Here is a 72,089-nt window from a genome sequence, read left to right as displayed (position 1 = left end):
CCTTGTAAATTTGGTTCTTTGTTAACATGTTTGTTCTTTTATGTGCAAAATTTTTTGCCTTCTAAAGGCACTATTGTATGGAGAAAGGATGTGCCAGTATTGTACCAAATAAATGAATACATTGTAGAAATGGGAGAAAACTATGACAACATCATGGATGACTACTTTGATTTATTTAAAGATAAAATGAATAATAGGTTCAAGATACCTAAGAAGTTAGTTGAGGATTATAAAGATGATATGTGTTTTATGGTTTATTGTGAGAAAGTATACATCCAGGTAGTTAAGCCTAGAACTATATGGGTAAAGCCTCTTAGCTATGAAGTAAATATTGATGAGACCAAGGATATCATTGAAGCCTTTGTCAATGAACCTATGGATCCCAAGGCTACTTACTTTGACACCTATGAAGAAGAAAAGGCAAGAATAGAGCTAGAAATAAAGTTAGCTCAGGTAGTTAACAAAGGAAAGAGGAGGATAGCCAAACTAAAATCTAGTGCACCTCTTATGTTAACCAAGGGAAAAGGTGAAGATGAAGAGTAGGAAAAGGATGAAGAAGAACCAAAAGAAGAAGAAGTACCTTTGAAGAAAAAGGGCAAGGTATTCATCCTAAGGCCTCCTAAGGCATCCACTACAGTCTTCACAAGGAGGTTCAAGAAGAAAGGAAGTGATATTGTTCTTAGCAGATCTTCCATCTTTTAGGAAAAGCTGAAACAAATGGAAGAAGGTTTTGGTATAACAAACTTCAAATCTTTGAAGTATGAAACAAGGACAGAGGTAGAATAGAAATAGGTTGAAGAGCTAGTGCTAACCAAAATGGGCAAATGGAAGTATTCACCAGACCAAATTGCCTCTCAAATCTCTAATGAATTGTTAGAGAAAATTAAGTTGAGATGGGACTTTGCAATGCAAATAGCAAAAGACATATATGCACAAACCCTAAGGAAATTACTACTAAGCATGAAATATTCTAAGGTAAAAGAGTCTTTAAAGAAAAATGAAGATAAAAAGACTCTTAGGTTTAATACATGTTTAATTTTGATCAAGGATATAGAGCATGTAGTTAAGAATGCTACAAACATGTGGAAGAACATTTATCATCTGCATAAACCAAGTGACTTCCTAGTATATGTGAAGGATGATGAAGAATAAGAAGGTAAGGATGAAGAGGATGATGAAGGAGAAACTCATTATGTTACTATTGATTATGAAGAAAATAAGGAGCAATTAGCTAAAGAAAAGGAAGAAGAAGAGGAGCAAGGAGTATAAGCTACCAAGGAAGATAAGGAAGATGATGAGGAGACCCAATAAAGATAATAGCTATAGTCATTGCTTCAATTCCTCACTCCCTAAGAAAACTCTTGACAACATCAAGTATGGAAGCAGTTTCAACAAGTATGGTTGTGACTACATCAGATACATCAAATGTCCTATCACTCTTTGCACCAACATAACTCAACATATCAATGATAGAAGTGACTTCCACTTCATCAACCAAGCTATAGGTTACTCCTTCTTCTATTGAGTTGAGTTCTTCTATTATCTCCTCTCTAATTTTGACTTCTTTAGTTTTGAGTTCATCCATGGTAAGCACTCCAATTTTGTCTACTTCAATTTTGGCTTCATCAATTTTAGATTCTTCTAGCATCTCTGTAAGTACTCCACCAGTTAGTACTATAATAGTTTTTACTACAAGCCCTAGTATGTCTACCATTGTTCCCATTCTAAGTACTAAGGCAATAAGTACAAGGACAATTGAACCTAAGTTTCAATCAAGTACAAAGTTTTTAAAAGGAAAGGAAATAGAAAAAGATATAGATCTAGATGAGAAAATGGAAATTTCTAAATGTGATTCTACAATCTTTCTACAAATCAAATGTACATAGTTGGTGAACTTCTTTAGAAAAAGCCTAAGTAGCCAAAATTGAGAGAAGAAAGGGATAGATAATATAAGATATTAGATGACACTACTAACATTTTGACTAAGGCTATTGGAGTTGAGGTTGATTCTTCTCAACCAATTTTTTTCAACTTGAAGAGATAGTTCAAAAGTTTAAAGAGGAGACCAAGGGACAAGAGAAATTGATTAAAAAAGCTAAAAAGAAGTTCAATAATAAAGTGTTGGAGCACATTGCTCAAAAAATTGCTATTAATCAAGTTGAATTATCAACAATTTTGGTCAATCTTTAGGCATCTTGTTCTAATATGTCATCACTTTTTGCTAAGCTATGTGATGTCATCAAGTATACCAAATAAGTTAAGGAAAAATTATCCAAAATTGATAATAATCTTAAGGAAAGTGCTCAGCAATTGCAACTTGGCCCTAGTTCAAGCTCTGGACATTTTAAGAAGATCATATTTTTGTTAGATATGTAGGCAGAGTTGTTAAGAGAAGAAGCAAGGATCTATTCCACACTGTTTGAAATTTAAAATATGATCCTTACTATCATGGATTCTATGTGCAAACACATTGTTTGTTCAAAAACCCTAATCTAGGACAAAAACTTCTATGTTGATGATCACATGATTGAACTCTCAGTAGAATTTCAAATTGCCATTCAAACATGTAAAGTCTTAAAGGAAAACTAGGATAAAACATTGGCAATTACCCTCAAGGTACACTCTAAATTCTTATCTCATTTTGGTGTCTCCGTGTAAATATGTTGAATAAATCTTTGGCATTACTGTCAAAAAAGAGGGAGAAGAGATGAGATATAGGAGAAAAGTTAAAGAGGGAGAAGAGTAGAGTTACAAGGGGAGATATGTATATAAGAGAAAAGCTTCATGTAAATAATACATTACATAGTATAAGGAGATATATGCTATGATGTAAATATATTTTGTATATATCTTACAAAGATCAATTTTGAAAAACCTCAAAAAAGACCAAGCTAGTATCACATGGTGATCAATACAAGGTATTCAATTTTGGGCTAATAAGTGCTTTTTCCACTAATGCCAAAGGGGAAGATTGTTGAGATACCAGTCAAGTTTTTTATTAGTGACACACACTTATTCAAATTATGTATAGCTATAGAGTTTATTGAATAGTTTATAGTGTTTTCCATGTAATTTAGTAGCCACCAAGCTTCTATAGTTGCTACCGAGTCCTTTGGACTATTTCCAATGGTTATCAAGTAGATTTAGTTAGTGTGAAGTTTAGCAGTGCAAATTGAGCAGTTTAGTGTATACCAAGTATCAATGGTTACCTAGTTCACAGCTCATGTGATGTGAAGCTAGTGGTTACCAAGCATTGTAGTGTCTAATGAGTTCTTAGTTCATGCAATGTGAAGGCAATGTTGACCGAGCCACTCCATGGTAACTAAGTGATTTAGTGTTTGCCAAGTTGCACAATATTTACTAAGTCACTAGTGTAGACCGAGTTCAAGACTACTTGAAAGTGATTAGTTGTTGGATTATCTTATTGGAAAGAATGCTTCTGAGGGGGGGGGGGGGGGGGGTGAATAAGAAGTACTAGCCTTTTTAATTGTTTCAAATCCTTAATAACATATTTTTGAAATGAGCATGCATGCATATAAACTTTAAACAATCATAAGAAACAAATATGCATCACCACTTAACACTTAAGATTTGGTAACCCAGAAACCCTCCAGAAATAAGAAGGTAAAACTGGCGTGGGGATAATACCCACAAAATCACTGTAGTAATAATGTTTAACCACTTCTGATGGTCTACCTTGTTAAAGGCCTACCCTATCAAAGGCTTTACACTGTATCAATAGCAACCTGGTTAAAGGATTTCAAACACTTTACATGAAGTGTTACCCTGTTAAAGGATTTAATCACCTATTGAAAGGATTTACAAAATAGCTACTAAGCTAACCTATCATCATAGGGTTTACTTTCTAATACAATGGCTAAAGAGTATTAGGTATGATAAACCTGATGGCTTACAATCCTTCAATTTTTGAATACAGGCACTTGATCTGCTCTTCTATGATCTTGATCCTTTTTGAGATCTGATACTCTTTTTTGTGAAATAGTTTTCTTTACACACCTTTTTTCATTCACCTCTCTGTCTAATCTTGATCTGATTTCATCTTCCTTATAAAGACACTCAAAGACTTAGGGTTAGGTATGGATCTATGATCCATATTTAATCTTTGATATTTTCTTATTCCTTGCACATCACTTATTTGTTGCATGCCTTCTCCATTTTTCTTATTGGCTGCATGTAGATTGCATAGGAAATATAAATGATTTGATCTTATCACTTAGATCCTTTGAGATTTGTCTTATGTTGGCTATGAAAATGTTTTACATCTGAGTTTGTGAAGTTTCAAACTCATATGTTGATTCTGTGTTACTTGGCACTTATTGCTTCCTGATGCTCTGCACCTTCTATAACTCGGCTTCTGTACATGCTCCTATCTTGCTCGAAATCCTTTAAGATTTGGTACCTGAATGATGCTTGGTACTTGGATCATGCTCAACACTTGTACTCACTCGGCACCTAATCTTCACTTGGCACCTGAAGATTACTCAGCACCTGATGTCTTTTCTAATTTCGCTCATGTTGTGGCTCGGCATATATGATGTACTTGGCTCCAATGTAGAATGTAATTAAGTTTGTTGGCACTCAATTGTCAAAAACCATTATGAGGTTAACAATCTCCCCCTTTGACATGAGTGAAAAAAACACTTAACTGACCTTATGAGTACATATACTAAACTTACTTGGTATATATAGAGATTGAAAAACCTTACTCAAAATTGCAAAATGTATATATACCTCAAAATTTGTGTAACTCCCGCTGAGTTGATTGTGCCAATATCTGTGCTATCTTGTGCTGTGTATTATGCTCCTTCATTAACTCATTATTTCCCCCTGTGTATAATATCTATATCCCCTTCATTATATATTTTCTCCCCTTTTTTGACACTTATTTCAAAGGGTCCTAAATGGTAATGCCATGTTTGGCCAAAAATGTCTTGTTTACCTCAAGGAGTATTTGGAGAGCTACATCCTAGTTATTTAAGGCAATATCCAATGAATTTTTTTGGATTGCAAGCTCTGTTGTGAGATCAACAAGTCCTTCATGTGTGTAAATATTGGGATCCTTCTTCAGGACTATTTTTGCATACAATTGCTCCTTGTGCAATACTTCTAAGTGAGGAGTTATGGAGGCTTGAATTTACATTAGCTTTTCTTTGATAGTGACCTCTTCTATTGACAATGCAGCTAATTCCTTCTGAGTGTATAAGGTATGAGAAAATTGTGTTGCACTCTATGCAAGATCAGAGGGTAGTTGCATGCTGGGGAGTTTTAATTTACTTTCAAGATTCAAAATTTTTTGATTTATTTCGTGTGTGAACCTAGAAAAATCACACAATTTACTGTAAAGGGAGAATATGTTCCCTAATACACTTTTTACATTTTCTAATTTCTTTGCTAGGTCAACCTGTCCCAAAATTATGTTATTAGCTATTTTCTAGTTGACTTTGCCCAAAAACTTCTTTTTTGACCATTCCAATAGTTTTACATTAGTATCATGGTCTTCATTATTTACTTGATCAACTATATCAGATAATTGCCCAAGTATTGGCCTATTTGCATCTAGAGGTTGAAGACTAAAAGAATCCATGAATATATCTTTTATTTCATTTACCGCTTGCTTGTATTTGTAATCTTTTCTCATTGCCTCTTGTCTCCTCCTTTTATCCAATGCACTTTGTATTTCATTCATCTTCTCCTCATTGAGAGTGCTTGAATCATAATAGGGTATTTTGATTTCTTCATCAAGCTCAGGAATACCATAATGTATGGTCCTGGCTACTCTTGTAGAAGTTGAACTTGGTGTACTAGCATATAAAATTATCTTTTTAGTACTCTTCTCATGACTGGGTTTTGTGGGAGTTGCTATTTTTGGTAATTCAACCAAAGTTTGTATTGCAGACTCCTCTTAATTTTGGATTTCTTCCTTCTCCTCTTCTTCTTGCTTGTCTTCTTCTTGATGTGTTACTGCTGCTGGGGGTGTACCCACTATATGAGCTGTTGTCCCTATTATAACCTCTGTTGTTGCACTCAACTCCTAATGAGTTTGAGTGCCTAATCTTGGTGGTGACAGAGGTGGTAGAAATGTAAGTACAATAGTTTGAGTGATTTGAGGTGGTTGTTGTCATGGCACCTTGACCTCTTTAAGTTTATCTACTGACTTTTGAAGACTATCCACATTGACCAATATGGGATTTGTACATAATTGTGCTTGTAGATTCATTTGGTCAAGGATCTTGGTAAGATCGGCTGCAGTTAGTGGATTGATGTTTTGACAAATGGTGTCAACAACATCCTTAATCTTTATGATTTTTGCAGGTGTGGTAGGTGAGTGAGGCAAGCTAGGAGGTAAAGGATGTGTGTCTTGCACACTTTGTTGTTCATCAGTTCCTTTTTCTTCATCTTTCATTTCCTCCTCTTTTTCTTTCTTATTTTCCTTTTCTTCAACCTTTTTCTCTTCTTCAGTTTTCTCTTCTCTCCTCTTCCTTCTTTATTCCAGTTTGGCAACAACTTCTTCTTTGTATATTTCTTCAAGAATATCTTCAAATGTTTTGTACAAGTTTTTCCATACTCTTGTTGTTCTCTGCACAAATTCTTTAATTTTTTTTTACAAGATGGAGAATGCCCTATATTTGGGTGTAAACCTTTTATTATGCCTTTTGACTGCTTGAGTTACTAGTTCTTTTATCAAATTAGGCAGTCAATTTTCTAGGGTTGATTCCCTCATTTCTTTCTCCATCATTAGGTAGAAATGCCATCTATCTTCTACAATTTTAGACAATTCCTTTGGCAATTGTCCATCTAGTTCAAGAGGTGTATACTTGAATTTGCCATAAATGCATAGACTAATTCTTCTATGCTATTTTGTTCCTCTTTACTGAACTTATTGTAATCAATCTTTTTCATTTCATTTATGTCTCCATTCCTAATCTTCTTACATAATATATCAATTTAAGATTTAGGAAGACTTACCTCTTCAATCTGATCTTCTTCATCAGTATCACGTTGGACAACATATCTTTTCCTTTTCTTTGGCTCTTCCTATGCCTTTGTGTTTTTCTTCTTTGTGGCTTCCTCTTTAGCCTTCTGGGTAGAGGCCCTTGTTGTAGCTCTGGTTGTTGGCTTCTTTGACATTTGCACATCAGCTTTCTTTGGTGGGGGCTGAGAAGTAAGAGAGGTCTTTGTTTTCCTTTTATTGACTTTTCCTCTGTCGGGTGCTTCCTTGGTTTTTGTTTCCTCGACACTCTCATCTTTTTCTTCTCCTTGTCTTTGAGGAAGTTCAAGTGGCTCTTTTTCTAGCTCACCTTCTTCTTCTCCTTCATTGATCTCTTCTTCTTCATCTGCTGTACTTGATTCTTCAATACCAAATTTCTTCTTTATCTTCTTTACCAGCTTGTCCTTTTTCTTTACTGTTGACACTGTCTTGAGTTCTGTCACAACTCTTGATTTTACAATGTCATATGTCCCAAATGCCTTCGCAAATTTATCCATTTCTTCTACAAGTAAAGCTATGATGGCTGCAGAAGCTTGGTCAACATCAAGCTCATATCCTAATGGTCTTAGCCATCTTGTTCTAGGAAGGACTACTTGTATGTAGGTGTAATCAATATCAACAAGAAAACATATGTCATTTATATGCTTTTCTACTAGTGAGACTAGTATTCTCATTTTGTTCTTCATTGCATTTTTGAAATCCTCAAAATAGATAGACATTTGATCATCAAAGCTATCTCCCATTTGTGCAATGAAATCATTAATTTGATCAACAATTGTTTTATTTTGACTCTAGTTGACTTTTCCAAATGAAGGGAATTCCTTCATTACATAGAAGAACATGAAAACCAACACTGAACCAAATTTGCACTGTGCTCACTTGGATTTTCTAATAGCTCCAAGATTTTCATTAATCTGTTGCAACAGGAGTTCTACAAAATCATAAGTGCAGTCTTTCTTTACAATTTTGTATGCCACATCAACTGCTATGTAGGGTACACTATTTAACCTACTAGATTGGTAGAACTTATGTGATATGATCCTTATAGAAAAATCTAAAAGAGGATCAGTAACAATATCTATGGTCATTCCTCTGTTGTTCCACTTTGCACTTGTATTTTTCTCAATTGTTTCCTTCTTTTCGCTCCTCAATGTTTTTTGTCAATCTAGGGTTGGAAAACCAATAACCCTATGAACCATTTTCTTAGTAATCTTAACATGCCCTTGTTCTAACCAAAATGATCCATCACAGATTCTACTGAGTATAATGTGTATCCACTCATTTTTTAATACGATTGGGAAAACTAGGGCTTTGGTTAAACCCTTCTTTTCTATGATAGAAAACTCATCTTTCAGAATACCATTTTTGAAAAGTTTTTCATAGGCATTGAAGATTTCCAAATCTCCTATTGCTCCTATTTTATAGTTGTAGTATTTTCGCACATCCTGAACCATAACGACTTTTTTAGGAATGGCAGATAGGGCACCAACAGGATCATTTTTGTATGCAACCTCTGGTATTGGTCTAAACTCAGGTTGCTTAACTTTGTTGCTGACAAGTTGAATTTCATGATTCATTTTCTCTTGGGTCATTTTTGAGCTTTTCACTATTTGTATCTGAACTAGGGTTTTAACAATTTTAAAGAAAAACTTTTCAAACTGTAAAACTTGGCACTTGTGGGAAATACCTGAATAGGTACTTTGATCACTTGGGTGGATGTTGATTTGCTACAAATCACTGGTTGAAAGCTTGAACATCACTTAGATGTGCTCGAAATAATCACTCTTCATTTGAATGACTCAGGAATGAATTGAATTTTACTTTTAAACAATAGAAGAAACTTTTGCATTTAATGCATTTTAATACCTACACCTATCACTCAGCTTCCAAATGTTGTTCAACTTGGCATCCGCTCGACAGCTATGCTTACTCAGCATCTACTAACTTTGGTTATAATTCAGCATCCAAAGCAATTTCACTCAGCATCATTGTTTGAGTTTAGTCTTAGCATCTTATCTTATGCTTAATTATTCTTTTCAATGCTTCTTTGTCTTGGGACTGATGTATGATATAACTTTGTATATTAGTCCCATACATCTCCCTTATGTTTAGTTTGACGAAGTGTGATCACTTGACCCATTAGGTGAAGTGATCCCTTTGCTTGATGTACTGCACTCATCTTTCTTCTTCCAAGTCTTGTTCATCTATCCCCTTATGACATCAATCTTTTCTTTTCCTTTCTTGGCATCAGTATTTGATGCTTTGGATCTTGTTGGATAGTTTTTGCTGGTATGACCAGTTTCCAAGCAACTGAAACATGTAGTTTGACTCAACCATATTTTATAGTTTCCCTTGAAATGTGTTCTTATGCAATTTTGGGGTGTATGTCCATATTCTTGGCAATAGTAACAACTATACCTGGTATTATAATCCCAATAGTAGTGACTTTCACTCCCTTTTGCTGGTTGATATGATGGCCACATGGACTTTGATCTGCATTCAAATGCCCTATGTCCATATTTCTTGTAGTTATGACAATGTCCATCAAATCTTTGTGTTCTTGGGATTTTGAATCTATATTCTTGTGTCATATGTGCTTGCATTTTGTACTTGTGACAGTAACTCTTACTTTTATGTGTGTTATATTGATTGATTCTTTTACTCTTGCAAATATTAGCAGTATGTCCCTTTTTATTACAGAAATGACAAGTGGGTTTAGACTCCTTACCTTTGTCACTTCTTTGCTCAATACTCTTTGATGATTCTCCAACTTAAGTGCTATTGTATCCAAGTCCTGATGTATCATGGGTTGATCTTGGGAATTTCAGTAACTATTCAAAGTACTTTATGGCTTCGCTTGACTTGTTGAGATTTTTTGCTATCTCCTTTTCTCTATTTAGTTCATTCTGTAATTGTTCATTCTACATCCTCAGAGTAGAGATCTCAATATCTTTCATATTATTTTCATGATGAAGGTTCATCATTTGAGCAAGTGTATCCATCTACATGTTTGAGATCCTTGTTAATTCAGTACTCTTTTCTTCTAGTCTGTTTGCAAGATTTCTTTTGTCATATTCCATCATGACTTTGTCCTCAACTGCTCTTTTCTTTTGTTTAGTTATTTCAAATAACATTATGGCCTGTGATTCATGTTCCATCTTGAGAGATCTTATCTCATTTGCTTGATCTTTTTTTTCTCCATCAGTTCTACTATTGCTACATCAAATTCTTTAGTGTCTCCATTGGCAAACACTTGTGTGGTATCAATCTCCTTGTAGTGTATGTCATTTTCAGCTATGGCTATCTCCTTTCTTCTTTTTAAAGATTTTCTTAATTCTACTCTAGCTTCCTCTACCTTTTGTAGAGCGAGATGCACATCTATCACCTAGTTTTCAATGATCTTTCCAAGTTTGAAGACTTCCATCCTTAGATATTTTCCTCCAAGGTATTAGACTTCTCTTTGAGAGAAACTGGGCTTTGATACTGATTTTTGGATTATCTTATTGGAAAGAATGCTTCTGAGAGAGGGGGGGGGGGGGGGGGTGAATCAGAAGTACTAGCCTTTTTAACTATTTTAAATCCTTAATAACATATTTTTGAAATGAGCATGCATGCATATAAACTTTAAGTAATCATAAGAAACAAATATGCATCACCACTCAACACTTAAGATTTGGTAACCCAGAAACCCTCCAGAAATAAGAAGGTAAAACTAGGGTGGGGATGATACCCACAAAATCACTGTAGTAATAATGTTTAACCACTTCTGATGGTCTGCCCTGTTAAAGGCCTGCCCTGTCAAAGGCTTTACACTATATCAATAGTGACCTAGTTAAAGGATTTCAAACACTTTACATGAAGTGTTACCCTGTTAAAGGATTTAATCACCTATTGAAAGGATTTACAAAATAGCTGCTAAGCTAACCTATCATCATAGGTTTTAATTTATAATACAATGGCTAAAGAGTATTAGGTATGATAAACCTGATGGCTTACAATCCTTCAATTTCTAAATACAGGCACTTGATCTTCTCTTCTATGATCTTGATCCTTTTTGAGATCTGATACTCTTTTCTATGAAATAGTTTTCTTTACACACCTTTTTTCATTCTCCTCTCTATCTAATCTTGATCTGATTTCATCTTCCTTATAAAGACACTCAAAGACTTAGGGTTAGGTATGGATCTATGATCCATATCTAATCTCTGATATTTGCTTATTCCTTCTACATTGCTTATTTGTTGCATGCCTTCTCCATTTTTCTTATTGGTTGCATGTAGATTGCATAGGAAATATAAATGATTTGATCTTATCACTTATATCCTTCAAGATTTGTCTTATGTCAGCTATGAAAATGTTTTACATCTGAGTTTGTGAAGTTTCAAACTCATATGTTGATTCTGTGTTACTCGGCACTTATTGCTTCCTAATGCTCGACACCTTCTGTAACTCAGCTTCTGTACATGCTCCTATCTTGCTCGGCATCCTTTAAGATTTGGCACTTGAATGATGCTCAGTACTTGGATCATGCTCAGCACCTATACTCACTCAGCACCTGATCTTCACTCAGAACCAAAAGATTACTCGACACCTAATGTCTTTTCTGACTCGGCTCATGTTGTGGCTTGGCATACATGATGTACTCGGCTCCAATGTAGAATGTAATTAAGTGTGTTGGCACTCAATTTTCAAAAACCATTATGAGGTTAAAATTAGTATGGACTGAGCTTCTATGTTCATCAAGAACATGATGATGCCAAATAGTGACAATGGATGCCAAGTATTAGAACCTCATTGGGTCAGTCTTCAGAACCCAAGTATCTTCATATTGGCCAACTTTGTCATATTTGTGTTAACATGTTTCATGGCTGACTTTTTAATTTTGTAAATTGGTTTGGTATATATATGTGTCATATTGTATCATATCAAAGTAGAATGGAATGTAATGTGAATTTAAGCAACAAATAAAATTAATGAAGGTCATATCAATGTGAATTTAAGAAACAAATAAATATTTATGAAGGCCATATCGGCATAAGGAGTAGTAGTGACAAATCTATCATAGAAAGGTGATTAGTACATCAAGAAATCTCTATCAAAAAACTTAGTCACAAATTCAGAGATCTACTGCTTCATCCTAATAGGTGAACCAATCAAAATCCTTTAACAAGGTAGACCTAATAGTCTTTTTAAAATCTCTTTACTAAGTGCATACTTCATTGTATTTTTGTAAATCCTCTCACAAGATGGACCTAGTAGTCCTATTTTCTCCTAATAGGGTAGGTCACTAGAAGTGATCAATGTAAGCCTTAACAGACCAACTTTATACTGCAGTGCTAAAGTTTGTGGGTTTCATCCCCAACCCAATTTTACTTTCTATTTTTAAGGTTTCTGGGTCATCAAATCATTGTAAAAAGTTGGGGCAATTAGATTAGATGTGATGAATTAAATGGTTATTGGTTTATTGAAATTGGTAAAGGTTTTAGAAGTTACCAATTCACCCCTCCCCTCTCAGTAACTTAGCTTAGTCTTGAATATTTCCAACAGCCCCAACAATATCAACCTTCCATCTTTGTATCCATCAATCCATATATAAGTCTTCTATAATTAAGTTAGAACCATAATAAACAACCTTATAACCCATATATCTAGGACTCAAAAAGAAAAATCCACCACAATATTAACCAAATCAACTTCTTCATCCCAAGGTCCTGGTGCAAACTACCTCAACTTCAGTTATCTATCTACATGCTTAGGAATAACTATGCTCTAATACCATCTAATGTAGTGAAAGGTGAGAGAATCCCCAAAGGAAATATCCTAGCCCCTAGTAAATAATCACACAGTAGAAACAATACAACAATTACAAGATCTGGTACCAATTTACAACATTTCATTCATAAAATATACCCAGTTGTAAGGCCTTCTATGTTACAATCAAATACAATAGAATTTACAATAATATTTTTACAAGATCCCTGAAGATCTAACCTTAAACCCTATCTAGTCTAGATTCACATTTTGGTAGAAATCTCCAAGAAAGATCTAAACTTGTACTCACAAACCCACCAAGAAATCTCCTTGTTTCCCAAGCCTCTGCTACAATCTATGTAAATTTCTCTCCTCTTCCACATTCTCTCCTCCAAGTTGGATGATTATCACTTAAGACTCAACAAGCCCACCTTAATTATACCTAACTAAGCCACAAGTTAGCCTAGAATTTTACAATTTAAATTAACTCTTATAGTAAATATACATTTAATGCACAAATTGGCTTAAAACATAAATTAAATACAACCAAATTAAATTCCAAGCTCATCTCATGCTAGTAATCAAACACAGAAAACTCAAGAAAAGACAAAACTAATACATGACTGAGTATCATAAAACCACTTTTGAGTATCAACAACTTCACCAAGCATAACCAAGCCCCTTTATTGACTAAGGTACTTGGTCAACACTATAATCAAGCAAGGTAGCATAAGATAAGCTACCTAGTGTATGCCAAGTTCTACTCCTTTGGTGTCTGAGTCCCTTTATTGACCAAGTTACTCTGTCAACACTTCAACCAAGCATCACTAAGCTCCTACTATATGCCAAGTGCCTTCAATGACCGAGCACCTCCAAGATTACCAAGCACCTTTTCTTTGATCGCGTAACACTCCAAGTTCTCTCCAAAGAAACAATAGATCATTCCTTGAAGACCACCAAAGTAGTCACCAAGAAAACCCATGATGCTCCTGCATCAGTAGTGGTGGCAACTAAATACCTTACAAAATGGGTACAGGCATAAGCCCTCCTCGATAGCATAGAACTTAGTACAACTAAATTTATATATGAGTAGGTAGTAATAAGATTTGGATTACCACTATGATTGACAAATGATAGAGGAGTTCAATTTGTAAACTAGACAATTAGAAGAATAACAAGTGAGTATAACATATTCCACTCCTTTTTAAGTCTATACTACCCTACCTCCAATGGTCAAGCATAAGAGATAAATTAGGTATTGGTTAGGATTTTGCACAAAACTTGTAGATTTTAAAATGGAGTTTGGGAGGAGATACTTCCATTTATTTTATGGGAATACAAGACTACCTACAAGGCCACCACTAGGAAAACCCCCTTGCACTTAATGCACAGACAAGAGGCAATGATGCCAATGGAATATGTAGTACCTAACCTAAGAATTGTAGTTGAACATAGGTTAGGTGATGTAGAGAGTATAAGAAAAAGACTCCATGCTTTCATAAAAATATATGAAATGAGGAAACTTTCTCAATGGGTGAGTGAGGTGGAACAAGAGAGACAAAAATTATGGTATGATAAGCATGTGAAGAGTGCTAATTTTAGATTGGTCCAACTAGTACTCAAGTATAATGAAAATAACAAAATAAATCTTGGTAAGTTTAAAGTTTGATGGTTGGTACCATAAAGGATATTGGAAGTAAAAGAAAATGGAGCCATAAAATTATCAACTTTGGATAATAATCCCTTGAGAAACCTAGTCAATGGGTCTAAACTAAAACTATACAAACAAAGGAGGGATCATTTTTCTACCTACTTGCTAGAGATAAAATATCATAGAGATAAAATAAAAGAAATAAGAAAGTGTTTAAGGGGAAAAGAGAGCAACTTTAAATAAACTCTAGGTATCCCTACTTTTTAGGCCACCAAGCCATTCAAATATGTTTGCAAGGAAAAGATAGGTATTTCAAAATATAATTTCACTTATGATCTAAATTAGATTAGCTAGGACCCAAAGGAAGAAGGGTGCAAATACTAAATTCAAAATATAAAGGGGAATGCGATATAAGGAAACATACTCTTTGGCCCTTGATAGGATAATGTGAATGTGAAATCAAACTAATTTATTTAATTATGTAAATGTAGATTCTATATATGTACAATTATCCCAATTAAGATATAGATCTAGGTTAAAGATATGAAAGGAAATAAAATATAAAGCAATCACCTTGAAATGTGTAGTGGATCTATAAAAATTAACTCTCTTCAAACACTTAATATATCAAATATTTTTCACCTTTAACCCTTATCTCAAAAATATCATAAATCAAATAAAAATTTACTAAAATGATGTATCAAATCTAAAAACTAATCACATCAATGAAACAAGTAAGTAAATTATCAACACATAATGCAAAGATTTTGGTTACCCAAAAAATATCCAAGATGAAGGTAAAACTAGGGTGGGGATGACACCCACAAATCTTTACTACTATAGTAATAAAGTTTTTCTTTAGGGCTATAATTTTGATCACCTTTGAAGATCTACCCTATGAGGGATCTACCCTATTAAGAGCTTTAAAGACTTATTCATTCTACCTTGATGAAAGGAGTAAAAACTTACAACTAAGTAAGCACTCTATTAGGAGATTTATAAAGGTTGGTTATGACCACTCTATTAAAATATTTACCTTGAAACACTTTCTAGAATGTATCAATACATGATCCTTCAGTTTTCACAAAATATGAAGATTATGGATATCCTCTTTTTGATCTTTGATCTAATCTCCAATCTGATATATCTATATTCCTCCCTTCCCTACTTTTTAATCACTTTATCTAGTTTACAATCATACTTCTCCTATGACATCCAAACTTTTCTTCTCTAGCGCACTCTATAAAAATAAGGTTTGGATCCTCCTTTTATAACCATCTAATGAAGATTATAGATCAAGATCAATGATCTAGATCCCTCCTCTTTTGTTTTTTAGTCCTTTAATTTTTCTAATTGGTTGATCATCTTGAATAGGGATTGATGATCCATAACAAAGCACATGATCACTTCCATAATTGATTACTTGAACCAAAACATACATCTCTAGATTAGAAAAAATGGCTTACCTCAATGTTTGTGCCATTCCAAGCAATTATATCAAAATTGGTGTACTCGGAAATAAAACATTTTGACACTCAATCATAACTATTCTACAATATTTTCACTCAATCTCTATTTCTTATCTTGCACTATATGACTTGGCATGTATATGTGTGGCATGAACTATATTCTAGATGAATTGACATAAACTAGAGTACTCAGTAGCCATAGAATTCTCTTAGTTGTCACTACTACTCAATTTTAACATGAAATATATACATGTATAATTACAACTCTTAGCCTTCATAGGATGGTTGAAACACAATAATAACTGACCAATTCTACCAAATATATGGCTAAGTAGTTGACACAAATAGATAGCATGAATTAGGGATCAATAATCATCCCCTTTGACATTTGTGGCAAAAAAACTTTTTCTTGATCAAACATTACATATTAATACAAAAGTACTCCCCCTTAGACTATAATCTAGAAATCTTATGACTCAAAAACTAATATATACATCAAAAATTCAAAATTTACATACATGATTAGTTAAATATATAGTTTTTAATGCTATCATATCATTGATCATCCATAATACTAATTCCCCCTTTTTTTGTCATGGGTGTTATGACATATAACTAGGATCCAGGAATGACTCCATATTTCTCCAAAAATGATATGTGGGAGTTTAGAGTTATTTTTATTGTCTTCTCCCTATTTGACTTCAATTCATCAAGAATGTGACTCTAAATTTCTAAGATGGCATAAAGATTAATTATATTGTCACCAATCGAGAGTTGTTGATTTCTTTGGATTAAATCTTTTACAATATTAATATATTTTTGCATGAATACCAAATGTGGAGTTATCAAAGCTTGAATAGTAAGAAATCTAACTCTTATCTTTCCTTCTTCATGAAAATTTTTAGACTACTTGGTCTCTAAAAACATTAACTTTGAAAAATGAAAAGAAATAGTATTAGCATCTGAGGTCAATGTATGTGCATTATTTTTCATGTCTATATTCTCTAACTTCTTACACAAATTTTGGAACATAACATTATCTTTTGAATAAAGAATTGATGTTAGTGATCATTTTCTCAGCAATAATAGCTTTAATAGATAGATCCACGATCTTTATTGCAATCTTGACAACTAGTTTCTACATGACCTTATTATCATATCTTATCTCTGCTCTTTCCATTAGCTTTTGTAGAACATCAATATTTAGATAATTTATTTTGTCTATAATGTGCACCAATTGATCAAGAATGGGTGTATTCTCATTTAAATTATCAATAACAATAGTATCTAAAAAAATGTTCTTGATCTCAAACACAACTTATTTCTTTTGGTGCTCTCTTCTTTGCTCAATCTACTTAGCCTTCCTTGCATATAACTCACTCAAAATTAGCATTTTCTCCTTTTTCAAATTTGACTATCATAATCTAGTATAATAATATCTTCATATAAGTTCAATTTTTTGGGGTGAGTGTCTTACCTTTTCTTTAATAGTTTACCTTTTGAATCTTGGTGTTAGAGCTTAGAAATGTCAATTGTAAACCTTTGGTTTGAATTTCCAAATTCAATAAATGTGATCCTTGAATCATATCACTATACTTTACTTCTCCCTCCATCTATTCTACTATTGGTTGTGGTGTTGTTCCACCTGATTGATCTATGGTTGCAATATTTCAGAGTTTACTTGTTGAACTCAATCTTTGTATTTCCTTTTCTCTCTTTGTTAGAAGTATTAATTCATGTGGCCTTTCTATACCTATAGTGGATAGATATATCATGTCCCTTTTAGTTTCCTCTACCTTTCTCTCTACTTCTTGACTTATCCCTTCATGTTCTGACCCACTTTGTTTCTCATCATCTATTATAGTTGAATTTTGCAAAAGTAGTGCATTGTAATCAACAATAATTGTAGGTATTTCTATGATAGTAATTATTACTTTTTGAGTCCCACATTTGTCTCCACTTGTAGGGTAATATTTTATTTATACAATTACTTGATTTTCCTATACCAATATATCATTGATAGACTTTAAGGCATGTTCCTTATCTTTCTCAATCTTCTTAATCCTTTACAACTCCTTTTTAAAGGTAGTCACATATTTTTATGTATATTTGGATTACTCATCTTCAATTATAATGGTTTTAGTTGGCTTCACAACCTCTTGAGCCATTTTTTTGCTTATTCTCTACATGTTTCTTGCCATTAGAAAAGTATCTTTAGTGTTATCTAATTCAACTTGGTCATCCTCCTTCTCTTATTTTTCCTTTGTTAAAGCCATCAATCCAAAAACTTTCTTCCAAGTTAACTTTCTCTCTTCTACAACATCCTCAACTTTTTTTCTCAAAATTTATATGCCCTTGTCTTTGGCATAAATTTCTTTTTGTAATCTCTCAAAGCTATTTTGATACAACTTTTTCCTAAATTAGGCATAGTTTGGGCTAATGTATCCTTTATTTGTGTCTCAATGTTCATAGCCCATTTCCACTTTGCATCAGTTTTATTGTACAAATTTTTAGGAAATTATTTTCCAAACTCTGTTGGTGTGTATTCCAAATTCACCATCATATCAACTACTACATGCTCTACTTTTTATTTTTCAACTTTACCTAAAGTTTTATGTTTTACACATTTGAAACCATTTAAGCCAACAAAAATCCTTATGTTTTCAAGGAATTTTTCAATGTCTTAAGGCACTCTTCTTGGTGCTATTTGATCCTAACTCAAGTCATATAACTTTGTCCTCTCTACCTCATCATGTTCTTCATCATCTAGCTTAGCCACCAATTTTCCTTTTGGTTTCTTCTTTTTTTGACTTTTCCTAGTCTTATTAGCTTTTAATGTCTCCTTCTTAGGATTCTTTCCCTTGATTGACTTTGTGATTTTTACTAATCCCTTTCTTATTGTATTGATAGCTATAGGAGTTTCTTCCTTAGACCTATGTCTTGTGACCCTTTTTGGTGTATATGTGGGTGGGGTTGATACTATCTTTAAGCTATTTTTCACCTTAGGATCTACAACAATTTCTTTGTCTATGCCTACTTGATCTTCTTCATCTTCATCTTCATCACTAATTTTATCCTTTCCCATACCTTGAGTGGTTTGAAGGGGTTCTTTGATTTCATCTTTTCTACCAATTTTTCCTTCCAAATCCTCAACCATCTTCTTTGTTCTCTTGTTCATAAGAGAAGTCTTCACTTCTAATGTGATTTTAGCCTATGCAACCTCATACTTTCCAAATGACTTGGCCATTTTAATCAACATTTTTTGGCAACAGTGCAATGGTGGATACAATTACTTTGTCTATATTGATCTCATAAGACAATGGTCTCAACCATACTACCCTAGATGTAACTACCTAAACATAAGTATTATTAGTGTACATTAGGAAGCACACATCATAATAATATTTGTCAATAAGTGACTTAGAGATGCTTGTCCTCTTTTTCATCTTTTGTTTGAAATCTTCTAAATAAATATCCATCACACTCTCAAAATTCTCATAAATTTGTGGAATAAAATTACCAATCTTCCTTGTCATGATTTTTCCTTGTTCCCTTACCACATCATCATTTGTAGGAAAATAATTTTGAACATTAAAAAATAGACATATAATAAGTGATCCAAACTTACACATATAATTCTTGGCTTTGTGAGTTAGACCAAATAATTAGCCAATTGTGTCCATTGTAGCTCATAAAGTTCATTTTCATGATCCTTCTTGACAATTTCTAGGCTTGGTCAACTGCTACAGAGGGCACAATGTTTAGTAATCTTGATTGATAAAACTTGTATATGATCACTCAAATGAAAAACTCAATAAGAGGGTCTTCAATGATTTTGATTGTCAATCCTCTTCCATTCAATAGTGCTTTTGTATTCTCCTTAATTACCTCTCTTCTTTGACATCACATTGTCTTTTTTTAATTACATACATGATATCCAGCCACTGCATCAATGGTTTTCTTTGTAATCTTGAATGATCCAGTTTCTAACAATAGTTGTATGTCGTGAATTTAGATAAGCACAAATTCAATCTAGTGAACTTTAAATTTCTTTAGGAAATCTAGGTCAAAGGTTAACCATTTCTTGGAAAAAAATTCTATTCATCCCTTAAGATTCCTTCTTCACATATCTTCTCATAAGACATTCTTATCTTATAATATCTTACTTCACCAATTTTGTATGTATAATATGATCATACATCATGTATCATTATTGTCTTGGATGGAATTGATGATAGGTGATGCAACAAGAATCTTAGGGTACCTATATTGTAGGTAATTTAGACCCCTAAAAATAACCACATAGTAGAAACACAACAGAAAATGAAAGATTTCATACCAAATTACAATACTTGATTTATAAAACAACTATTTACATGCAATGTGCCTAGTTGTAAGGCCTTTCAAGTTAGGGTCAAATACAAAAAGTAATTACAAAGTAGTTCTGCAAGATCTCTCAAGGTCCAACTCCACACTAATCCTAGCTAGTCCATATCCACACTCTAGTAGGAAACCCCAAGGAAATATCAACTTGTGATTGTAATCCCAATAGAAAATCTCTTGGTTTACCAAGTCTTAGCTGCTAGCCCTTCAAAGTTTCCTCCTACACTTTATCCTCTTCTCCAAGATGGATGATTGAATGATGATAAAATACTCTACAAAACCTTGTACTTATACCCAACTAAGCCATAGGTCATCCTAGTAGGTTAGAAATTAAAAAAACCCTTGCATTAAATGCACATTTAAGCCACAAGTTGGCTTACAATAGAAATTAAATACAACCAAATTAAATGCCAAGGTTAGCTCACACTAGAAACCAAGACATGAACGAGCATCAGAAAATTAGTTTTGAGTATCAAAAACTATAACATAGTTAACATGACTTGGTAACACTACAAACCAATTAACATGATAGGTTATGACTTGGTTAACATTGCAACTCTGTTAACATGACATGTTACTACTTAGTTGATATTGCAACCAACATCATTGAGCTCCCAGTGCATGTTGAGTGCCTTCAATATATGAATACCTTCTCTTTCTTTAGCTGAGCTCCCCAACTCCAAAGCCAAACCAAACCACCCTATAGGATTTACAACAATCTTAGGATTCTCTTACATTAGACACCATAGGTTCAAAGAGATGTTTTTAGTAGCCAAAAGAACATCTTCTTGAATTCAACACGTAAATCTCAAATTGGTTCTTCACATACATATCCTCCAAGTCTTCAACTTGTACAATCTTTCCCTTGATCTTCTTTTACCTCTTCACATCCATCCTTGGTGTGCTACATGTTTTCTTTCCATGCTGATCTCTAACTCTCTCAGAATCCTTCAACTCAACTCAACTACCAATACTCAAGTTCCTCCTACCAAGCTTTTTATTCTACAAAGGAATTAGGGAATGCTTCCTACCACCTATCACAATTGAAAACACATTATTGGCACCCTATAATCATGCTACCAAGGTCTACCAAGAAACACATGAGAATTGTTCATGTCTATAATATCACACAACACTTGATCCTTATATTTCCCAATCTAGAAATCAACAAGGCACCACTCCCTTGCTTCTGAAGCATACTCATCTTACAACCAAAAAATCCTATAAGATTAAGGATGTCTTACTCTTGTGAAACCAAGTTTCTAAACCAACTCCTTAGTAACAAGGTTACCAATACTACCACCAACCACAATCACCTTGCAAACTTTACCAGCAATCTTACAACAAGTCCTAAACAAATTAGTTCTTTGACAAGATTCTAGTGTCGTCTAACTAACCAGTACTCATCAAGCTATTAAACTATCTCCTTGCTCATGTTTACTATCTTGGCCTTCAAACTCATTCACAACAATAGCTCTTCTATCACTAGCCTTAGGACATTCATAAAATCTATTTCCTACTTCACATTTTTAGAAAGTACCCTTAAACTCACCTCTACCTATCCTTCTCTTTTGATCAATAGGATTTTTTTCATGATCATCACTTTATTTAGCTTTTTCTAAGCTATCCTACCTCTCCTTCCCTTTGGAATTACCTTGACTTTTCCTCTTCACCTTATCTTCTTCCTTTAGGGCATACTGATAAGCTCCTAAACTGAATCAATCTTCAACATGCCAACCTCATTTTGGATATTGAATCTCAAACCATTAATATATTGAATACCTTCTCCTTTGATAATTTAATAGACCTAGCTAGAATAGTCAACTTGTAGAGCTCCTTAGTATAATCTTTCATAGTCATATATTTTTGTTTCAAATTATGCAACCTTTTGAACAACTCAAGTTCATAATCAAAAGGAATGAGCTTGGCCTTCAACTTAGTTACCATCAAGCTCCATCTAGTGATCTTTATTTCACTTTCCTCCTCTTTCTCTCTTTGCAAATCTTTCCAACAAAGAGTAGCATGTCCTTTCAACTTAGTTTGTCCCAACCTTACTCTGAGTGTATCTTCAATACCATTAAGTTCAAAGTAGTTTTCCAATTCACCAACCCAATCAATGAGGTCTTCTAGAGTTCAAGTACCTGATAAATTAGAAACCTCCATCTTATGCTTCAATCTTAACTAAGATTTAGGTCTAGAAAACTAACCATCCCTAGTTGTAATAGGTCTCTCCACATGATGAGTTTTGTCCTCACCACTTGATCCAACATCTTTAAAGTCTTTGACAACCCCTTCATAACCATCTTCAATACTTGCATGCCTAGGTACATCACCTAAAGAACTTACAATTTTGGAAATCATGTCACTCTTCATCAATGCCATCTCAAATCTAAAATTGGCTTTAAATTCCTCTATTTCATATCTAAAATATTCTTTAACCTTTTCTGAGATCCTTTCTTCCACAACATCACTAAGATCATCAATCATCCTAGGGTCCAATATTCTTGAAGGCATCTTCCAAGATTTTCACAAACCCTCAGCAATAAATTTATAAATCCAAAAGATCAATCAACTCCACAAGATCAACCTTCTCTTCTAGACTTTGTCCAAGTCCTAGTGCAAATAGCCTCAACTTTAGTGCTTAGTCTACATGCTCAAGAACAACTAGGCTCTGTTACCATGTAATGCAGTAAGAATCCAAGGGTACCTCTACTAGAGGTAATCAAAATCCTTGCAAATAACGAAATAGTGGAAACATAACAAAAAATGCAAGATCCGATACTAAATCACAATACTTAATTCATAAAACAACTATTTATGTGCAATGTGCTCAACTATAAGGCCTTCCAAGTTAGGGCCAAATACAAAAATAAATTACAAAATAGTTCTATAATATTCCTCAAAATCTAACTCCACAGTAATCTGAACTAGTCTAGAGCCACAGTCTAGTAGGAAACCCCAAGGAAATCATAATTTGTGCTCATAAGCCCACCAAGTGATCTCCTATTTTACCAAGCCTCAACTACGAGCCCTTCAAAGTTTTCTCCCACACATCATCCTCTTCTTGAAGCTGGATGATCTAATGATGATAGAAGACTCCAAAATATCCCATAATTATACCCAACTAAATCATAGGCCAGCCTAGTATGTTACAAATTTAAATTAACCCTTGCATTAAATGCACATTTAAGCCACAAGTCAGCTTACAATAGAAATTAAGTACAGCCAAATTAAATGCCAAGGTTGGCTCACACTAGAAACCAAGACATGACCGAGCATTAGAAAATTACTTCTCAGTACAAACAACTGTAACTCAGTTAATACAAAAGGTTATGACCTAGTTAACACTACAGCTTGGCTAACATGATAGGTTATGACTCAGTTAACACTACAACTTGGTTAACATGACATGTTACTACTCAGTTGACACTCAAAACAACATCACTGAACTCCTAGTGTATGTCAAGTACCTTCTCATTCTTTGACCAAGTTCCCCAACTCCAAATCCAAACCACAAAATCTTATAGGATTGCCAACAAGCTTATGATGCTCCTACATCAATAGGGAAACTATAGAATCTTCCTTCATTGCAATTTTATGTACAACCTTATATTATGGAGGTGGGCAAGTACCATTCTTGACTAATTTCATATTACTAATCTCAAATTGTTTATTCTTTGTACTTGGAGATGAACTAGTTTTCATTTCATCATTCTAGGGTTTGATCACAAGCTTCTATGAAACTTAAAAATAATAATATTTTTCACTTCAATTGACTTTGTTGATGACACACACTTATATCTTTACAAACTTCATACAAATTTCTCTAGAATCACCTTGGTATCACTTTGAAAGTTCTTAATCACCTAGTGAATAAAAAATAAACCATAAAATCTTCTAAATAGTTTCAAATGGTCATATTAGATCTTTCATTAATGTGTCACTCTCAAGTAGGTGTAATACAACTATCTCAATGATCACTGGACAACTCAATCACCATTCTCCATTTTTCTCATTCAGTCAACACCTTAACTTGGTTGTAACTGCACTCTTAATCTCAATATTAACTCTATCAATTATATCATCTTAGTCAATATGGGGATTGGTTCATACTATAATTCAGTCACTAGTAACATTAATACTGATGATCGACACCAACTATGCTAAAATTTAGTCCAAGTACCCTTTGCTTAGTTTACACTTTAGAAATGTCCTAATACATATAATATCATTCAAATATATAATTTAACACATTATATATTAGGAATTGATGTAAAATGTAGCATTTAAATGTAAAATTCCTGACATACCTTCTTTTCTTAGTTTGACATGGTGCGATCACCTAATCTATTGGGTTGGATGATCTTAGAATAATTTTCTTCACTATTATTACCTTCATCCTTCTTCATTCATGTTTGATTCATCAGGTTTCTTGTCTTTTCTACCTCAATAGTAACTTTTTTCTTTATTGTTTCCATTGCTAGGTGTCGGTGCTCAAGTTTTACAATTTCTTCTCAAATGTCCAATCTTATAACTATAACAAACCATACTACCATTCATCCAAATCTTGGATTTTCCTTTGAAATGTGTCATGATACAATTTACTACAACATGACCATATTCACCACATAAATGACAATCATAACATGTATTATAAGCCTAATCATATAAATTTTCATGCCTAGATGCATTTTCTTGGATGTTGTTAGTAGGTATAGTCATGATGGAGAATTGTGGATGACTATTTAATGTTGACAAGTTGGACACTTTAAGACTTAGTTTCTTGACTCATGGATGTGATCATGTTATCATGGATTTTGACATGACATGATTAGATGTATAGGTATATCCTTGATGTTCATTGATTTGGATTCATAATTTGGTTATGGTGGTGTATCTTCTTCATTGAGCATCATGGTTAATTGGTTTCATTTTGATGTGCACTTTGAGTTATTTGATGGTTTGAAGCCTTGATTGATTCTCATGGTTATAGGATATTTTTTTATCATTATGTCATGGAAACCTTGTATACACATTTTAGTGGGAGCTTGTAACAATGATGAGGTGGTAGTGCAAGATTAATTATTGGTTTAGATTGTATCTTCTTGCTTTTGAGATCTTGGTTTAACTTGGTACTAACAATTTGGTAGTGTGTGTAGATCTATATGATATCCATTTAGGATATGTATTTTATGATGTCATGGGTGACTCGATACCATACTTGAGTCTGAGTTGTTGGCATATTGATATACTTATCAAGTGTTTGCAAATGTTAGCTTCTTTGAGCTTTGCATAGTGCACTTGTTATCTTCATGATGTGTGTGGATTTTCTTGCATCTTGATGACTTTTGGGGTTCATGGTAAAGGTTTTTTTTATGCTTTCATTTGATATGTTATCCTTGGAGTTAGTATGGTTTCATTATTATGTCATGATATACTCTTGGTACACATTTAGAATTTCGACATGTTATGGTATGTTCATATGGATCATGTTATCTCTTTCATTGAGATGGTTTAGATCATATTATTATATTTATGTTCCTGAGGCCATAGTTGGAACTTTGACATTGATCTTGGTTTAATTTTTGGTAATGAGTACATTGATCATTTGTTAGATACTTTTTGATATTTCTATGTTGCATTTGGAGTTGGCATGGATTGGTTAGTTATAGGTGCTCATGGATACTTAGAGATAGTGGTGATGTTGATTTATTTTGGATTAGAGAAGTATTTGTTGGGGTGGTTAATGATTTCAATAGGAATTTTGAGGTCATTCACCTGATATGAATTGAAAGGAGATTGTTTTTAGATGAGTCTTGGTTGTAGACTTGGATATCTTGATGATCATTCTCATTCCCCTAGCTTGTTCTACTTGATGGTTTATTACTTGAGAGGTATAGACCACTATTTCTCTTAGGTAAATTATGGTTATGATTATCTTTTTATGGATATGGATCTTAAGCTATGGTACATGATTTAGTTTTGGAGTGTTGATTTGAGATATGGTTTAGTATTGGCTATCTTTGTGTACATATGTTGTTATGTTGGTTTAGTTTTGGAGATGGTTTTATATTGGGCATAATTTAATGCCCCACTCGAAGATCCTTGGAACAAGGATGAAATACAAGCCAAGATAAAAAATAAATTTGCAAGCATGAATGCATAGGTCAACATCATACATGGATCAAAAAGATAACAATAGAAAACGTAACCACCATCTCAACAACTAACAAATATTTGAATGCCACTACTCAAACTTAGACAATCACAACAAGAAATAGAAATCCAAAATGAAAACCAAACAAAAAAATCTCTAATCTATCAAAATATGGAACCACTAGCATTCCAAAAGGGTACTCAAAAGTCCAAATTGCATTCTCTAAAAGATAGTAGAGAAGCACCCTATTTTTCACGCAAGAGAATAACAACTAATAGTCTCGCATGAGGAAGCACCTCTTTCTATGAGAAATCACACTAAGCTATGTGAGGAAATACCATCTCATGTGAGGACATATTTAGTTTCATAGCCAAAACACCCAAGCTAGTGTGGGGTTTCACTCAAGGATTCAACAAGTCGCATGAAGAAACCCATTACACCACACGAACAATTGCATTGTCACATGAGAAAGAACAATTTTGTGTGAGGATACAATTTAGAAAAAAAAAGGTAAAAATATAGGAAATAGATTTCCTCCACTCGGGGGAGTACTAGATCTAGATAAATCAAGGAATGAGCACTCGAGTTCTTAAACAACAAGATGCCATAAAATAAGAAAGAGGAGCATCTATCCATCTAAACCATAGCAATAAAGAAACGTACTGAAAATGACATCATAGTGTAAAAAAGTAACACCACAGTGTATAGAAATAACATCACAATAACTGAACAAAAAAACTAAGTACATAGTTCCTCCCAACCATAAATAGCATCATACGACCATTGTGGATCCTAGCCATCCCCCATGTGTAACATCCCAACCTACCAACTAGACCATCGGTGTTATCTTATGAGGATGTCACTACTAAAATGTGCTACAACATAAGATTAAGGAAATCTAACTTGTTAATAGTAAAGTATTAGATAATCCAATAAGTTAACCATATCATCTACCATATGCTAAACATCATTGGAATAGGAAATCTAACATGCTAAAATAATAAGCAATAGATATTCCAACGAAGCAATTCACATCATCTAATCACATGATAAAAAACATAATATATGAATGCATCAAATAAACTAGTATCATCTAAACATGATATCCAAGCATTCCAATGAAAGCATAAATCATAAGAAATCATACTCAAGAACCTAAAGCATCAAGTGAAAACATCCAAAAATGATCATACTAGGACAAAAGATGATCTATGTACTCTAGTCCCTAGCAATGGTATAGGTAACTATGACTCCCAACCATGTGGAACCCACAGGCCCACTCTCACCATGCTAATGGAGATAATGATACAACCATAAACACATGTAAAAAAAAAATCCATGACTAACACTCATGCCAAGTAGTATGATGGCTATAACCAAGAACCTAAGACAATGCAAGTAGTATAGGTCCTAGTCAAATACACATAAGGCTACTAAGTAGGGATTGACATCACAGAGAGTTGCTTGGCATCCAAAAGCTCAAGCTTGGATCACATATGGCAACACTCCCAAGGAACTCCCTTGGAACCATCACATGAATGCAAAACTTTTCATTAGCTTAAGTTTTATTACCACCCAATGTTTTATTTCATTATCACTTATATAAAGCTTCCTCTATTAACCTCCAATACCATAATTTCTGAGCTACAAGATAGAAGCCCCTTCCATATGCTACCCTATGCTAGCCATGCTTATCCTATGACAAGTGCCAGTGGGCATGCATACTCCCAACCTAAACCCAGTGATCATAGCTTTTAAAAATACCATAGAAGATTAGGGCTCGCAAGTCACCTAATAGATGTATGCACATGTACTCATGTGTGGTGCACCACCATCATGAAGATCATAGTGTAAGGATAGGATAAGAACACAATGCAACACAAAACTCAACCAAAAACAACTCAAAAAGATGGATTCTACATGAATCCCAAGAATCTATAAAACCATACATCATAAAATCACTCAACTAGAATCAATCTAGTTGTATGGGTTCTACATGAATCTGAATGATGCAACAAGACCAAACATCATGAACTCACACAATTGGCCTCAAGCTAGGAGTATATATTCTACATGAATCCTAGTGTCCATGAAACAAGAACAAAGGTCCAAAGGAAACCATAACAACAGGTATAAAATCACTCAACCAAACACAAAGTTAGGAGTACAGATGTGGCACACATCCCAATGCAAACATAAAAGAGAAATAATGGTCCAACTAAGATCCTATGAATAATCCAAGTCCATGACCAACATCATGCTAAGAAAACTTGATAAAATTGGGTGACACACAAATCAAAGTAAAAATCCCAAAAAATTGGAAAACTTTGAAATTAAAACCCATTTGGCCTTTGGATACAAAAACCCCAAAAATCCAAAAATAATTGAGTTCAGACACTATATGCAAAAATGGCAAGTATAATGATGCAAAACTCCAAACCATCAACTTGAAAAATAGAGAAATGCTCATACCCAACCAACTAGGTAGAATCAACAAACAAAAATAGAGGGGAACACTAGTTCTCAGCCTCCTAATGAACAACTACCAAAAATAGCAGTAGAAATAGAGAAAAATTAATAAAATAGGAGAGCCCTACCTCATAGCCAAAAGGAAAAAACAAAAATTTGAGCCATAAAATAAAAAGTTGGTAGAAGTGGGCAAAAATTGTGGTAATCCAAGGTCTCCCCAAGCTAGACCCAATGAGCTTGATCTCGTAATGATCCTACACTTGTAGCTATGATACAAGATGCTCCCCTTAATACCATAAACTCATAACAATAACATAGAATCAACAAAAAATGTGAGAACAACATATGGAATACAGAATTGCAAAATTCATAAGTACAATATGCTAACCCACATGGGTGCCTTCAATATAATAATTTGCAAGACAAGCTATAAACTATCACCCAGAGCTATCCTAGATAATATTCAGGCCTTTTTTAGATAGGCAGTTTTTTGCCACACAGGAAGGTTCTAGCTACTCAAACTTAATACCTAGTGCCAAAAAATCCTATCAATACACACAAAGTCGACCAAATACATATTTGACAAATTATTTTAGAAATTTTGGTAGCCCAACTTTCGAAGGCCATAACTCATGAACCCTTTCTCCAATTGGCTATTACAACCACTTTTTTAAAATGCTAGCTCCTGATCCATACGCTCGAAACCGCACTAATGCCCTTCCATCAAGTTTTCAAACCTCATATGGGCACTCTAAGGCCTCCAACAGTGAGTCTAAAGATTTTTCTACAAAGTTTTCCTATAGAAAATGAAAAAAAATTGAGCTCACATGAAAAAATTACTAAAGTAGGCTTGTATCTCTAAAATGAACCTTCCTATAGAAAATGAGAATATTCCAAGCTCATATTACAAACTTACTAAAAATAGTAAGTTTTCATAAATAGTAACCACCCTATCTACTAGCCCTTATTAAAATAGAAAAGATTGAAAATAAAATATTTTGTGCTTACACTCAAGATGCTCTTGCATCAAGCTCCCAAAACAAACAAAATAGTAAATCCTCATTAAGAGAATTTTTGGTTTTACTCTTCAACTTTCTAATTGAAAAGTGAGAAGTTAGGAATTAAATTAGTTTTTGGATATTTATTCACTTTTTGAGTGAATAATCAATTAGGGAAAATAACTAGCCAACTTAGTTAAACCTCAAATCAACCCAAATGAAAATAGACTATTCCTACAAATAGAAATTTATCTATGAAAAAGCTGCCAAAAAATAAATTCAATAAAATTAAAAGCCTAAAAACCCAAAAACACAAAAATTTTGTTAACAACTTTTGCAACAATGCGAACCTCTAAATGCACAAACACGTTCACTGGTCTAATCACATAATTCAAATAAGTTCAAATTTAATTATCACTAAAAGGATTAATTAAAAAATTACAATAAGGATACATCAACCATACAGGGATGACATTGGTAAAATAGGAATAGCTGAATTGCTAACTCCATGTGCTACTGCTAAGGATATAAATCTTACACACTAAATAACATGATCAAGTGCAATTGCAAATAATAACATAGCTGAAGCAATAAATGCATTAAATCACATAATTTAACCATTTATCTAATTATACTGAAATATTTTATTTACATCACTCACATTTGCATAAAGCATAACAATGCAAGAATGAAGTAAATAACCATAGCATTAAATATATATCTAACATAATTAGAGATATGTCCAAATATTGGATAATTAGATATCATCATTAAACATATTTTCATCTCAAAATGGCATCATCATGCAATATGATCAATTGAGTAGCATAGTAGTCTAACATCTATGATACTGAAATCAAGGTATAACATTTGACCTTCAGGTCATCTCAAATATAAAACATAACATAGGTAAAAAATATCTCTCAGACCAAAATATAACAAGGTGAATATCCACAACACATAACCAATGAATCCAACATAGACAATATATTTCTAATTATTTAAGCATTTAATAATGGTTGTTTAAACAACATTAAAAGGCTCTTAAAAATACATAAGCAAACATAGTCATAAACATGACTAACCACTGGTAGGAACCTAGTCCAACATAGCATGATAATAGCACACAATGCAATCTCTACACACATCTCAAGGTATTCATTGAATAGCCTCATGATACCACATTGATCCTAGTAACCACTAGCAAAAACCTCAGAGAAGCATAAATCACATTATAATCTTAGAAATTAGCCAAAGCATAATCAAATCAACTAATACAAAACATAAATCCAATCACCTCAATGGTGTAGCCCATGGTCCCAAACATGATCCCATCACAAGGAGAGGTCAACAAAGTTGCATCCATTAGGATGACTTAGAGAAGCCAAATGGGAGAGGTAATACACATAATCCTTGGATTAAGAATGGTTATTCCTTGGTTTAGTAATGTTATGTTAGTTTTATCCTCTTGTGAGATGCTTACATCCATAATTAATTATCTGGTATGGTTTGGGTATTGTTGTGGCTTCTTGGTTGGTATTTTATGGATGAGATCTTATTTGGCATAGTTTACATCTAGAGATTTGAGTAGTAGGACATGATACATGTCATGATTTGCATGATTTCTCATTGGTCTTGGTTATCTTCCTAGATGTTTAATTTCACTTACATTGGATTTGGGATTGGTTAGAGCTTGTGATCACTAGTTTGTGCTCATGTATATTATGCAAGAGATGACATGTTATTTATTTATATCTTTCTATTGTTGGTTGTGGAGAACTTGGGAGAGTGTTGAAGACTTGTTATGAGATTTTTTTCTTCTAGGTTATTGGTTTATGTGTTGTGGATTTGCTTGAGACTACATGGATTAACTTATTTGAGATGTTGTAAGTGAGTTGGTTATAGATTTGGCATTATATTTTGTAGTGGGACATTCTTAGTATATATGTGGCATGGACTACTTTTGAGGATTTTGATTATAGGTTACAAATTGGATATGTTGATAATGTGAGATCCACTTGGTATACATTTGGAGGTAAAGATAGCTGGATGGGTTGGCACTTGTTGTGGGGCTACTTAAGCTATGAATTTTGTCAACTACATATACATGTGATTACCTTAGGATTAGGTGTTTATGCTTGGAATTTCTCTTGGTACAAGATTTATGATTCGTATGTGACAAGTTGGGTGGATTTCTCTTTAGATGGCTTCTATGTGTGTTTGGTGGTAGTGTTATAATAGAAGGTGGATTCATTCATGTTCAAGATACTTGACACTTTTTTTTCTCTAGGTACCAAGATGGAGCACAGGGTGTACTTTGATCCATCATGGTGGATGTGTGATGCAGGAGCATCCAGAGGTATAAGGGCAATCCTGTGTCACCCAAAAAAAATGTACTTAGACTTAGTTTCTGTTTCATGTCTTTTCATTTTTGGATACCCATTTGGGTCAAATAAAGATTCCAACTCTCACAGTTCAACTATCAGTGTGCTAGAAAATCCCAAAAAAATAGGAGCATGCAATTTGGCCATCATTTTGGTGACCTAGAAGGTGTGAATTGGCCAAATGAATTTAATTGTGATTTAGAGCATTCCAAAAAAAGAATCAAGTCAAAAGGCCCCACGGTTTGAAAGTTATTGCAGTTTTTCAGGTTTTGGAGACCTCCTAAGAATGCTTCAAAGTCAGGTTAGGGGCATTAAATGACCTTGAAAAGGGCCAAAAAATGGGATTCAAGTGAAGCTGGTCCATAGGGCTATAGAGCACTTTGAGAGTTTTTCAAAAATGTAAACGGTTCATCAATTAGAGCTACGGTTCAAAAGTTATGCCTCCCAAAAGTTCGATTACCATTTCTAGATTTTTCTAGATTTGTGCCAACTTCTACCACAGCTTTCGAAACCTTCTATTTGGTCGGTGGAAGCCTACTAGCACTTTCTAGAATGTACTCCTAGTCCTTAACCCTCTGGGGTCTATTTAAGTAGATTTCTGGCATTGTAAAAGGTAGTTCGGAGTGGAGTTTGAGAGGGGGTACTGGAAGGAGAAATTTTCTCCAGATTTATGCTATTGTAAGCCCTTAGGGCATGTTTTGAAGTTTATTTTCTCTGTACTATTTGTACTAGCTTATTTTCTCAGTTAATATAATTTTCCCTTTCTGTTGTGTCAATTTTTTCTTGAGTTGTGTCCCCATCAATGTGCTATGACAAATTTCTTTCTTATTCATTTATGTGGCTATGAATTAACCCTATGCAATGTATACAACAAGTGGGAGATTGTCAAGATTATGTGTGTTGCAGACATTGTATAATATTGTTGTATAATACCATTTTATTTTATTATGTAATGTTGCACCTAGATAGACATAGAACATGTAAAAATTCCCATGGGATATACTTCATGAGTTGTATTGTAACATTGTGATAATATTTGATTTAACTATTTAATATTTGTGAAAAGATTTCAAATGTCCAATATTAAAAGTAGGGCCAATGGGTTAGGTGACACATGGTCTATGTAATACCACTTTGGTATTTTGTGGGACTTTCTACTATATAAGAAACCAAAAGGGTAGTTAATGTATGATAATGGAAAAAGGATAAAAGGAAAGTAGAGAAAGACAAGGCTTGACAAGTTAGCCAAGGTAGCATTTTTAAAGTTTGGAAGAATTACACAGGATTTGTGGATTCACACTTATTCACATGGATATCTTGGTTGTGGCTATGGCTTTGAAGGCTTCCATGGTTGTATTGTAATGGGATTTTTGTTGAATAATACATGGTGATGGATGCTTTTGGAGGCTAGGGTTTTTTCTCAATGAGTATTTTCTAGGATATATCTTGTGCTACATTTTTGTGTGGGTATGTTGTGTATTTCTTGCATGTGGATTTTAATTACATATTTATTTCAGATGTATTATGGGAAATGTGGAAACAATTGCATTTTCATTCCAATTTTAGTGAGTATGTCTAAGAATCCTTACCTAAGGACATAATTTACAAATACCTTACCTAAGGATGCATTTTATTATTTGTGAGTTATGCTTGGGGTTATGCCTCTACTTACTTGAAAGTAGATGATTTAAAGACTACATCAACCTAGTGGTCTAAAGCACTACTATTTATCTAGACTAAATGTTGATTCTTCCTTTATGGGGGAGTGTCTATGATTGAGCCAGGTCATAAATGACTCTTGGTAAGAATTATTGAACAATGCCTTTGGAAACTTGAGCTAATTGAAGACATTGAGCAACAAATTCACATAATGATGCCTTTATCATTGATGTCACTAGGGAAGAAGTGAGTGCATGAAAAATATCTCCTAAGAATGAGGGGAGTTATAAAAAAAACATTGATGTCAATAAGAATTTTTTCAATGAGGTAGAAATAATTGTTTGTAAGAGTTTTGGATGTGATTAAAGAAGAGGATTTGAAATGATTAGAGTAGTAGTAGTAGTAGAGCAATTTTGGTATTCTTGGAACTGATATGTTTTCATCTATGTTGCCACTATTAGGATGTAAATTCCACCAATATGACTAGGGGGTAAATCAATTATATAACTATTACAATAATTATCAACCTTATTAATCCTTAAATATATGATCAATATAATCAAAACCATAATAAGATACTCATACACAATAACACAAGATATGTTAACTAGGGAAACCCTTGATTAGAGGCAAAACCTTGGCAAGATGGTGCCCACAAGATAATGTACTAATATAAATATTACGCATTATAGGACGGGTCCTATTATGAGCCTAAAAAATATGTTTAGTACATATTAAACCTTATTAGGAGACTTTGAGTCCTTTTTAGGAGATTTTAACCCTACTAAGAGTTGTAGAAGACACATGGAGCCATTGTCCAAACAGCTTCAAGGGTAAGACCAATGAACCCACTGTCCAAATGATCTATGTATTCTTCCTTGTAGAATAATAGAAATGAACTATACTAATACATCTTCTTCATATGTCTTTTCAACTAGAATTCTATTCCTTCTAATGTTGATAAAAGATCACTAACTTCACATCCAATAATCCTTTGCATCGCTTACTTGTATTTACCAAATAATCTTCTCTTATTCACTTGATCTTGATCACAATCCATACTTACAATTAAGGAAAATAACTTCCTTTATACCATGTCCTAAAAATAATTCCTTTAGTCAGCATTGAGGATTTTACAATTAATTATAATAGGATCACATTAAGACAATTAATAATTTCACAATCACACAATATTTTTTGGCTCACAATCTTTACAAATTATCACACTTATGACTCCAAAACTTGCACACTTGTTGAAATCATCATTAGACAATCCTCTATCATAGTATAACTTTGTGCATCATGATTATATCTCTGTTAGGAGATACAATCCAATCATCAAAAACTACTTATTAGGTACTCTATCTCTATACTACTTTTTGTAAATAAATTATATCTTCTATATGTTTTTGACTTACTTCATGCACACTTAACCTCATCATTAGAAGAAATTGTAGAACACATCCTTAATTGCTCTTAACCTAAACAACAAACCTTTTTATGTACAATCTGAATCTATTTCTTCTACTCTACCAACCTTCACTGGAACCATACAATGTTGCCATAAATGACAAAAACAATCATGAATGTAGCATATTGATCATGTTACTAGTCTCCACATGCTCTAGCAATGCTTAAGATACTCACCCAAAGGAATACCATCAATATTCATGCTAACAATCTTCAACTTTGGCACTAATGGAAACATAGGTGAAAAATATTTAAGATCCTAGAATACAAAAACAACACTCTACTACAATTGTTTCTTCTCTTCATCAATCAAATCTGAAAACATCTAGAAAACTTCTCTATTATTCCACTCTTTCTACTCACATCAGATGTTCACATACTAAACAACTCTCAACTTGTCCCCCATTCAATATTATTCCCATTGATATCAATAATACTTTTCTCTTATGCGTAGGATATCTTAATCTCTTCCCCATACAAAAATATTTCCTTCATCAGAGGATCTTCTCCCATATACATGGTGTTTATCTATGCAATCTCTCCCCCATATTACTAAGGAGATTTTTTTCATGCATGATTCTCTCTCCCATTGACATCAATGACAAAGGCTTCATTATGTCAATCATCTTCTCCAAGTTTTCAATCAACTTGAGTGTCGAAAGAAACTGTTCATAACTAGCTACCAAGGGTCCTATATGACTCTTCTCATCTCAAATACTCCCCCATATAGGAGGAATCAACATTCAATCTAGTCAAAAAATAGTACTCTATACCACTATACTAATTCAATCTATGCATCATCTACTCAAAAGTAGGTAGAGGCATAACCACAAGCATACCTCTCAAGTACTCAAATATATCTTTAGGAAAAGTATTCATAAAGATATCTACAATATAATATTTTGTACTAACATAATCCACCAAATTTCTTTCTCTTTAATCTTCTCTCTCAAAACATGATACTTAATTGGTATATGCTTAGTCTTACAATGTAATACATGATTCTTATACATACTTATTGTACTTGTGTCATCACAATGTATGATAATAGTATATGAAATTTCTATCCCAATGTCCTTCACCATCTCCTTAATCCACATGATCTAATTACAATTATTTATTTCTGCTACATGCTCTTCTTAATTTTTACTCTATGAAATTTAATATTATTTCTTTCTCAACCATGAAAATAGTCTTTCTGCAAGGAAAAATGGTCCACCACTGATGCTTTTTCTATCATCCATATGGCCTTCCTAATTTGTGTTAGTATAAGAAAATAAAGTGTAATCACTTGATCTATCATACCATAAACCATAATCAGGTGTTCCCTTCAAACATCTTAATATCCTTTTTACTGCTACATAATGATACTCCTTAGGATAAACTTGAAATATAGCTACAATCCCAAAAAAATTTGTTCTATCTAGTATGGTATGAGTCAGATATTACAAACCTCCAATAATTGATCTATACTTCTTTTTATCAACTATAGGTGTCTCATCTTTGCTAGATAATTTTTGATTAGTTACCATTGGTGTACCAAAAGGCTTGCAACTTTCCAAGCCAAATCTTTTCAACAAGTCTTTCAAGTACTTAGCTTGAGAAATGAAAATACCATTATTGTTTTACATAATCTATAAACCTAAGAAAAATTTCATCTCATCAATCATGTTCATCTCAAATTCAACCTTCATCTCTTCAGAAAACTTATCACTTGCTTCATCATTACCTCCAAAGATTATGTCACCAAAAAAATATCACAATGATCAAAAAACCATTCTCAATTTCTTGTAAATATAAGTTAGCATCTAACATGCCTTTAGCAAATACAAGTTTTCCCAAATACTTATCCAATCTTGCCTACCAAGTTCTAGGCTCTTACTTTAGACCATACAGTTCTTTCTTCAATATGCATTATACCATATCCTTGTCTTCTATTAAAGGAAGTCCCTCATGTTATTCAATGTAAACTTCTTCAAATTCTCCATTTAGAAAGGCTGATTTGACATCCATCTAATACACTTTGAACTTCTTACTTGTTGCATAATTTAGAAACATTCTCATTGGTTCAATTTTGTCTACAGGGGCATAGGTCTCCTCATAATCTATTCCTTCTTGCTATGAATAACCTTTGCATACCATTCTAACTTTATTTTTCACAACTTATCCTTATTCATTCATCTTACTTTTGAATACCCATTTAGTTCCTATAACATTCTTGTCTTTAGGTCTAGGAACGAGTCCCCATGTCTCATTATTCATAATCTGACCAAGTTCTTCCTTCATTTCTCAAATCCAATGGTTATCTTTGCATGTCTCATCTACACTTTCATGCTCAACTTAAGAAATCAGACATAATTCCTAATTTACTCTAATTCTTGCCATTACTCCTTTGTCTTTTCTTCCAATTATCTGTTCTACAGGGTGATTCTTTATTAGGTTCTTGTCTAGTGTAGGAGTTGTTACCTCAACTCTTATCTCTTCGCTTGGTTCAGATCTCTATTCACCTCTTTTCTCAACAATATGTACATCATTAAGAAAGACATTGTTAGTTTCAAAGAAAACTTCTACATTTTTATCTAACAATTCTAGGATTTTCTTATTCCTCATCAAAATTTTAATCCATCATCCTCTCTTAAACTCCATAACTTTCATCCACTTTCACATTTGTACACTCAAGAATTCTCTTAGTTATATTATTATGTCATCTATAAGGTTTTATTTTCATTTAATAACTAAGGAATATACCTTCATTGATTCTTGGATCAAACTTACCAACATCTCCATCTCTCTTTATGTAACTCTCACTTCCAAAAATTCTAATGTACTATACTAAGGCTATATGACCAAACCACAATTCATAGGGATTCTTGGTTTTACCTTTTCTGATATGCACTCTATTCATAGTGTATATTGTTGTATTGACTAGTTCTCTCCAAAATGTTTTGGATACATAATTCTTAAACATTATTTCTCTTACTTCTTCTAATATTGATCTATTTCTCCTTTATGGTATTTTATTCTTCTCAGGGGTCTTAGGTGATGATAAATTTCCCTTTAATTCCATTTTCTTCACAAAACATGGTAAGCTCTCTAGAAGTAAATTCTCTGCATCTATCTGATCTCAAATATTTAATCTTTACACTAGATTCATTTTCAATTCTATTCTTGAATATCTTAAATTTCTCAAATGCTTCATACTTTTCTTTAAGAAATGTTATCAACAACATTCTAGTGCAATAATGAACAAAAATCATAAAGTACTTTTCTCCATAGAATTCTCTTGTCCTAGTAGGTCAACTCAAATCTGTATGAACAATCTCCAACTTCTTTGTAGTAGTGAAATTCTTGCTAGGAAATGATACCTTCTTTTGTTTAGTGATAATACATTCTTTGCAAACAACATTAGTAGGCTTCATGATTTTAGGCAAATATCTAACTAAAAATATAGTACTTGCCTTCATAATGTTGTCAAAGTTTATAAGACAAATCCTTCTATGCCATAACCCATTGTTTTCCACCTTTACAACCAAACATGCCATCTTAGTACGATTCAATTGAAATACATTACCTCTAGATCGTGTACCTATTCAAATCAGCTCACCATCCTTATCTTTTATAATACAAGTCTTATCTATAAACTACAACTAGAATCCTTTATCCACCAATTTTCCAACACTCAACAAGTTATTCTTTAAACCATCAACAAAGTAAACATCGTCAGTGTTAGTCTTTCCATCAATAGTAATAGATAATATCCATGTGATGTGACAAGCCACATTATTCCCAACTCTATAAATACCTCCATCATGATTTTTGAATTTAAAAAACTTGTTCATATCACCACTCATATGATGTGAACAACCACTATCTATAATGCAATCATATTTCTTTTCTACTTGATAAACTAGGGCTTTTTCTTCTTTTATAGCCACAAATCCTAGTTCATCATCACCCTCACTCTGAACTCTTCCTCATATTCATTATCTTCATTAGTATATAGAAAAGGTCTAGATCTTCTAGGCTTGAAATATCTTTTATAATTTTTCTCTCATTTAGTACACTTAGATGCATAGTGACCAAATTCATTACAAGTCCAACATTAAAAAAAATTCTTACCATTTGGTTTTGTTCTCACTAGATGGATGATACGTTCTTCAATTATTTTCTTCTTCCTCAAATCTAGTCCTATTTTTTCTAGCATAATCTCCATGGGTTCTTACACTTTTAGATAAACATGGATGATCTCCTAAGGCACTAAAATTTGTCTCCACTCTTGTCAATTCTCTAGACTTTCTTAAACTTGATTCTAATTTTTCCAATATTCCAACCAAAGTCTCCTTGCTAAACTTCTCATTGGAGGATATCAAAATCTCAATAATCTATGCTACTTTGTTTAATGATGGTGTCAAAGATTTCAAAATCTTCCACACAATCTCATCTTCTTCTTTAGATCCTTCACAAAATTTAATTCCTCCAACAATCTCATATATCCTATTAATATAGCTTCTCATAGATTCATTCTCCAACATTTTATCATTTTGAAACAAACATATTCAATTCTATAATCTCATTATTTTAGTATGCTTGTCCCCTTCAAAGTACTTTCTAAATATTTCCAAATCTTATAAGATGTTTGTAGTGACTTTACCTGACTTTATTCATTTTTAGGAAGAGTTGTTAGTAAGGCTTCTTTGGCTCTCATATTGTACATAAACAAATCTTTTTCTACTTCATTGCATTCTCCAAGCTTCTCTTCTTTCATGATATCTTTATTACTCTTTGTCAAAAGCTAATATCATGGACCCATGCATGGCAGATTGATCTTCATATTTTCCTTCCATCTATCATAGCTAATTCCCCAAACTTAGGACTTTATTTTTTGAAGTGACTCACCATTGATCTCCTAAACCTATTAAAATTTCTCTTCAAGGATCTAATTCTCTAATACCAATTATTATAATGTAAATTCTATGAATATAACTAAGAGTGGCAAGGTGAATCATTTATCAAACTATTACAAGAATTATCAGCTTTTCCAATCATTAACCACTTGAGTTATATAATTAGAAACCATAACAAGATACTCATACACAATAATACCAAATATGTTAACTAGGGAAACCCCTTATTAGAGGGAAAACCTTGGTGGGGATGGTACCCACAAGATAATGTATTAATATAAATATTTGTTATTAGAGAATTTACCCTTTTAGGAGTCTAAGAAATACACTTAATACATATTAGTCCCTATTAGGATACGTTGAATCCCTATTAGGAGATTCTAAAACTATTAGGAGTTGTGTCAATCCTATTAGGAGTTGTAGAAGACACATGGACCCACTATCAAAATACATTTATGGGAAAGACCAATGAACCCATTATCCAAATGATCTTTGTATTATTCCTTGATGAATAATAGAAATGAACTATAGTAATACATCCTCTTTCTCTATCCTATCCATTAGAATTTTTCTCCTTATTATCTTGATACTAGATTAGTAAATTTGTATCCAATATTCCTTTAGATTCCTTACTCATATTTACCAAATATTCCTCTCCTATTCGCTTGATCTTGATCACAATCAATGTTTACAATCAAGGAAAATGTATTCCTTTATACCATGTCCTCAAAAAAATTTGGTGAGTTAGCCTTTATGCTTTCCCAATTAATTATAATAGGAACACATAGAGATTATTAATAATTTCACAATCACACTATATTTTTGGCTCATAGTATTTATAGCTTCTCACACATGCGACTCCATAATTTGTGCACTCATTGATGTCATCATTAGACTATCCTCTATGACTATATAACTTTGCACATCACTATTTTATCTATATTAGGAGATACAATCCATTCATAAGAAACTACTTATCAGATACTCTATCTATGTAATTCTTTTTGTAAATCAATTATATCTTTTGTATGTCTTTGAGTTACTTCTTATGCACTTAACCTCATAACTAATACATAGTTTAGAAAATGTCATAAACTTCACTTGACTTGAACATTAAACCTATATATGTATGACATTGATCTTTTTCTTCTACTCTACCAGTCTTCATAGAAACCATACTAAGTCATCATCAATTACAAACATAATCCTAAATGCAAGATATCAATCATGTTACCAATCTCCACATGCTCTAGAAATTCTTAGGATACTACACTAAAGGAATACGATTAGTATTCATGCTAGAAATATCCCCCTTTGGCATTGATGGAAACATAGATTAAAAACATCTAAGTTCCAAGAATACCAAAACAACACTCTATTGCATCTATTGTTGTTTTTCTCATCTTTTCAAATCCTCTTCATCAATCAAATCTAAAATCCTCTAGAACACTGCTTTGTTTTGCAACTCTTTCTACTTGCATCGATTTTTCACACACTAAACAACTCCTATCTTCTCCCCCATTCAATGTTATTCCCATTGACATGAACAATATGGTTCTCTTATACATAAGAGATCTCAATCTCTCCCCCATGAATCAATTCTTTCCTTCATTACAAGAGCTTCTCCCCTATATATGGTGTTTCTCTAGGTAATCTCTCCCTCGTAGTACTAATGAGATTTTTTTCATGCATGATTCTCTCCCCCATTGATATCAATAGAAAAATATTCATTATTGCAATCATTTGCTCCAAGTATTCAATCAGCTTGAGTGTCAAAAGTGTTGATAAGAATTGTTCAATTGTATATTGTCATTGATGTTACATAAATGTTATACTATTACCTACTACTACCAATTGGTACTGAGTTTAAAAGACTCTAGTATTTGTTGAGAAAAATTTTAGAAGAAGAGAAGCTCACAAATTATTATGTAAACTAAGATACCAAAGGATTTTAGTGTAAATTAAGTCAGGGAAATTACCAAGGAACTCAGTGGTAATCGAGTGACCTAGTTTTAACTAACCTTCAACAAATTAGTTTTATCAATTTGCTGGTTTATGCAAGCTAACTCAGTGGATGTTATTTTTTAATTTGAAAGGGTATTCAAGCCAACTTGACATTGGATTTCATATATATGAAAGGTAAAGATGTGGATTTAAAATAAGAGAAAGAGGGGAAGAAGATAAGATGCGAATACAGAAGGATATCTATTTAAGAGCAGAGTATCCAAGGAGATGTAAAGAACATTCTAATCAAGGAGGATCTAGAGAATAAGCAAAAATAGTGATATGAATCTACAATCTAGTTCCTTCATAAATTAGGTCAATCATTGTTACTTTCTAACAATTTTAGCAATGAAGAAATCTCTTAATAGGGTTGACTTAACAATCATTTTGTAAATCCTCTAACTAGGTGACATTTCTAGATTAAATTGTCTTAGGACTTTTAACAAGATCACTCCTAATAGGGTGATTTAAATCCTTTAATAGGGTCACACCTAACTATTACTAAGTTACTAAAGTTTAATACACATTAATATATTAGACTACTTTGTTAACCAAGTTACATTATATATCTAGTTCTAAGTGAGCTATGAGTTTAAAATAATTTTTATTGACATCTAAGGGATTTGGAATTGTTTTAGTGGTAACTAATTCACCCCTCCCCTCTTAGTTACTACTCTTATATTTCCAACACAAAGACATTGTTTTAAACTACCTACCAAGAGTTCCAAATGACTCTTCTTATCTCAGGTACTCCCGCATACAAGAATCATTAACACTTAATCTAGTCAAACAATAGTGTTATGTACCACTGGACTAATGCAATCTATGCATCATTTACTCATAAGTACATAGGGGCATTACCCCAAGCATACCTCTCAATTACTCAAATGTATCTTTGGGAAAATAGTTCATTAAGATATCTACAATCTAATTTCTTTCTTTGCAACCTTCTCTCTTAAAGCATGATACTTGATAGATATATTCTTAGTCTTAGAATGTAATACAAGATTCTTAGACATGCTTAATGTACTTGTGCTATCACAATGTATGATAACGGGATCTAAAAATTCTATTCCAATGTCCTTCAACATCTACTTCATCCACATGATCTTATTACAATTATTTGTTGCTACCACATACTCTACTTCAGTTGTACTCTATAAAATATAATCTTTTTTCTTGCTTAACCAAGAAACTAGTCTTCCACCATGGAAAAATGCACAACCACTAGTGTTTTTTGTGTCATCTATACAGCCTACCCAATCTACAGCACTATAAGTACATAAATTGAAATCACTTCATCTATCATACCATAAACCATAATTAAGTGTTCCCTTCAGATATTTGAATATCCTTTTTACTGTTACATAATGATACTCCTTAGGATAAGCTTGAAATCTAGCTATAATACTAACAACATTTTCTATATCTAGCATGGTGTGAGGCATATATTACAAGCCTTCAATTATTGATCTATACTTCTTCTTCTCAACTATAAACATCTCATCTTTGCTAGATAACTTGTCATGAGGTATTGTTGGCATACCAATAGGTTTACAACTTTCCAAGACAATTTTTTTCAACAAGTCTTTCAATTAATTAGCTTTAGAAATTAAAATACCATCATTGTTTTGATTAATCTACAAACCTAAGAAAAAATTCTTCTTACTAATCATGCTCATCTCAAATTTATTCTTCACCTCTTCAACAAACTTATTACTTGCTTCATCATTAACTCCAAATATTAGTGTCATCAACAAATATCACAATAATCAAAAAATAATTCTAAATTTCTTTCAAATATAAGTTAGCATCTGTCGCACCTTTAGCGAATCCAAGTTTTTCCAAATACTTGTTCAATATTGCATACTAGGTTTTGGGTGCTTTTTTTAGACCATGCAATTCTTTCTTCAATCTACATACAATATCCTTGTCCTATGTTAAAGAAAATCCTTCATGTTTAATTTCAACTTCTTCTTCAAGTTCTCCATTTAAAAAGGCTGATTTCATATCCATCTGATACACTTTGAACTTCTAACTTGCTAAATAAACCAAAAACATTATCACTACTTCCATTCTAGCTATATGGGCATATATCTCCTCATAATATATTCCTTCTTGTTGTGAATAACCTTTGCATAATAGTCTATCTTTATTTCTCACAACTTCTCCTTGTTCATTCATCTTATTTCTAAATATCCATTTAGTTCCTATAATATCCTTGTCTTTAGGTCTTGGAACTAGTTCCTATATCTTATTGTTCACGATCTAATTAAATTATTCCTTCATTACTTGAATCCAATATCATATTTCCATGCCTCATTTGCACTTTTAGGTTCAATATGAGAAGTTAGACATAATTCCTCATTTACTTTTTTCCTTGTCATCACTCCTTTGTCTTTGCATCCAATGATTTTTTTTTGTACAATGATTCTTTATTAGGTTCATTTTTAGTGTATGATTTTCTACCTCAACTCTTATCTCTTCTATTGGTTCAGACCTCTATTCACCTTTGTGCTCAATAATTTGTACATCATTTAACAAGACAATATTAGTCTCAAAGAAAACTTCTACATTTTGTTTAACAATTCTAGGATTTTCTTCTTACTCATCAGAATTATAATCCATCATCCTCTCTTTAACTCCAAACTTTTCATCCACTTTCACATTTTCACACTCAATAATTGTCTGAGTTTTATAATGAAATCATCTGTAAGCTTTTCTTTTCAATGAATAACCAAGGAAGATACCTTCATCTCTTCTTGGATCAAACTCACCAATATCATCATCTCTCTTTATGTAGAAATTACTTCCAAAAAATTTAAAGTACTTTACTGATGGTGTATGACCAAACAAAAATTCATTGGGATTCTTGTTTGTGACATTTCTAATTTGTACTATGTTTATAGTGTATAATATTGTATTGACTATTAGGATTTAAGTAGAAAATGAAATAAAAATTACATGCAAATCTAAATAATATCAGAAAATAATAGATCACATAGAAGAGAACACAAGACACCAAGATTTAATGTGGTTCACCCAAACCCTAGGCTACATCCTCCAAACAATAACTCCAATATTATTACAATCCAGTGATTACAACCTAAAAAATCCCTAACCCTAAGCACTTTTATACAAGTATTTTGTATGCTTTAGGGTTAAAATTAGTTACAATATGTTGGCCATAAATTGGAAAATAAATAATAGCCAATTGGCGAATAGTAGCCCAATTTTTTTTCAGGGTGATGCCCCAAACCCTAAGGAATTTATGAAGTATGTATAGTACTTCCCTGATCAATCATCATAAACTAACATTGAATACTTCTCTCTAAAATGTCTTGGAACATCATTCTCAAACATCATTACTCTTACTACTTCTAATACTGATCTATTTGTCCTTTCTTCTATCTCATTCTTCTGAGGGGTCTTAGGTGATGATAACTTTTTCTTAATTCTGTTTTCTTCACAAACCATGTTAAACTTTGTAGAAGTAAATTTTCTACCTCTATCTAATCTCAAACATTTAATCTATATACCATATTCATTTATTCTTCTCTACTCTTGAATATCTTGAACTTCTCAAATGCTTCATAATTTTTTTTACGAAATGCTACCCACATTGTTCTAGTGAAATCATCAAAAAAAATATAAAGTACCTTTCTCCATAGAATCCTCTAGTTCTTGTAGGGAAACTCAAATCTTTATTAACTATATCTAGTTTCTCTATAGTAGTGAGCTTCTTAATAGAAAATGATACCTTCTTTTGTTTAGCTATAATACATTGTTTGCAAACAACATTAGTAGGCTTCATGATTTTATGAAATACTTTAACTACAAATGTAGTACTTGCTTTTACAATGTTATCAAAATGTATACATGAAAGAACCTTCTAGGCCATAACCAATTGTTATCCATCTTGGTAACCAAACATGTCATCCTAGTAGGATTCAATTGAAATATATTACCTCTAGATCATGCACCTATTCCAATCAGCTTACCATACATATCTTTGATAATACAAGTCTTCTTTGTAAATTGAAATGAGTATTCTTTATCCACCAATTGTCCAATACTTAACAAGTTATTCTTTTAACCATCAACAAATTAAACATCATCAGTGTTAGTCTTTCCAACAAGAGTAATAGATCATATCCCTATGATGTGATAGGCCACATTATCAGTAACTGTAATAATACCTCCATCATGATTTCTAAATCTAACAAGCTTTTTCATATCACTAGTCATATGATTTGAAAAACCACTATCTATAATCCAATTAGATTTCTTTTCTAGTTGAGAAGTTAGGGTTTTTTCCTCTCCAATTTAAATTTTAGAACATTCTTCTTTTATAGCTACAAATCCTAGTTCATCATCACTCTCACACTTAATTCTTTCCTCAAATCAATAATCTTTATTTTTATATACAAAATCTCTAGCTCTTCTAGGCTTGAAATCTCTTTTATACTTCTTTTCTCTTTTAGGACACTTAGATGCATAATGACCGAATTCATTATAAGTCCAACATTAAAAAAAATTCTTACCATCTAGTTCTCTTCTCACAAGCATGACTATACCTTCTTTAGATTTGGTCCTACTACTGCTAGCATGCTATTCATGGGTGCTTGCACTTTTGCATAAACATGGAAGAATGCTTAAGGCACTAAAATTTGTTTCCACTCTTGTCAATGCTCCAAACTATCTCAAACATGATTCTACTACTTCCAATCTTCCAAGAAAAATCTCCCTAGTACACTTCTCAGTGCAAGATATAAAAAGCTCAATCATCTATTCTACTTTCTTGAATGGTGGTGTCCAATTGTTCAAAATATCATACACAATATACTCTTCTTTTTTAGATCCTTCACAAGACTTAATTCCTGCAACAATCTCAATTATCCTACCAATATAGGTTCTCACAAATTGATCCTCCAATATTTTCACATCTTGAAACAAACATATCCAATTCTATAATCTCATTTTGTTAGTATGCTTGTCCACTTCAAAAGTAAATTCTAAAGCTTTCCAAATCTTATAAGATGTTTCTAGTGACTTTACCTAATTGTATTCATTTTTAGGAAGGGTTGTTAGTAAGGCTTCTCTATCTCTCATATTGTACATAAAAAACTCTTTCTACTTCATTGCATTCTTTAAGCTTCACTTCTTTCAGAATATCTCTATCACTCTTTCTCAAAAGCCAATATCCATGACCCATTCATAGTACATTAGTCTTCATATTTTCCTTCCATCTATCATAGTTAACACCATCAAACTTTAAAAGATGTTATTTTTTTGAAGTGACTCACCATTGGTCTCCTAAATTTTTTAAGCTTTATCTTTGAGGACCTCATGCTCTAATACCAATTGTTAGAATTTAAAGTCCATGAACACAACTAACTGTGGGGGAGGGGGATTGGGTGAATTAATTATCTAAATATTACAATAATTATCAAACTTATTAATCCTTGATAATATGAGAAATATAATGAGAAATCATAACAAGATACTCATACACAATAACACTAGATATGTTATCTAAGGAAACTATTGATTAGAGGGAAAACCCTAGTAGGGATGGTACCTACAAAATGATATACTAATTTAAATATTCCTTGTTAGAGAATGGACCTTGTTAAGAGTCTATGAAATACATTATTTACATATGAGTCCCTATTAGGAGACTTTGAATTCTGGTTAGGAGATTCCAAACCTATTAGGAGTTGTAGAAGATAGATGGACCCATTGTCCAAAAAAAATCAGGGGAACGACCAATGAACCCACTATCTAAATGATCTCTATATTATTCCCTACATAATAATATAAATGAGTTGTTTTAATACTTCCTCTTCTTCTATCTTGTCAACCATACTTCTTCTCCTTTTGATCTTAATACTAGATCACTTACTCGCATTTACCAAATAATTTTCTCTTATTCACTTGATCTTGATCATCCATGCTTACAATTAAGGAAAATACCTTTCTTTATACCATGTCCTCAAAATAATTCCTTGAGTTAGCCTCTGAGGCTTTCCCAATTAATTATAATAGGACCACATTAAGGTAATTAATTATTTTATAATCACGCAAAATTGTCGGCTCACAGTCTTTATAGCTTGTCACATGTACAAATCTAGAACTTGCATACTCACTAACGACATCATTAGACTTTCCTCTATCTCTATTAGGGGATACAATTCAATCATCAAAAACTACTTATCGGGTATTTTGTGTCTTTATTATTTTTTATAAATTAATTATATATTTTGTACATCTTCAACTTACCTCATGTGCACTTAACCTTATCATTAGGAGATAGTGTAGAAAACATCCATAACTATGCTTGACCTGAACATCAAAACTATGTCTCTATGACCTCAATCTCTACCTGCTACTCTACCAATCTTCACAAAAACCATGCTATGTTGTCATCAATGCCAAAAATAGTTATGAATGCAATATATCAATCATGTTATCAGTATACACATGGTTTGGAAATGCTTAGTATACTCCCCCTAAAGGAATATCATCAACATTCATGCTAACATCCACCAATGAAAAAGAAGGAGATTGTTAGCATGAATGTTGATGATATTCCTATGAGGAACTATCCTAGCATTGTTGGAGATTTGGAGAGATTGACAAAATGATTGTGTGTTGCATTCATGACTATGTTTTTCATTGATGTCAACATATCATGAAGATTTTTCAAGTAGAAGATAGAGATTGATATCATCAAAATTGATGACTATGGATGAAGTCAAGTGAAGTTGATGACATTTTATACAATATATCCACATTTAGAGGTTTAGTGTACATGTAGAAAGTCAAGATTGGTAAAAATTTAATTGAGATTTATAGAAGATAATTTATAGACAGAGTTCCTAAGAAGGGGTTTCTAATTTTTGGATTATATCTTCTAAGAGATATAGAATCTAGTTGGGTGAAGTTACATATAGATAGAAAACAAATTGATGATGATGTTAGAGAGTGTGTAAACTCTGAGATCACATGTATGAGAAGTTATAAAGACTACGAGATGACACCTTTGTATAATTGTTAAAAGATGTAATGTAGCATGTTATCTTAATGAGGTCTTAGTTTATTAAGCATATTGAGGTGGATCATTAATCCCTATGCAAGGTGTTTAATCAATTAGAAAAATAGAAGGTCTAGTGGAAAAAGGGAGAAAAAATTGATTGTTGATCTTGATCTAGAACCTTCTCTAGTTGGCTATATAAGGAGGATCCAAAACCTATTTTTAGTATGGTTAGAGTGTATGCATGAAAATAAAAGTTTGGATGCTTGAATCAAAGTATAAAGGTGATACAGTGGAAAGAGGAGATCCATAATCAAGCATTATAGTGCTAACTAAAGGATGAGGTACTAGTACATCTTTTAGCAGAGTGAAATAGGGTAAATCTCTTAAAAGAATGGTCCTACTAGGCCTACATAAATCTTATAAGAAAGTGCTTACTTTTTTGTAAGTGTTAAATCCTATAATAAAGGTAGAGTGTATAATTCTTATAGCTCTTGACAAAGTAGACCCCTTACAACATAGATCATCAGAAGGGATCAAAAGTTTAGCCCTAAATAGGAAAACTTTGTTACTATGATGATGAATATTTATAGGTGTCATCCCCAACCCAATTTTACCTTCACCTTGGAGGATTTCTATATTACCAAATATTTTTGTTATGTATTGATAATTTATTTCCATATTTATGGTTTTGATTGGTAGATTAGATATAATATATCATTGCAAAAAATGTTTATGCAATTTCTGATATTTGTGAGATAAGGGCTAGTTGTGAGAGATATTAGATTGATAATTGTTTAGAAGGTTAAAAAAATTATAAATCTTGATTCACCGCCTCACCCCCCTCTTAGTATCTCAGTTTCTAAATAGATTTCTAACAAATTCATCATCCATCATCTTTCTATAACTCATGGTGTCAATTTTGTTAAGCAAAAAATGAGAAAAATGCATCTGCATCTTGCTCTTTTGGTGAAAGTTGAATTAGAAAATTTATTGAGTGTCCAATCCATAAGAGCTATAGACAACATAGAATGGATCTCAAATATTTTACCTATTTCAAAGCATGAAAAGTCCATTTGAGTGTGCACTTATTTCTGAGACCTAAATAATTCTTTCCCTAAAGATAATTTTCTGTAAGGAAACTTGCAATAAAAATATTACTATTTCCACATTACCTACAATAGATATATCCTAGGAAACCCTCATCAAGGGAAAATTTGTGCCTCTCGCTACTACATTTGGGGTCAAATTGTGAAGGTAGGCCTTCACAATTACAATGACCATGCATCACCTGAGTGATAGTACCACAAATTGGCTTCCATCGGAAAAGCATCATACTTTGCAATGGCATGGACCTCTGTTGCAACTATGATAGATAAATGTGTCATAACTTGGAACATGAAAGGGAAAGAGTCCATCTTATTTCCCTCCCATGTACAATAGTAGACCATCACAATTGTGATGATATAAGCTTCCAATATATCATTGAATTGACAACTAGCTAATAGAGTCATCCATCACAATTGTGATGGTTGTGTGATAGGAAGGCTATGAAAGCGATGGGTATCTATTAGAAAATTCCATCACAATTGCAATGGGGATCTAACAACAATGATGTTAGAGTGACTACTACCCATCAGAGTAAGTCATCACAATTGCGACAACTTGCTAAATTATTGAAAAAAAATCTAGAAAATGAATCTCATTGTTATTTTGCCACTTTGATTCACTTTGTAGTTTCATCCACATGCTAGGCATAGGCCAACTACATGAGTTAAGATCCCTTTTTAAAAGTAGCTAGACATCTCTAAAGAAATTCAAGCTAATAGACCTACACTATTTCAATTCCATTATTTTCTTAAACCATCACATCAGACCTTAACCATGGCTTGTTGTGGGTAAACTCTCTTTTCTATCCATGAGACAAATTTTGATGATTTCTCTATAATGTAATCTTCCTGACACAACCCAATGCAATCAACATCTATATCTGAAATGTTGATGCACAAATATGGAACAATCAAAGCTAGAATATGCATCTATCTAATACAATATTAATTTTATTATCATTAGTTAGTTTTCATGAAACCGTAGATTAATATTGAGTTTCACTTAGTTTCGAGAATAGTATAATATTCTCTACCAATTAGGACCAGCCATGTGAACATCTAAATTCCCTATTAACATATAAAATATTTAAGAAAGGATCAATCTTTAAAGTACAAAAAATAGTTCTAGACCTACAAAAGTGACATCATTTTCCGATCTTCTAGTGCATGTCATTTTTCTATCACATCCAAAATAAGATTCTACCACTCTAAATTGAAAATTCACATTGTTGCATTCTATATGCATGGACAATAGAAGGAGATAAAAAAATCCACCATGTTTAAATTTATTTAATAGGTTTATGCAAACCTCTAACAAAAATGTAAACTTGTTTGGTTTTTTTAGCTCCACCTAATGTCATATACATATGAATTGAGAGAATATTGAACTATGAAGTCCTTTTGCATTTCTTGAAACCTATAGATTCACACAATTTTTTGTCATATAATCATAGGTTAATGTTGAGGTTCACTTGGCTTTGAGAATATTTTAATATTCTCTACTAGTCATTGCAGACCATGTGAAGGTAGAAGCTCATTTGACCCCACCCCACTGACATCTAAATTCTTCATTAAAATAAAAAATATTTAAGAAAGGATCAATATTTAAAGTACAAAAAAAGGTTCCAGACCTGCAAAAGTGAAATCATTTTCCCATCTTCTAGTGCATGTCATTTTTTCATTACATCGAAAATAAGAATCTACCATTCTGAATCAAGAATGCATGTGCAACTACGTTCTATATCCATGGAAAGCATTTGCAATTGAAAAAATGTATCATGATTACATTTATTTAATAGATCTATTAGGTTTTTAAAATTATGAACCATCATGAACATTAGAACTCTAGATGCTATGGCCAATAGAATGTTTGTGATGGTCTGATTAAAGACCTCTAAGAAAAAATACAAACTTGTTGCATTTTTCTGCTGCACCTAATGTTGTATGCATATGAATTGAGATTTCATATTAAACTATGGTCTCCTTCTACATTTCCTAAAACCAAGAGATTCACACAATTAGTTTTCATGCAATCATATAAGGTTAATGTTGAGCTTCACTTAGTTTTAAGAATAGTTTAATATTCTCTACTAATTAGGGCCAACCAAGTGAAGGTGGAAGTTGCAACCCCCACCCCGACCCCAACATCTAAATTCCCCATTAATATCTAAAATATTTAAGAAAATATCAATATTTAAACTACATAGAGTGTCCTCATCACTTACTACTACTCTTAGGGGAAGTCCATCTTCATTGCTCACAAGTAATTCATCACAATTCTTTACTAATTCTCATACATCTAACATGGGTACATCCAAGAATATCCTTATTGCCTCCTATATAAAATGAATCAAATATTACAAAATGCCCCCTCAGAAATAATAGTTCAAGTGAAATAAACACATGAAAAATGAGAGAGAAAAAGAGGAATATACTTACAAATAGGCATTGCCATCACATCTCTGGCCATGCTATGTGTTGAGTGATTTTTATCAATTTTTTGTTGTGCCAAGATCTCTTTGTTTATATATATACATACATACATAAACACACACACACATGTGTGTATATATGTATGTATATAGATGTATATACATACATACATACATATATATACATACATGCACACACACACACACACACACACACACACACACACACACACACACACACACACACACACACACACACACACACATGTATGTATTATTACAAGAGATCTTTTTTAAGGTGCTAAGTGACTTACCTCAAGAACCTCCACAAAAATAATGCACATTGGAAAAATGGGGCAGAGCTTGTAAGATATTTTACAAAAATATATCATAACAGATATTTTTAAAAAGAAACAAGCCATAACCCAGTTAGATGGGTCTAGTTGCTAATTAGTTGGGTTGATTATAAATTTTTGTAGAACTATCATCATATTAGATACAATAAAATGAATGAGATGCTAAGATCGTAAGGGCACATAAATACATGCATACATGCATACATACATACATACATACATATATACATATATACATATATCCATACATACATAGATACATATAAACATATATAGAGAGAGATATATATTTTTAAGGTGCTAAGTAACTTACCTCAAGATCCTCCACAAAATAATGCAAACTAGGAAAAATGGGTAGAGTTTGTAAGAAATTTTACAAAACCATATCATAGCAGATATTTTTAGAAAGAAACAAACCATAACCTAGTTAAATGTGTCTAGTTACTAATTAGTTGGGTTGATTACAAATTCTTGTAGAATTATCATCAAATTAGGTACAATAAAATGAATGAGATGCAAAGATCACAAGGGCATGGTAACGAGATGTACAGAGCACAAGGATATGACAATGAAATGCAATGATCACAAAGGGTACAACAACAAAATCCTAGATCTCTATTAATACATAGATAGATATATATACATACATGCATGCATACACACACACACACACACATACATACATACATATCCATACATTTATACATACATACATATAAATGTATGTATGTATGTATGCATATATATAAAGAGATCCTTTTTAAGGTTCTTATTACATCTTAACACAACAAAAAAATTGATCGAGCTACATACATATTCCAGAATCCAAATAATAAAACAATAAAACTCTCTCAACCTATGCTAAGTGACTTACCTCAAAATCTTGCACACAAATAATGCAAAGTTAATGGGCAATGTGTGTGTGTGTGTGTGTGTGTGTGTGTGTATAATGTATGTATGTAGGGAAAATATAATCCCCATTAACAATGATGCTAACTATACTTATTTTCCTAGTTTGTATATATATGTACATACATGGGTAAAAGCACAAAACTGTGTCACCTTTTTATAAAGAAAAGTGATATCAGAATGTGACAGTTCAACATTAATGACAAAAAAAATGGTATTTGCATTTAAAATATGAAGATGATGTAAACTGATGAAATGTGTAGAATTGTATGAATTTTATGCCTATAATTTTTTTTATTTTTTTGACTAAGAATTTATTCATTTTATTTTATTTTGAAGTCCCTTTTTTAACTGTAAAAAATATAGGATGTAGTTCCCGTCAAACAAGTATGTGCAAATCATCTTTTTTTGTTATGATTTGAAAATATTTTATAGATGACATGTATAGCTAGTGCACAAAAAAAGAAATAATTATTTTTTATGTATATTTTCTTTGTTATAAGTACTCAAGTTCGACCTTGTCAGAATCCAACAATTTTTTCCTCCTGTCAAAACTTCCCTATCAAATCTATACCTTCTTGAAAAAAAATTACATATTCATGAAGAGGATTCTCTCCTCTAGTGATAAATATATATTTTTTATTTTTTTGATATGATTTACTATTTTTTTCATTTTTTGAGAGAGAATATTCTGAAATGTTGAAATATCGACTTATAATATTTTTAAATTATAGCATATTATAACTAATCAAAACACTCAAAAATTTATATAATGATGATATTGAATCTGAAATCTATAAAAGGGTATTTTTAGTTTTTTTAAAATTGAGTTTTGATAGAGAAATGAGATTTGACCAAAATAGGTTTTTGTATCACAAACGGTGACATAGATCTATGCTTTTACCCACATACATACATACATACATACATACATACATATATCCTTTGCATGATTTAGAGGTAATGTCATTGTGGCAAAGGCTTCTACAAGGGAATGAGCCTTGTGATGATGGAATTTATACAAAACAAATGGGGAATGATTAATGTCATTTTTTCTTCTTCTTTTTGTTTATTTTATGTAGTCCTCCATATGGCCTATATTAATATATGTATTGCATCTTCATTTGCTTTTCCATTGTAGTAGCAATAGTAGTTACTTGGGATCATCATAGGGAGTGCATGCCAATACATGTATGGTTACATCCTTGGCTTCCATTTTTGTGCTAGGGTATGAATCATTTACATCAAACCATTCATTATAAATTGGGGACTGCACTTCATGCTTGGCATTCAAGTGACACATATGCATATGTAATTTTATCACCTTGGAAAACTATATTTGATCTTGCTAGCTGGGAACAACTAATTGTTCATTTTATTGTACCTAATCTGATCATAGTTCTATAGGAATTTGCATATAAACTATTTAATCAACAACTAGACCCATTTAACTAGGTTATGACTTATACATAATACATACATACATGCATACATAGATACACATATACATATAATAGTAATTTATATAACATCTGCATTTTCTTTGTCATTGCTTATAAGAGTGCTTGAATACTGGGAACCATTTCAATATCCTTCGCATGGTTAAGAGCTAATACCATTGTGCCAGAGGCTTCTACAAGGTAATGAGCCTCATGATTATGGAACTTACACACAAAAAAAACTTGCTTCTTCAACTCATTACACTCACTTCTTCACTAAAGTTATTCTTCCACTATTGAGAGTAGTTTCTACAAATTCCTAGAAGCCAAGGGACCCTAAACCTATGCTACATTTTCTAGAGACATGGGAGGATTTTTCATAACATTAAGGATCATATAATGATGCCCAAATTAATAATAGCAATAGATGCTTGGGATCCTCATAGAGAGAGCATGCCAATACATACATGGTTGCATCCTTGGATTCTATTATTGGGCCAGCATATGGAGCCTTTATATCTATAAAAATTTGGTATAGCTTTGATACCATGTAAGAATTTTCCTTAGAGAAAAATCACCCAAGATTAAGGAACTCAAGTACAAGCACAAGAATAAACCAAAAGAGGTATGATCTGAACAATAATATCCAAAATTGATGTATTTTTATTCAATGTTCTGTTATGTATATACACACTAAGAGTGCCTAAATATAAAAGCCTCTAGAATGCTTCTAGAATGCCTAGGAGTTAACACATAGATAAGTCTTACAATGAAGTACATGTCTACTAGGAGTGCATTATCCTCCATTAAGCATAGGAGTAAGTGTGATGATAAGAGGATAACCCTACAAAGATGTAGCATGTAAAATTATGTTGTAGACACCGTGTGCTAAAATAAGAGTGTGAATAACTGTGTTGTCTACAAAACAACTTAGTTAATTATGAAAACTCCTAGGTGTCAAAATAAGAAATAATAAAATAATGCATTGACCTAAGTAAACTTAAGTGAAGTGCAATAACTAAATACTTATTTAAATCAACAACCCTCATTAAGAGAAACTTAGGGGAATGCACTTAAGCTAATGAAAGCTAGGATGTAAATGGATGATGGGTCCCAGCTACTAAGCCATGTTAGGTACCCATGTATATAATGCAATGTAATCTCCCATGAAGTGGAGAAAGAGGGAAAACCTCATGGGAAAAACCCTCCCCCAAAAAGAGAGATGAAAAAAAAGATGAATGGATAGATGGAGTAATCAAGACCCCCCCATTACAACATACATCAAGTATATACAATAGAGAAGTAGGCGAACAAAACCCCATAAGAGGAAAAAGTCCACCCCATAAAAGAGAAGAAGAAGGAGAAATATAATAGAATGTAGAGTGTCAATCAATGATAGCTTCTCTAATGTAGAAGTTGATCCATGAATGCTGAATAATACTCCTACCCTTTGGAAGAAACAATGGTATAGGTATAGGGGAGATGTTTCCCCATGTGTAGAAAGAATCTTGATGATGAATGGTGTCTTTGAAACCTGCTCAACTACCCCTGTATTGATACTAAGATTCACCCCTTCTAATACTGTTGAAAAGAAGAAGTGTAAATCTAGCAAGGATGGATGTAGAACATGCCTCAAAGAACAATTTGTCTCTTCAAATGATAAAGAGACCTATAAATGTTGTACACAAGGATCCATAATCACATCAACCTATGAAGATTGATCATATAGAGAATGGACATGAGGGATAGAGTAAGCCATCATGACAACTCAAGAAGATTTGGTTTCATCAAATAAAAGATATAAATCATCAAAGATGTATCCAAAATATGTTATGTGTGACTCCATGAACAAACTTGAAATATTTGTCAAGAAGTCATCTACTAATGTTGGAGCTAGAAGATAAGGTGTATCCTGCTATGCTGGACCTATGACTATGTCAATGGATGAAGTATTTTCCTCAACAAAGAGAAGACAAATATCATCGATAATGTCTCCCACATCTTCAATGTGAGAATCCATGAATAGACCTACAATGTCTAGAAGGAAGTCATCCCATGAAGATGAAGTAGGAAGACATAGTGTTTCTTGCTGCATTGAATCATAAGCATATATGGATGGAACTAGATCAGTAATAGTGATAGAAGCATCAGGAGGTGTGATGTCATCTAGAGAGGATGCAGCTATAATTGGAGGTAAAAGATCTTTTGGGAATGGAGGAATTTGTGGATCTCCATACATCTCCCAAAGATAGATCCAAATGTTATATGAATTAGTTGACTTCATGTCATCAAGTGAATCCATAACCTTCATATCCATATATTGAAAGAGGGCATGACAAATGATGGAACCAGTGTCACCATTGTATGAAAGTCCTTGTAATGCCCCGCCAAGGGATCCAAAGAATTTCACTAAGTTTGCCAAACAATTTTTTTTTAACATGAAAGTAAAACCATACACAACACTTGCGGAAGCAATAGTAACATCCAACTGAAAATAACATAACATGACAGATTACATTCTTAAAAAACCCCTTAATAATGAATTACTTCTAATCTTAACTATCTATCTAACATCACATTCTTAACAAGAAATAACAAGATACATCCAATGTTCTAAAAACCATATACAAGTGTACATTTTAGATTGCTCAATCATCCACTATACATGTTACAAGGTATGAAAAGCTTAAAAGAATATACATTCATGTAAATAAAGTACATCATCATCCAATATTAATCCATGATGCAATAATATAAATGAAACCATAAACCATACATGATACATCATCATTATAAAGATATAAACATCCATCTTAAAAGATAACCTTAAATCACAAACATAACTAACTAAGTGCACGGTTCCTCCCAACCGTAAATAGCATCATTAGACCATCATGGATCCTAGCCATTCCTCCGTGCGTAACATTCCAAAGCACCAAAGAGATCATTGGCTATAAACATAGTAGGAATGTCACTCCTAAAAATATCTTACTAACATGCATAAAGTAGAGCATAAGATAACATCATCTATCATATGCAAATCATCATTATAAGAAACATACCAGTAAATACATCCATCATAAGGTACATTGTCTATCATAATGCTCCAAGAACAGAATGAAGATAAATACCAACCAAGAATGCTCCAGCCACGGTGTCTCAATGGATCTCAAATGATAAGAGTGATAAAACACTACCACCTGACCGCGTGGAACCTAAATGGTCCACTCCCACCGTACTAAGGAGATAATGTCAAGTCCCAAACAGGATATCAAAACCACAAAGCATAAATCTCTTTAAATCCAGGAATCCTAAAAAGTATACTAACTCAAAGACTCCAAGCACAAAATCGACATCTACTTCTCAAAGGTACAACAATGACATGTAGGAAACCTACTCTACAAGCGGGAAAGTGTCATCGCATTTATCTCATACAAGTTACCCTGGCAGTTAGCTAAACTCCATGAGTCCATACAGATCTCATGCGGCCACTAGTATCATCTCATACTGACGAGGCATACTATGGAATGCAAGGTCGCAACCATGCGTCTCACTACTCCCATCCTAGCCTGTACAAGCGCTCAAGGCATGGGCGAGAACATCCAAAAAAATTATCTTTTTAGGTTCATTTAATCCCCATTTAATGTGTAAATGTTATCACTTATTAACCAAACTTATAATGAGTTACCCTGGCAGCCACTTAGGGCCCCAGCCCCCATTGCAAGTCACTTCCCGACACTACAAGTAGATTACCTACCCTAATGCTCATGGAATCATAAAATCACCACAGCCCTATACAAGCGACTGTAAAGAAAATTCAAAAGATAATCCATAAAAAGAATCATCAAATATCCACAATAAGAATCATCAAATATCCATAATAAAATCATCAAATATGCATAAAAGCATCAAATCTCCATGAGCATCTGAAAAGAATCCATAGAAAATCATGACCACAACAGCTCTCTATTGGCAACTGAAGGCATCACTGATAATCATAATAATCATTGGTTCTCCATAACCAAAATAAATCATCACATCCATTGGTTCTCAACAAGCAACCAAGAATATCTCAAAATCATACTGATCGAAGACTCCAAAATGGTTGAGTCAAACATGTCACAACATGACATCATCAGGAAATAAATCCACATTTTAGTCCCATCATGGCGACTAGAAAGTAATCCAAGGATAACTGATCGATGACTCAAAAATAATGGTTATCTCAAGTATCTCAAATACATAAACATCTCAGCTTCACACATGAAGACTGATGAACAATAACAAACATATCATAGAGCATACGATCACATAACCATGGTTGGGCTTATAAAGATCGAGAGAAAATAAGATCAACATGCCAACACATCTCATAACCCCTGAGCCTCTGGTAACAACCTAGGACTAGTCAACACTAGTCAACCCAAAACTCAAAACAAGAAGCATATAGAATACATGATGCAGACACATGTTTTGGTTTACTAAAATCTCATAGTTGAATAATGTGTGGAGTTTCATTTTCCATTATTCAAGTGTAGGGGTTTCAGTTTCCATTTTCAAGTATACTTCATATGTCTAAGTTTCATCATTTGACCTACAAGTCAACCCATTTGTTTCCTCGATAACATTATCCTTCCATTATTAAGAATTACATTCTAAGAATAACTTAAGGATAAACATTCACTCATTAAATTGATCTTCATTGACCTTAATTAAATTGTTCTCTATTTCAACCATGATCCATATTCTAATTGATTAACTCTTCTTATCATTACTTCAACTTTTAACATAACTCAAGGATCATTATTCATTAAATTATAAGAGAATCAATTATCATTCCTCAAATAAGATATCTTAACTTAATTAGAATGATCAATTAAATCCATCAATTAACATAGGCACACCATCTATGACCTATTATCATTCTAATAATTCTTAATTAAGACTAAATTAAATAATATTAAAACTTAAGCCTTTAATTCAATCGTTATCATCATTGACAATCATATAATATCTAAAATCATAATCCAAGTCATAAGACTTGTCAACCTCAATATAGATAATTTACAATCTCGTCAAAAGTTTATATTAAATAAATCTTCATTACATAACTTAAGTATTAAATCCAATTAACTCTAATTAATTGATTTAATTAATAATTTCACAATCAAACCATCAACCCAATAAGTATTAGTTGACTAACAATAGTTTGTACGTCAAAGTCAAATTCAATCCAATACATAGATATTAATATTTTAATAATAATATTAACAAGTTATTTTGAAAAATCTTATCCATAATGACTACATTCATCTTTCTTAACAATTTTGTATTAATGATAATCATTTCTTAGATAAATCTCTATCGCATTTAATTATATTGACAACTCATTAATTGATTAAAATCAATTATACTTCAAATCCAAAAACTAATGTCTTTACAAGACTTCAATAATCTCTTCTAGATTAATTCTAATTGAATTAGCCATTTATACTATTATTTAAACCATTATTTATTAATAGTTTGTTAGACCCAACAAACATTAATAAATAAATGACAAGGTCAAAATGTAACAGTGACCCATTGTCCAATATTAATAAAATTTGAGTCACTTAATTTAAAATCATCTCGTAATTTAAAATTAGCATCTCCAAATTATTTAATATATATTAAATGTTATTTAATACATATTAAATGTTATAAAAGTCCTAACGAATCCAATATCTCTAACGAATTCAATCTCTTTTCAATTTAATAATAATTAACAAATTATTATTAAATTAATAAACCATACTTAATCTTAGTTATTAACATATATATATAATTTAATTATCATATTCCATTATTAACAAATATATATATATATATATATATATATATATATATATATATATATATATTTATAATGTTAAATCTTTATCACATTATAACATTAAAACTAATTAATAACAAATATTAACATTGATTAATAAACATATATATATTTTAAACCATATTTAAAAATGTTATAACATAATATATAATATTACAAACAATGTACATTCCTTAAATCAAAGGCGGATAACCGCTGACCACAATGCGTGCGGCCTGCGGATCGCAGGTACCCTGCGATGATGCAGGTACTCTGCGATCACGCAGAGCCTGCATCCGGTACCGTCGCCCGTAAAGGGATGGAGAGGGGGGGGTGCGGTGGTTAAAACCCCACCCACCCATATATATATAATTTCATTTATAAAATGTTTGTAGTAACGTTTTACTATTGTGCGCTAAGATATGCGGTTCGGATTTATTAAATCAAGTTTTCCATTTCGACTGTGATTAAATATTCGATATTCCACTAAATAAATATATATGTATATATATGTGTGTGTGTGTGTGTGTGTGTGTGTGTGTGTGTGTGTGTGTGTGTGTGTGTATATATATATACAAAATTTGTGTTACAACATTAATATATACAAATGCGTAAATATATCGCAAATTCGAAAAGATAAATAATCATGTATAGAACATATACACAATTTTAAAAGACTTCCAAAACTAAGAATATTTGTTTCTCTAAATTTATCCAATTTTTCTAATAGGTTTGGCTATAGTTTTAGAAACCATTTTTCCAAATTTATTTATCAATTTGATTTTGATTCGAACCCAAACCCGACTTAGATCTAATTTCTTCCTTAATTGGATCTAGGGTTTTCTACAGAGTTCTCTATTGATTTCTTTTGCAACCAAATAAATACATATCTAGATTCCAATTTAAATTGCAATTTCATTCATGGAATATAATCGGACACATATAACAAACATGATGAAGACAGGAAGAGAAATGGTGCAAAGAGAATATGTGATTATCACGAGTGCACCTGGACATTGATGCTAATCCCCCATGCCTCAGAAGTCCATAGAAAATCCCTTCCTTCTCTGTCATCCGCGATTCCTCCAAGATCCAAGCCAATTGAATCCTCCAAGTGACTAGAAGAGCTAGAAGAAGCATAGTAGCATATAGAAAATATATGAGCATGTAAAGAAGAACATGAGCTTATAACTTGCAACTTCCATTCAACTTCTACTTTAGCTTGTAGCTTGTGGCTTCCATTCAGCTTCTACTTCCGCTTGTAGCTTGTAGCTTGTCCAAATACACTAGGAGAGTCTCAATTTAAAGGCCTCTAAGATGCATCTAGAGTGTCTCTAGAGACAACTAGAAGATAAGTATGACAACCAAGCATGAGTCTTCTCCAACCTTCTAGATAAGTCTTAAGGTTGTAGACACCATGTGCTCAAATAAAATGCTAACTTCTAAGTGTAGACAACTAGTGCATTCTTAGAGTGCAAACTCCTATGTGAGAAAATATTAAAATAATACACATTAATTAATATGATTTTTAATTTACTCTTTCCAATTTAATTTATTTATTTATTAAATCTCATGCACTAACTTTAATAATTCCACTTTTCAATCTTAATATATTTATATTTTAAGCACATGAAATTTAGAATCTTTTAATAATTTAAATATATCTTCCACTTTTAAATTTCATTTTCCAAAACTTAATTGCTAAAATATTTATTAGCTTTAATAATAATATTATTTAGACATTTATTTAAAAATGAACTCCAAATATATTATTATTAAATATGGTCACATTCCAAATTTAATATTATAACTTTTATTTTCAAATTTAATTATTTTATTTAATTAATTTCCCAATTAATTAAATAAAATAAATATTAAAATATCATATTAATTTTCCATTTATTTAATACATTAATTAAATCTTTTAATTAGGCTTAATTAATAGAAAATACATCAAAGACTCAAAAGGTAAAAATATGAAAACCCATCATAGCCAAAATACATACAAAATCAAACCAAAGGTTTAAATCACAAATTACGTTATCCACATATTCGGAGGGTACTCAACTTAGATACTTGTCCTAATTTTCCAATTAGAACAAATGGCTTAAAAGGGTTGGGATTTGGACTTGAGAATTTATCTCCCCTCTCTTATCATTGAGATAGTGTGATAGGGTACGCTCATCCTAGCAATTCAGGGAAGTCGATACCTGGTACCTGGAACCTGCATAAAAACCACGCATGTACAAGCACAATATATACTAAACTAAACAAGCAATGGCAGGAAGTGGTGCATCGTGTAGATCCCGACTAGCAGGTGACTACGACTCCCTTCCTTACCACATCAAACACGCCATACAAGAGCAAACACGCAAAGCAAACACACACACCATACACATGCAAGTATGGGGTAAGTATCCATAATAAAACACATATGATAGTAAACCATCTAACTAATCATCATTAATAACTGAAAGCAATGTAATAATCATCATGAATAATTGCGAACAATAATCATCCTACATACATGAAATGTAGAGTCTAAGTGATCTCATCACATAATAAACTGAATCCATAGCACAATATCTGATAATCTCAAAAGAAAGTTGCTAACCAATAACATAAAACTAGCTCCAAAAGAGTTCAGCAATGATAACAAAATGTGAACTAGGGGTAGGCACTCCAGTCCTTTCACATATAGCAATGCATTATGCCGACATAGTTTTGTGTTGTCAAGGTAATTAAATCTTCATCATCCATGATGTACTAATCAATGTACCCCCTAAAATGCAAAAAAAATCAATCAACCCCCCCAATATATGATTTGGGCACTTTATAAGTAGTGCATCTACAATAGGCCACTTGTCAAAATGTATAAAGTGGACTTCTGATTTTTCTATTTATAGCTTCCTTTTGAGACTCAAATCTATCACTAAGAATTGTATCTTAGATGTACAACAATTTGAAAAGAATTAAAGCAATATAATGCATAAAAGACCCTAATTTTGAAAGTGGTATTTCTATCCACACAAGCCTATAATTTGATTGTAGATATGGAAAGTAGACAAAAAATTAAGCACTTTCAAAAAAATGGAACCTGAAATTATGTCAAGATGAGCTTGTACTAAGCATTTAAGGTTACAAAAATCAAGATTTGTGATTTACAAATAAATTCAAGAATAGAGAGCTCAAACATCCTACACCAATGTCGAGATCACAAAATTCTACCCCAAAACAAACAAAAATTGCTTCCAAAAAGGAGTCCATATGAGGGCGATATCACTATTTGAAAATCACATCTATTTATATTTTTCCTGAATCACTGCCGTTGCACCTCCAAAAATCAATTGACTCTAATTTCACCTCAAATGTCTAATTTTGGTGAAACAAAAGTTGACTCTAAATTTCACCTTCTAAATATGATACCAATATCTAATTGGCACCAGCAAGCTCCAATCTTGTCCTACAAAAAATCTTTCCTCTACAAGCTTGATGGCCAAAAAAAATTTGAACAAAATATGCAAAGAAATTGTAGAGACTAAAATAATAAAATATGCAGCTCTAAAAATTAAATTTAGAAATCTAAAATGACCATACCAGATTTTTCAAATTGGGCCTTTGGGTGCTAGTTTGCAAAAAAAATTGCCTCAAATTTGACTATGGCCTAGGGTAGGGAAATTTATAGTCAAATTTCACCAAATTGACATTCCAAGCACAATGGTGAGGTCTACTTTGTCTCTAGATGCTCCCAATGACTATGGTACTCTAGATTTGGGTGGTTTCCTTAGAGAGATGAAGCAAGAAAATGGTCTGAAATGGCTATGTGAAGAGAAATTCTCTCTACTCTAATACCATGTAAGAATTTGGTATAGCTCTGATACCATGCAAGAATTTTCCTTAGGGAAAAATTACTCGAGATCAAGGAACTCGAGCACAAGAAAAAGAATAGACCAAAAGAGGTATCATTAGAATAACAATAACTAAAATTTATGTATTGTCATTCAATGTTCTATTATGTATATGCACATTAGGAGTGCTTGAATATAAAGGCCTCTAGAATGCTTCTAGAATGCCTAGGAGTCAACACACTGATAAGTCTTACAACTAAGGACATGTCCACTAGGAGTGGATTATCCTCCATTAAGTGTAGGAGTAAATGCAATGATGAGAGGATAAGAATACAAAGGTGTAGCACATAAAATTATATTGTAGACACCATGTGCTAAAATAAGAGTAGAAATAACTATGTTGTCTACCTGACAACTCAATTAATCATGTGAACTCTAGTGCTGTAAACATGACAACTCATAAGAGTACACAAAATCCTAGGTGTCAAACTAAGAAATAATAAAATAATACATTGACCTAAGTAAACTTAAGTAAAGTGTAATAAGAAAATACTTAGTTACACCAAAAATATCAAGCCATTCATTAAAAATTATAGAATGTGCTTCATCCATTAAATTCAAGTAATGCATCTAGATATGCAATTTCATCACCTTGGAAAACTATATTTGATCCTGCTAGCTACGAACAGTTAATTATTCATTTTATTGTACCTAATCTAATGATAGTTTTACAAGAATTTGTAATCAACCTAGATAGTTAGTAACTAGACCCATTTAACTAGGTTATGACTTGTGCATGTGTTATTCCCATTTATCATATGGTTACAATGTTGTAGGAAACATTTTGTCCAAAGTAACAGCATGTTTTTTTATCATTTTCTTTGTTCAAGTCCTAATTTTAATGAAGTAACAAAGTGGTTTCTAGGGTGTAAAGGACTATTTTGTCCAGAGCTTCTTGTGCCAAGATCTCTCTCTCTATATATATACATATATGTATGTATATAGATATACATACATACATACATACATAAATAAATAATAGTAATATATGTATTGCATCTGCATTTTCTTTGTCATTTCTTATAAGTATTTCAAGGTTGGGAACCACTTCAACATCCTTTACATCATTTAGAGGTAATGTCATTATGGTAGAGGCTTCTACAAGGGAATGAGCCTCATGAGTTAACATCTAACATTTAAATACTTAAATTCTACCTAACTATGTTCTAGTCATGTAAACACTAGAGGCATACTCTACCTACTAGGCTGCCTACATACTCATATCCATAGATCAAGGCCCTTGAACTACTCACTCTAATGAATATCTAATTTTGGTTTCTAATTTTTTTTTATGTATTTGTAATCCTAGAAAAACTAGTGAAATTTACTCACCTAATACAACTCTTCACCATCATATAGCCACTTGAGTGAATTAGGCAGTTTTCTATAATTACAATATTTTAATACCCTGGTACAACCTTTATGTTGTGGTTTACTTTTAATGTAAGGTTAACCTATATATTTCCTAACTCACCCCTTATATAGTTATTTTTAAAGTCTTGTGACAATAATATATGGGTCTAAATAGACTAGTCAAGTTAATGTTGAAACTCAAAGTTTAGCCTTTTATTTTCCAAAGCTAGGTAGACTACAATTCATCTACTAAAATGTCTTAAGATAAACCATGAGTATGGATTCTTCATTCTATAAGGGGACCCTTTTGTTCAAATGTAAAACATTTTGAGTGTATAACTTTAATGAAGAGTTGAGTGTAAGGAGTTACTACCCTGAACCTATACTACAAATTCCTAGGAGCCAAGGGATCCTAAACCTATGCTACATTTTTTGGAGACATGGGAGAAGTTACTACGAGCTTCAATAGTTCATAACATTCTAGATCATATAGTGATGTCCAAATTAATAGCAATAGTAGATACTTGGGATTCTCATAAGGAGAGCATGCCAATACATGCATGGTTACATCCCTTGCTTCCATTGTTGGGATTCATGCATGGTATTTAGGTTTATGACTTTGGAACTCTTGGTATCTATCTAGATTCTATAAAAAATAAGTGCTTGTATAATGTAGAGATAGATAGGTGATTGCATCATTGGAGCAGCTAGTTGAGATGCACTATAATTAAACTAGAGGAAATCATTGATAAACCAAACACATAAAGAAGAGGAAACTTGAATGTTGAAATGTTAAAATAAAATCTATCAAGGATCAAACACCTATGTTAGAGTTACAACACAATGTGAAGTTGATTTTAGATATTATAATTTATTTTTTAAATGACATAAATCATTCCTTTTTTTTCCTAATTGTGGATAGCTATGCATGAAAGAGGGTGGAGAGCTATGAACAAGGGTGGAGAGCTTTGACTATTGGTGGAGATCTCTAAGCTCAAAATGTTTGTGGAGATTTCATTTTTTTTCCCTTTTGATTGATGCAATTTTTTGGCATATGCTTATGATATCTATATTTCATTTTCATGTCCTTCGTGGAGATTAGTGGAGATCTATGATTTTGTTGTTGTGCCCTTGTGATTGTTGCAATTCATTATCATGCCCTTGTGATCTCTACATTTCACTATCATGTCCTTGTGATCTTTGTACCCTTTCTCTTCAATTTTGTTTTTCATTTTGTGCCCTTGTGATCTCTATTCCTTTTTCACTACAACACTTGGGGTCAAATTGCGATAGCAATTTGCGATGATGACATAATTTGTAGTGATTTTCATGTTCATTTTTTGTAATTTTTGGTCTAATTTGGGCCCAAATGTAGTAGTTCTTTCTCTATAATATTATTCAAGTGGAGATAAGGTACCTATGTAAATGATATTTTCTTTTCCTTCTAAACATGTCTCTCTTTATATTTCCCCTAGTAAGTGATTAGAGAATCTTTTCTTTATGAATATGTATGTGTATCTCTATGTATGTATGTATAGATAGACATATATATACATATACATATGTATATATATACATACATACATATATAGAGATCACAAGGGCACAAAAACAAAATGTAGATATATATATATACATATATATATATGTATATATATATATATATATGTATATATATATATATATGTATATATATATATACATACTATACATATATATATATGTATATATATATATATATGTATATATATATATACATACTATACATATATATGTATGTATATATATATACATACATATATATGTATATATATATATACATACATATATATATACATATATATGTATATATATATATATATATATATATACATACATATATATATATATATGTATGTATGTATGTATGTATGTATACACATACATATAGACATACATACATTTATACATACATGCATGCATACATACATACATTTGTATATGTAATTTTATCACCTTGGAAAACTATATTTGATCTTTACTCAATCACCAAGAGATAATACAATCTATAAGTATAGATTTTTGCATACTTAGTTTGGTATGAATAGTTTCAATTGAATTCCTCTAAGGGGAGTGAGTCTACTCATGATGATAATGGATTTGTATTGGGTTTTTAGAGGAAAGAGACTTATAGAAGATTAGATGTTTTTTCTAGCTCGAATGCTCCCAATTTTATGTTCACAACTCAAATTCTCTCCCATGGCCTTAGCTAAAACCATCATTACTACATCCAAAAGTAAGGCATACAATATGATTATGTCCCCAATAGAGAATTGAAATGCATATTCAATCTAAATTAAAGAGTCTTGGAATCTCAAAACTCTAATCCAAGCCAAGAGCCTTCTAAACATTGAAACCACTAAACTACCTAGGACACTCAACTTATTGAACATATGAACCTCCTTGAACCAATGAAGCCATTTTGAAATAGGTTCAGTGAGGTTCAAAACCCAAGATAGACTAAGATACAAACCTCAAACAAGGGCTATGTGCTATGGTGGGGTAGGAGGAAGATGATTGTGTGAATGGCTAATCAGGCAAGTTGGAGAATATTAGGGTGTTAGTTGCAAGTAGTTTCATTAATTTGATAAAGGAATCAACTTTGAAAGTGGAATGATCAAAATTGGCATGCCCATCCTTATGATATATTTCTCTATATCATAATAGAAAATTACCTCAAATGACAAGCAAAAAATTATTAAATGTACGAAAAATCAGAAGAACATTCACCTATAATATTTTTGAAGGACAAAAATATAATAAAAATATAATTTGGTGGAAAAATCCAAGAGCTATGTGGCTATTCCTATCTAGTAGTGGAAACTCTTCACATTAAATATGAAGATCTTGAAATTAAAAAAATAACTATCAAAGATCTGTATTTTTTTTTTAATGATAAAATATATACAATCTAATTTTAAGAAAAATAATAGTCTTAAATGTATATGATTAAATAAAATAAACAAGAGTACTAGTTGTAGTTGTATAATTCTAGTATTACTAATTATGTTAAATAAAATGTTCAATAAAACAAGTGTGAAGTAACATAAATGGATCATCTTATTGATCCTATTATGACTTAGTGTCCATGAATCCAATCATTACCTAGATGATATTATGCATGAGATCTTTACTCAATCTCCAAGAGATAATATAATATGTACATACAGATTTCTTCATACTTAGTTTGGTATGAATATTTTCTATTGAATGCAAGGATAATTGCTTGCGTGAATTCAAGACATGAATGTTTAATTTAATTTAGCACAAGTACTATACAAGTGGTAATGTATGCATGTAAATAACTTCACATATTGAATTGATATACATACATACATGCACAAATGCATATAATCATTGTAGTGCCTACCCCTAGTTCACATTTTGTTATCATTGTCAAACTCTTTTAGGGCTAGTTCTATGTTGATGATTATTAGTAACATTATTTTGAGACTATTAGATATTGTGTGATGGATTCAGTTGATATGTGATGAGATTGCTTAGACTCTACATTTCATATATGAATGATGATTATTACATTATTCCAATTATTGATGATGATTAGTTAGATGGTTTATTATCACATGTGTTTTATTATGGATACTTACCCCATAATTGCATGTGTATGGTGTGCATGTTTGTTCTTATGTATGGCATTTTTGATGTGGTTAAGGAAGGGAGTCATAGTTACCTACTAGTCGAGATCTACACGATGCACCACTTCCTGCCATTGCCTATTTAGTTTAGCATATATATATTGTATGTACATGTATGGTTTTTATGTAGGTTGCAAGTACCAGGTATCAACTTCCCTAAATTGCCAAGATGAGTGTACCCTATCACACTGTCTCAATGGTAAGAGAAGGGGAGATAAATTCTCAAGTCCAAATCCTAAACCCCTAAATCATTTGTCCTAGTGAGGCAGGACAAGTATCTGGATATTTTACTTTCCAAATGTGTCAGATTACATAATTCATGATTTTTAACCCTTTAGACTGATTTTGTATAGATTTTTCTATGATGGGTTTTCATATTTTATCTTGGAGGTCTATGGTGAATTTTCTATTAATTAAGTCTAAATTAAAAGATTTAATTAATAATTTAATTATTTGGGAAAAAATTAATATGATATCATGACCTTTAGATATTTTGATTATAATTAATTAAATGAGAATTAATTGAGAAAAGAATTAAATAAAAGAAATTAGAAATTAAAATTAATAATAATAAAATAATAAATAAATAATAATAATAGAAAAGATAAAATATTTAAAATAAAAGTCATAAGCTTGCCTAGGAGTAACGCACCTCTTGATTGCACATATGTCAACAACATAGGAGTTAGCGCACAAATTAAGCACATGGTGTCTACAACCTTATGACTCACCTAGAAGGTTGGAAAAGACTCATGCTTAGTTGTCAACACCTTCTGGTTGTTTCTAGAGACACTCTAGGTGCTTCCTGAGAGTTCTTTATATTCAGGCACTCCTAAAAGCTTAGGGAGTGTGTTTGGGAGGACCCAAGAATGTTGGAGAAGGAAGGAGCTTGCTCTGTGGATTCTGAGGAGAAGTGATTAGCATCAGTGTCTAGGTTGTGATTTTTGCATATGTATTTTCACTTCTTGCACTTCATGTCTTCTTCATGTCTTTTGAATACTTTTTGAGAATTTTATGTGTGAATGTTCTAATTGTTTAGATCTTGTAATGGATATTTAATTTTCTATGTGAGAAATCCCCCACATGCGTAGATCTAAATAATTTATGAAACTAGGATTCAGTTGTTAATGATCAAACCTATTAGATGAATTAATAGGTAAATCTGAAGAACGATTATTATGAATAGAATTCCTAATTGATAGAATTGAAAAGCGGGTATGTGCAGGATCATGGTGTACCAAACTATGGCCTTAAGTGGCAGTGAAAAACCAACAAATTAGGGTTATGTCAACTTGACACATAATTTTAAAGTGGTTCTAGACTTTATATCAAAAAGTTGTAAGAAAATAATTTGTAGGAAATTGAATCTAGTTTCTAAACTACAAGGCCTTATCTGGAGAAAAAATTATTTGATTGGTCAAAATTTTGGATTTTAATGCAGTACTACAAAAATTTCAGGGCAAAAATAAAAAGTAGGTGTATGTCTGACCACCTTAATCATAATCAAATGATAATATTTTTAAATATAATTTTAGATATAAAAATTAGACTCATGCCTAGATGTGACGCATATTTTTGGCAATTTTTATTCCAAATAAATAATTAATTATGAATTTTCTACTATACTATTTTCAGAATTAAAAAACTCCTATGTCTGACCACCTTAACTAGTTCAAAAAAAATCAAAATTAAG

This window comes from Cupressus sempervirens, chromosome 8 (assembly GCF_028749045.1).
Source record: "Cupressus sempervirens isolate cs-2001-9-10 chromosome 8, ASM2874904v1, whole genome shotgun sequence".
In the NCBI taxonomy this organism is placed as follows: domain Eukaryota; kingdom Viridiplantae; phylum Streptophyta; class Pinopsida; order Cupressales; family Cupressaceae; genus Cupressus; species Cupressus sempervirens.
Note: the sequence above shows the minus strand (reverse complement) of the source record.